Source organism: Serinus canaria, chromosome 7 (genome assembly GCF_022539315.1).
Source record: "Serinus canaria isolate serCan28SL12 chromosome 7, serCan2020, whole genome shotgun sequence".
NCBI lineage: Eukaryota > Metazoa > Chordata > Aves > Passeriformes > Fringillidae > Serinus > Serinus canaria.
This window is the reverse complement of record NC_066321.1, coordinates 19403201-19459496: the sequence shown is the minus strand read 5'-3', so window position 1 is coordinate 19459496 and position 56296 is coordinate 19403201. Positions and strand designations below refer to the sequence as shown.

General features: G+C 41.0%; 1 protein-coding gene across 1 annotated transcript; it reads right to left on the bottom strand.

The window, feature by feature from the left end:
• Positions 1-521: 521 nt before the first annotated feature.
• Positions 522-28550, bottom strand: GAD1 (glutamate decarboxylase 1). The gene is made up of 16 exons (XM_030241772.2): positions 28466-28550; positions 26640-26702; positions 21145-21303; positions 20217-20459; positions 17419-17509; positions 12754-12866; positions 11239-11354; positions 11018-11097; positions 10759-10813; positions 9695-9811; positions 9471-9535; positions 6155-6233; positions 4402-4551; positions 2967-3074; positions 2208-2297; positions 522-695 (listed from the first exon to the last, which is right to left on the bottom strand). Exons 1-16 carry the CDS (start codon positions 28533-28535, stop codon positions 522-524), a joined length of 1773 nt encoding a protein of 590 aa, XP_030097632.1. The 5' UTR covers positions 28536-28550.
• Between the last annotated feature and the right edge of the window lie 27746 nt (positions 28551-56296).

Below are 56296 nucleotides of genomic sequence, written 5' to 3'. Positions count from 1 at the left end.
TAGCTCCTAAGAATCTACATTTTAGAAATGTTTCTATATGTCTATTTCTGTCTGGCAGAAAAACTTGTAGCACATTATCCACATCAAAGTTGTTGAAGGAAAACTTAATTTTCTTAAAGTGGAAAACATGCTGTGGTTTCGATCTAAGTTTATAACCACTTTATATATATATATATGTGTGTATATATATAATTATATATATTTATTTATACTGTACATATATACTGTGCAGAGTTCTTAACTTGCTATTTTAATATCTATTAATTTTCTGCTGTCTACAATAAACAAGACCAATGTAAGAGTCAATAGTACTTCAACTTCAAGATAATACATTTTCCCTCAATAATATGATCTACCAATACATATATATTTCAGTAGCCTATAGTTGTTTTGTTTAAGGATATCTTAGGAGATTGCAACTTACAGAAAGAGAATTTCCTTTAAACATGTTCTGCAGAACTGGGTTTAAAAAATAGCCAGTGCTGGAAAACAGGGAATTCAAGAAATAAATCATTCAACCACTACAGCTCCTGCCCCAGCCTCTCAATCTCCTCAATGAGGAAGTCAATGTCAGACTTAGTTGCTGCAGGGTTTGAGATGACCATTCGGAAGAAGTTGACTTTATCGCCCTGAGGCTGATATCCAACCATGGTGGTACCTGACTCCATCATCAATGCCTTGATTTTTGGTGCCACCTTTATCATTAAAAAAAAAAAAAAGAGAGAGAGAGACACACACACAAAGAGAGAAGAAAAAATTATTCTTTCCTTGTATATTACAGCAAATCTTAATTCAGAAAAAATAAATTGACAGGCATTTGTTTTAATAAAAAATGTAATGAGAAAAAAAGCTTGAATAACTAAATATGTAAGATTGGCTATTTAAAGAAAAATTGACAACAATAATATCCATCTTTTTGATTTACAAATTAATAGTATCCCAGAGTATTCGCTATGTAATAATTTTATATATTAAATGTATATCTCATTTCTATGTGCTGAAGATTTTGTCATGATGAAACATTTTCTGCTTCTGTATGAATGTCCACCATGAGAATATTATGTATTCTCAAAGCATTTTGTATGGGGGGACAACAATGGAAATTTTTCAACAAGATCTATGTCATAAAGAATATTTTTTGTTAGGATAAGCCATGGAAACCTTCCAGTAGTTTTGCAGTACTGTGCATTTACCACAATCTCACTTCCTTGGTTTAATTTACAAGGAAAAATGTTCTGACAGTCTTAATACTTCGTATTGACTAAGCCCAGTTTTTCCATCCAGACCTTCATTCTCCTGCTCTGCTCTCTGCCAGGCAAGGTCAGATGTCTGGCTCTTTCATTGTTTTGTAGAATGCTTTATGATGTCCTCTAACATTTAACAGGGTTAAATCAAATATTTCATCCCTCTTGCTGTTTCTTACTTCTTACCTCTATCTTCCTCTATTCTCTTTTTTTGGCAATTTCTTTATCTCACATGGGACAGGAATTTTACCCAGGAAATTCTATTCTCTTCTATTCTCTTCCCCCATTGTGATGCAGCCATTAAATCCCCTACAAAATCTCCCAAGTTTGCTCATTCTTCTCACTTCCTTAACACACACTCACACAGACAGACACAAAATAGCAATTATTTTTGACATCGTGATATCATTTTTTGTCTTCTGAATGTATTTCATTCCACTTCTGTCTAAAGCACTACTACAAAATTACTGGTTTTTGCTTCCCTCAGGTCCTGAATAACATTATATCTTGTCTGGTAATGCTTCTACGATACCTTCACTTTCCTCCACTACTTCAAATAAATGTATCCCAAAGTCCTCCAAAGGGTATTCATTTTCACTGAAATGCATTAATGCATCGGCATTTAAAATCAGAATAAATACCTGAAAAGGAACCCACAGGTTTTCATGTCCTTCACCTGTCCAAGTGTTTTCAAACAATTACTCTTCTGTTTCTCTTGTAAATAAGCTGTCCTGTCCAAGAAGACTGTGATGTCTGTAGGCCTAGCTACTTTTTAAGACTTTAATACTTTGAGCACAGGATGACTGAATATGTTCTGAATCTGGTTCTACAGGGAAAACATTACTTGAGCATCAATATAAATAAAAGACAAAAGTGAACAAATATCAAGGTCATTACAAACAATGGAGAACTGACGTCTCAGAATCTGGAATTATCTTTTTACATTTAACCAAAAATACTTACCCTGTGTAACTTTTCTCTTCTCTCATCAGAGTCTGGCATGCCCCTGAGACTTGGAGGAATATACCAAAAGCATACATTTGTATGCTCTGGCTACAAAAAGAACCAAACATATGCATCAATTAAAAAAAAAATCTACAGATCATTTCCACACTAAAGGCTAATCAGTAGCATATTTTATCATAGACATGAAAGACAGAATATAGTAGTAACTTTCCTAGTCCTGCATGTTAAACAGACAGAAATGGATTACAGTACTGCTGCTTGCCTCTGCTGCCTTAGATTCCCTATACATTGTCCCATTTGCAATATTTAGGTTGCTAATGAAGTGCAAATGCTTTTCACCCTTGTGCAGTTCTATGAGTAACTGTTTTTCAGGATCACAGCAAGGGCAATCCAATTTTCCTTTCCTTAGCAAAGGGGGAAATGAAGTTTATACTATGATCCAAAGGTTTATGTACTGGCACTAGCAAAAGAATATACAGTAAAAAGAGCAGATTCCCAGTAATGTACTAATAATCTCAGTATGAGTAGGTTGTATTAAGGCAATCTTCATTCCCTAAACTGGGAAGGCCTCTGCAGAAGAGGAGATAAACCTGACATTTATGATACAAAATCACATGTCTTTGACAAAAAATCTGCTCAGATGCCAATAGTCATGTAGTTCTTTAGAAAATCAGAGCAGTTTTGCATAGCTGTCTTGAAGAACTGTGAGAAGCATGGAGACAGATTTGGCTCATGCATATGTTAAAGCAAACTTACCTGCCCTTCAAAAACCATCTCAAATTCTTCTCTGTTTTTGATTTTAGTGTAGAGATATTCTGCCAGCTCCAGGCATTTATTGATCTGATTTTCAAATCCTACTGTACCCTATTTTAATAAGAAAGTAAGTATTAATTATATGGTCATTTTTTTTCTGCTCTGATAAAAACACCTTTTCAGATGGGTTTCACTCTTAAATATTTTCAGGCAGAAAACATTTAGCAATATTATTTCTTGTAACTTAAAAGTAGCATTAATCAATGGTAAAGAAGTGGCTAAAGGTGGCCCAGTTGTAAGTCACTATTTGGTTTGTCTCATTTTATTTTATAAGAGAATTTATTATGAAAATAACAAGGACTTTCACTATTTTTACTAGATTATTTTCGGTATTTTATATTTTTTGGGTTTCCAAAAATATTATGGATATTAAGTCCTGGCTTCACAGCTGTGGCTGAAAGACCAGAAACTTGGAATGGGAATTCAGTTGAAAGTGTAAGAATTGGGAAGTAAAATATTTCCCCTGAACAGTTTGCTAGAAATGTGCATTTAACCAGCAAGTAAAAGTCTGCAATATGTTTAATAGAAGTCACTTGCCTACCCACTGATATCTTGTCAAGGTCATAATCCCAGAAAAAGTATATCAATATTGATAATAAATAGTTGGGGTTTTTTTAAGTACACTTTGTACATAAATGAAGAAGCAAGCATTTTCTCCCAAAGTGAAAATTAGTTTATGATTTTAGAGTTTATCATTCGATTTAATATCAATTTTATTAGACTCTGGATAGGTTACCCAACTGACTTCCCATTTTGCCAGCAGCAGATCAAGAATAACAGTAATGAGATGACTGCAGATAAAGGAATAAAAATGGAATGTGTTTTGTTGACTACATGAACCCTCATCTTATGAACATGTAAGCCTGGACAAAAGCCCATGCTTAAATTCAGCCATCCAGGCATACCACAGTAGTACCAGGAATAACTGTGGAATCATCACTTGGGCAATGGTTGCTCAGGAAAACGGCTTTGTTTTAAGTTAAAAAGTTGCTCATAAAATCTATGCATTGAAATGTCATATTCAAAGGACCCTTATAAGTCATCAAGACTGCTCTGCTGTTACAAGTAAACTATCATAAAATACTGTCCAAGTGTAGAGCATCACAACAAGAGATCATTTTGGTGCCCTGCATTCAATGGTTTTTCTGCAGGACTCATTTAGTGACTTAAATCTTCTTTGAATTGCCATCTGAATTTACTGACAGCTAGCATTGTTCTACAATTCACATAGTTCCTTTCTGAGTTAATACTTGGATATTTCTGTGTTTAGAAATTGCAATGACAGAAACATTTATGCTAAATGAATTATTCAATTACATGACACTTACAAATTAAATTAATACTTTTCTGGTTTTTGAGCTAAACTTTTGTTACTTACCTTTGCTTTCCACATCAACCAAAATTTGAAAATGTCTACATGTCGACCACACTGTATTGCCTTATCTCCAGTGTCATAGGAGACATCATACTGTTTGTCTGGCTGGAAGAGATAGCCTGCACACATTTGATTGCAGCCTTGAAGGATACCCTACAACAAAAAACATGTACACTTATATGACTTACCTGGCATTTGTGCATGAGAGAATGTACACATTAATAATGTATCAAAATGTATTTCAAACATGTACAGGAGGATTGTTCTTTGATGGGACATATTATAACATACTGAACTTGTTTTGCAAACCTGAGCCACAAAATGATTTCATTAACCTAAGGTGGCTCTCTTAGAAGTCTCTGAGTAGCCATATGGTTTACACACACAAACACCCCCCTGAGAAAACATTCACAGATTAATTTGGATACTTAGTTTGTGATATTAGCTTTACCTACTTCAATTTATAAGGCTATGTTCTTTAAACTTAAATTTATTATTTGTTAAATTGCACACTAGAGTAAAGCTGTGGTCTCTCAATGTAATAGATTGCTACACAAAATGGAGTGAAAAAATGTAATTGAAGGTTTAAACTTTGTATGTTGTTCAGCTTTATGACACTTAACATTAGTGATAAGCACAAATTACATAAACGGGACATTTTTTGCATATAAATAAATATGGTTCACAGACCAATAGAAATCTAGGGACTACTGGTAAAAATGCCTGGTGGAAACACCAAGCAGCAAATTCCTGTATGTTACAAAGGAAGTCACAGAAGTCTTATATGTGAATTTCTAAAATGGTTTGCATTTCCTTTAGAGTTTAAAACTGTTTTTGCAAGAAACTTGAAGACACCAGCGTGTCTCATAAATACAAAAACATCTATCAAAATTTTCATATAGAGAACAAAAACTCTTGCCAAAGTCCTGCAATAGCTGGCACAATAAGCACGCATGCCACTAAACAAAGGCTCGTGCTTCCCTTCAATAGTTGTGTTTTACAAAGGGGAATGAATGCTGCAGCCCTCAGTTTAGAGATGCATTGGTTGGAAGAGCAATGGCAGACCTCGGGCTGCAGCTTCCAATTCTTCAATCCCAGTTCTATACACAGGGATTACTTCAACTAAGTGCTTCTAATAGCAATTGGCATACAAGAGGTTAATAGACAACATCATTAGTCCTACCCAAATATGATACCACATATGATTTGATCTTTAAAAAGATCATTTCATAAAAATATGTGTTGCTTAAAAGAAACAAGACACAAGGTTTTCCTTTAATTGATGACAACTAAGAATCGAGATGCTAGCCCGAAAAGAGTCATAAGAAGACCAGCATGTTTTCTTTCCAGCAGAACTGGGAAACTTCTAAACCACTTTGTAAGGTAAAACTTGCTTCTTACGTAAGCAGTTTAGACTGTGACCAAGTACTAAGACCGAGGCTCTATGTTCAATACATCATAGAAACAAAGGGGCAGGTGCTCAGATGAAGTACATTAGCTTGGCTCTGCTGTTGCTATCAGAATATGCAAAGATCCAACAGGTGAGGATCTGACCCATGTTGTCTACAACTTTAACTAAAAAAAGCCAAAACCCCCAGGACAGATAAAACAACTTCCAAAACACAATGTAAATCCACACAATTATTCCTTCCAAAAGAAGTTTTGAAATTAAACAGATTTTGCAGTACCCTCTTAAAAAGTAGGGCTTGATATTTATTATTTTTTTTAATGTTTAATTATTAAATATAAGACAGACCTTCTCACGGACAAGAATGGCAGAACATTGTAACAACACTCCCATCATCTTGTGTGGATTCCAAGTGACTGAGTTGGCTCTGCAAAAAAATTACACATTCAGATAGGTCTGGAAAACAGAAACTTAATCTGAAGCAGTCACCTTTGTTCTCTACTTTCAGCTGGAAATATATGGAGTTTTGACCATGATGATATCCCTATGGGTATTATTGCTGTCTTAAGTGTCTTCTTTCCCAGCTATGCTGTTCAGGAAAGGAATTTTTTTCATGTTAAGATTGCAATGTCAGGCTTCTGATTATTTTATATTATTACTAATACCAGCTAATTAGTATCAAACTGATTAGCTGATACAGTAACATCATCCCCAGAAGAGTTCTCTTCTAGAAATAGCACTAATAAAAATAGCAAAACCTCTTTGATATGTTCTATCGATTCAAGGTACTGATGGGGAAAGTGGGGGTGTCAGACAATTAAGGGACTAATTTGAATTGTGGGAGAATACAGTTCTTTACTAAACAGCTGCTGGAAAAATAGAAAGGAAATAAAAAGACATTTTGTATTCTTCCCTGCTTTCCCAGTTAGAGCCACAGCCCTTGCTTGTCAAGCCCATGGACTGTTAAAAGGCTCTGAAACTTTATATCTTATCCTACCATTCTCTATGTAAAGCTTAAAATTTCTTACATGTACACATAAGTCAATGCACAAGATCACCTAATTTACAAGTCAAACAGATGTTCTGTATTTTAACATACTATCCTAGACAGTTTAATGGTGACACTGAAATGAATGTGCCAACGTTGCAGGTCCATTGACCTTTTCACCCCAAGTAATTAATTACCAAGCGTCCCCTTGATTCACTGCATGTTCCAGAGAAGCAAAGTGCATAATTGTATTTCACAGACTATGTGTGTGTTTTAACAATGTGGTTGAGAGAAAATTAAAAGGTATTTCTTCCTCTTTTACACCCTGCTTTCAGAGGACAGAGACACAACCACAGTTTCTCTGTTTTGAGCAACACAGTGATGTCTTCACCCCAGTCTGAGGACCGCTGATTTCTAGATACAATTCCAACCCCTGTATGTGCTAGGTTAGACTGTAGCACCCTTCAGCTGAAGGAACAGTGAAGCCTGTGCTGTACCTGGGGAGCTCACCATCCTCCTAACATTGGCTGCTTATGCAGTGCAAACCAGCAGATAAATAGCTGAGACTTATCTTTTAGAAAAACTTCACTAATAGTTCAGATGAAGCAGTCAAGAAAAAGGAATTTATATAAAAACTTATTCCCTTTTGAAAACACCATGCCTTCAGTTTAGCCTTTTGAAAACACCATGCCTTCATTCCTCACAAGGAGAATTAGGGTTATGTTAACATGAAGCTGCCACTCTCTCAGTGCAGCCCCCAGCCAGAGGCTGTCCTACCACAGGCAATCCCAGCTCTGTGCCATGGCAGCATGCCAGTCCTCCATGTCAGTGTGTCCAAGCAGGCCAAGTACAACCTGTGTTATCAACAGACCCCAGCTGGGGCCCATGACAGGCAATTACCCCGTACACGTGGGCCCCATCCCATGTTTGAAATCTGTATAGCTGATCAGGAAAGAAATAATTTCACGCTTCATAGCCTGCTGCTTGCTGTATTTGCTTGAAAGAATGGTGTTAATTAGCACCTCAGGGTTGACCTCAGGTCAAAAGGGGTGTGCCAAACTCCTGTGACCAAACCTCTCTATCTTAAGAAAATTATTTTGCAATGCTGACTTAATATTAGACATGTTTCCATGAGTCACAAGTAAATTGGACTGGGCAAAGGGTGATATAATTCTGCTGCTTCAGGGAACTCCACACCACTCACCGGTGCCCTTGCGACAGAAAGGTCCCCATGGTTTTGCTACCAGTCCTTCCATTCACCATCCTTGATGTTGTACTTATTCTTCACTTTCTGTATGAGGTGCCTAAACCTAGGATAATTTGTTTTCCCTAAGGAGGAGCATTGCTCACTGTACTCATTTTACAATTTTACATGGTGCCCATATTCAGAACGGCCAACTCAAGGGAGCAATTTGGTGCTAATTTAAAAGTACATGGATAGAGCTTGCTTCAAGTATTTTTTGCTTCCCTGAAGGCTGATACCTGCAATGATGGAAAAGACCTAAAGTTTCTGATTCTATATTGTTTTTCTGATTTTTTTCAGATGGACACCATTTTATGCTAGAGTGCTTTCAGAGGAAATCTAGAGATCAAAGCACCCATGGGATTATGAATATAGCATCTTCTACAGACTTGTCATCATTGGATATGGGTACAACTGTGCAAACACCATGCCTGGAATGACTCCTGAGTCAAAATTGTAAGAACCAGTGGGAGGGTCGCATTCTCACTCTGCTGTCACTACCAACACAAATGCTTTGCCTCTTTAAGTTTGATTCAATCAAAGGCTGGCTTCTGCTCTCAGCGGGTATCTTGGTAAGCTGCGTTACGTACCTGGGGGGACACACATGCTCTTTTCTGCAGACTTCACTCTGACCTCACCAAGAGCGTCCTGCTTGTTTCATGTAATCCCCACAAGGCACCAACACACAAGGCCCTGAGACAGGTGACATCTGTCACCCTTTCTGGCCCCTCTGTAAATTACCTCAGTCTTCTCCCTGGTACAGCAGAAGTGTAGCAGCTCTGTCTATCATAGTCCTTTCAAGCCTTAAAGGTACTGAAACTTGCCCCTGAAAATTGCTGCTAATTCAGTCTCTACCTCCTCTCATTGTTGTATATACCTATCCATTTTTGTGTGTGTGTATGTATAAATAAAAGTAATATAAGACTAAGCATATGTATGTGTTCCATTTTCCATAAAACCTGCAAACATCTTTCAGGAGAGAACCTCTACAAATTCCCACTGTGGGTATTCATGCTCAAACACCTTCCCTGGATCCCTCATTCATCACTGATATTCTCAAAGCCCTACATAACAGAGATTGTCTAGCTCTCACACTTCATTTCTTTCTTCAAATACTTCTCCATCTATTCCCAGACTTATGATCCTCTCAAAGCTATGCACAGAACAATCTCCCTTCCTTTTTGCCAAGTAATATCCTTGTCTTCCTTCAAATCTGCTGAAAACTTACCTCTCACTCAACGGTACATCAAGATTTCTTCTGTAGTATTGTTTCCATCTCCCTAGTGTGAACCTTTCCTTTTTGCCTCACTATTGTTTAATTCAGTGTTTAAACTCCTCACCATAGCAAAGTAACATTTTCATGAATTGTTGAAGTGTCATGTACCTTGTGAAAGCACTTTAAGAACAGTATTACAAAGAAGCCCTGGTAGTACCTTTCTATTCCATTCAATTTATGACGGTGCTTTCGGGACATTAAGAGTCCACCCCCCCAGGCAGCCTGGAAGAGACAGAAAAAAAGAGAAGACTCATTTTTTTTTAAAAGCTCAACTGATTTTAGTTTACTCAGGGTCTAGTAATAAACATTTTAATTCAAAAAAACCCGTGTGAACTGAGGTTCTCTTTTTTTCCTGAGTAGCAGCACTTTTTTGTTACTTACATCAACATGGAGCCAGAGGTTGTATTTTTCACATATATCTGCAATCTCCTGTATTGGATCAAAGGCTCCATATACTGTTGTGCCTGCAGTTGCATTTACAAAAAGAGGAACATATCCCTACCAAAAAAAAAAAAAAAAAGTCAAAAATAAATTGATAACACTTTCAGGGAAATAAAAATGGAAAAATAAAAAGGAAAATAATTTCAAAAACATTATCTCATTTTGTAACCGAAAAATGTTTTATAAAGAATATTATTTTGTTTAATCTCTTTCAGCGAGGAGATTCAAACAATGTAGTGGAAGATGAGCAATATTCAAGTAAATTTGGGACTTTAACACCAGTATAAACAAAAATTAATTAAATATGATTTGTAAGTCATGATTTGAAGGCTTGAAATTGTTCCTTTAGTCCTTATCTACTAATAAACAGAACAAAGCAATCTAAAACAAAAGCAATAAATGAGAAACTATCAGATCAAAGAGAGAAAATTTTGAATTAGATGAAATAATTGTGAATTGCTATTTCATAGAGTTCCCAAATGTAAAGAAGTTAAGAAATTGTTTTTAAAAAATCTTGATTTCTCTTTGATTATTTTATTAAAAATGCATTAGTTTTTCCACTGCACTGATGCAATAAATAGCAGTTAAATTTAATCTTATTGTCTATATTTAACAAATATATGTGCTACCTGCATGAAATCTATAGGATTTTTTAACAGCTCTGTAGAATCTTTTATGGGTTTCGCTAAACTTAAAAGTTTAGATAAAAGATTTTATGTTTCCATGCTTGTTTCCATATATTTCCAAACGGGAAATTATTTTTAAAAATCATGAGCTACAGTTGTAGCTCAAGAGTTAAAAGTCTTTTGGTTTTAAACAGAAAATGGAAACCTTACCAAGACGAACAGAAAATTCTGTAAACAATACATGAATGTATAATTAAACATATAAAAATACTGTTATTGTATTTATATCATTATAGTGTTCTCTTTAATGTCAACACTCTGGCTTCAAAGGAAAAAGCAATTTTACTAAGCCAAGCATTAATTTTTAGAAACACAAACCTTTTCTTTTGCTTCCAGAATTTTTGCCTCCAAATCAGCTGGTATTATTTTGCCTCTGTAATTATCGCAGAAACAGAAAGACAAAGAAAGTTAAAGAATGTTTATGTAAATAATAGCTGCAGTTGAAATAATTTAATAGGATTTTCTCAACAGGCCATTAGCAACTTGACACACTGTACTAAATCAGTCCTTAAACACAATAAAACAAATTTAACAGATGAACACATTTAATCTATCAAAACTTTAGTATTCATCCTACCTTTCATTGCATTTTATCAAAATAACATTGTCTGTTCCAAATCCAAGTGCAGCTCCAGCTTTCTTTATTGAGTAGTGACTCTGCAGCAAACAAATGAACATGAAATGGAGTGGTTGTTTAATGGCAAAGCATTTTCACAACATATGTCATGTCATGTCATGACATATGTTGTGAAAATGTAAACTTATGTAAATTAAGAATTAGCAGGGTATTAAGCTCACATGCTCTGAGGTAAAGAGAACCAGTTTAGGGACTGCAGCCATGCCTTTGGTTTTAACTTCAGGGAAATACTTGTAGCGTGCAGCCATTATGCTGTACATGTTGGAGATCGCTCCTCCTGTGAATGAACAAATAAATGAGTGATAATGACAACAAAAAGTATATTATACCACAGACATTTGTGTCTCATTTGCATAATGCAGTGAAATTGGCAGTGAACTATGAAAAAACATTCCTGTGAAATGCACTGGTATCTGTCTAAATAGCACAGGACAGACTCTCGAGGAAGCCAGAGTAATAATCAGAATTTCCTAAATGCCATCTTTTTCAATTGCTATCACTTTGTAACACATTCCTAAAAAGTTCAGCTTTCATTGTGCTGCTTTTGCATAAACTTCTTGTTAGCAAGAACAACAGGAACTTATTAACTTTTTTGAGATTGAAGAAATGTCACATATTGGGTGGATTTATCCCATCTTACTCTAGACATAGAAGTGGATACTTAAAAGTAGATTTCTAAAGCTGAACTATTTTTGCTACACTCCCTCACAGTCATTTATGGGAAAGAGGCACATCACAGGCTATGACTCACATCATTTATTTTCACACTTAATTTTGAAGAATTTTAATATAGGGAAAGCACCTATTTATCTTGGTTTGCTGCTAAAAAGAGCCCTGAACAATTAGTTCAGTTCTTTGGTGCTTTGGTGCAGACCTCCAGCTTTAATAAGATCAATCTCATCCCTAAGCCTAGGATGACTTCTTCCTCTGAAATGTTGTCATTGATGAGAACACAGAAAGATCTGTATTTTTCTAGCAGGCAGGACTGGAGTGTGCAGTTTATGTGGGCTGTTCCAAAAGGAACCACCTCTATTCCAAAAGGAGGTGGTTTTGTCCTTTATGCTCTGTGACAGGATGGTGTTCCCTCATGCCAAACTCAGAAAAGTCCAGCTGGGCACCCACATTGTGCACATGCTGGCCCAGGACCGTCACATGTTTCATCACCAGTCATTTCTGTTACTGCTCACTGCCTTTATGTTCCTTGCACGGGAAGACACATTGTCCTGGTCTTTATACTAGAGTCATACTTGTGAGTGCAATCAGATTATATCCCAGATAAAGAGTCCCAGAAAGTGACAGAAAATCACAAGCTTTGCCTGACTGTGAGCCCAAATCCTCACGGACCACCAAAGAAACCAGGACATGATTTTTGAGAACTTATAGTCAAAAGAAGCTGTGCTTGCTTAGTGCCTCCAGAAATGAAGCTCATAAAAGGGGTGTTTAAATGCCTAACTATGTACTGTAGTCAAGTTTTAAATGGCGTAGTGCATAGCCATACAAAGAGATAATTTTTTGTCCCAACTATACTGTGGGATGTTTAAACAAAGCATTCCTACTCCTAAATATCTGACTCATTGCTTTCTGTTGCAGATAGTGTGACTATTCAGACACAGCCTATGTTTATTTTAACTTTTGAAGTTTTAGTCAAACCACCAAAACAAAGAAGAAAAACTCACCAGGTGAGAATATTCCATCACCATCTTTGTTTGACCATCCAATAATCTCCCTCATCTTTCGAAGTGTTATTTGTTCCATGAGGACAAAGACAGGAGCAATTTCATAGGTAAACCTGCATGGATAAGACAAAAACACCAAATAAGCACAATATAGATACAGATTCTAAAAATACATGATAAATTCCCACTGTGATTCTTTCTTAAAATGCTCGAGGTCTCTAAAAGTTTTCCTGTAACTTGAGGTCCTGATCCTAAAACATTATCCAAGCAAAAATCCTCAGGAAAACAATATTGGAAGTACTGATGAATAAAAACTGCAGTATTAGATATTTTGCAGCTTCCTATATATAGTGAATGTAAGACCCAATGTTCAACATCATAGTGCTGCTGACCTCTGTACAAGTTTGTCCTCTGAAACAACTGTTTCCCAAAGTGCCAGTTCCACACCTGTGGGATAAAATACTGCTAAATCCTTATGAAAACAGTGAACTTCATTGAGCTAAATAAAACCATAATTAGAAGTATTGAGCTAGGGTTTCAAAGTTTAAATATAATTAATTATGTGGATTTATTCTGTTGATGATCTCCAAGGACAACTTACTTCTACAATACAAAGTGATCAATAACTGTCAAGAGTAATTACAAATGATGATTTTCTAATTACCAATTACCAAAACCAAGTCAGCAGTCAACTATTGTATCCACTTAATGAGGGCAAAAAACATTACATATCCTGGCATGCCCTGATGTCAGAGTCAGATATGTGGATGGAAATTGACAACCATACAACTATTTCTGGTGATCAAGGTAGATGGACAAATTACTACTGCTGTAAACAAATTCTGCTTGCTCCGTATGGGGAAAAAATAAGTAAGGGGGAAAAGGAAGCAGAGAGAAATGAAGAAATCAACCTCTGATTTCCAAAGGAATCTATAAAAGCATGACACCCTGACACTTTGGATTTGACTGATATTCTCTGCTTGAATAATTCTGTCAAAACATCTGTGTTGTCTCTCTAATACTAAAATGATATTTTGAGACTAGGCACAGCAAACTTGAATGAGATATGATATTAAGAAGGAAACAAGTGTCTGAAAAAGCTTGTCTTTTATTTACATCTACATTGTTTGCTTCCACTGTTAATATTTTCTTCTATTTTTATGTTTCCTTAGTCCATCAGAGAAACACCGCCATTATTTTTAAAATATTCCCTTAACATTAAAGATTTCTAATTTGTTTAATTATTGTGAATGTTATTTTCAGAAGCCAAAATACTACTTATTTTGCTTTTATTATCATTAGAACTGGCAGAGACAGTTCAATACTGATCTGAAGTTTGGGTGTTGCCACTATTTACAAATAGACAAAATTAGTAAACCAGTGTCTGCTAACAGTGGTTTTGGGTTGTTTTGTTTTTAAGCACTGCAAGTCTAGAATATATCCCAATTTTTATTTAGGCAGAATAATCAACTGATGCCCACGGGGACTCAACAGTCTATAGATTACTGTAGCTCAATACAAAGTACTCTTAAGTCAATGTGATTATTTTTTCCCCACCAGTTTAAACACATTTTGGTTTTGTCCTGAGACCTTGCACACTGAATTTTGAATATATTTAAACACAAAGAAAATTCTACTTATTTATTCTATTCTGTAGTTATTTTCTGAGTCTCCAAGAACTGACAAGAAATAAATTATAGTAGATGTTTATAAATTACAAGGCTAATCAAGCTGTATTAGATGATGGCTATGAATTTACAAATCACATCTTGTTAAAGTTCATTCTACCTTACTTGTTTTAAACTTAAATTATTTTGAAAAATTCCATAAAACCCAAAAAATGTGTTTGGCTGACAAGGAACCATCGCTCTTTAGAATCAATCTCAAAAAAAAAAGCTGATTAGATTTTCCTATGGTTACAACATTTACAGGTATTTCTGTGAATTAACTATTGCAGTCATAAGTATCAGTTCTTTAGATTCTGGTTTTTTGGTAGAAGCCAGTGCTGGCTTAATTCTACTCTCACATAAAGGACAAATCCCTTTATCACACCTAGCACCGTTTTCTTGTTGGCCAGTATGTAAAAAGCAGTCTGAGTATAAACACAGAACATTTTACATCAATTTTCCATTCATAAGCTTATCTGCACAATACTGAAAACACCAATGGGTTCCCTTGTCTCAGCTAACAGCGGGCATTAACAGAACTTCTGGATCGTATTCATTTTTAACCTCAGCTGGCTGCTGCATGGTGACAGAATGCCCTGTGCTACAGAACTGGATAAATAATGAAATTCTGAAATTTCCATGCTGAAGGTCTCATGATTAGAGCTTGAGCTATGAATAGCATACTGATACATTATTTCCAAGTCAATGGGGAAAGCTTATTATGTGTATTTTTATATATTATCTTCACAGTGACACTTAAGTAATATTTCCTAATGATAATTTAAAATTTTAAGGGAGTACAGATGTTTTGATTACTCAAAACTCATCTGCAAAAGAAAACACATACTTTTAATTGTTCATAAATATTTTAAGTATTGTTTATCTGTAGAAAAGAAAAATTGGCATATGAAAAACATTCCCTACTATAATTCAATATTACTGTTGCTTTTGTGTTATGTGCTCATGTAGCTGTAATAGGTTGGAACAGTTTCTAGGTAAAGGTCAAAACCTGTTCTGGTGTGCTGGAACACTGCTCAAAACAAATACTATGAGGTCACAGAGGTGATTTGGTTATTTTTAGTAACCTTCTCTGTCAGTCTTTGAATCATATTTTACAAACATCTTGCTTCTAACCTTATTTGCAGTTACTGTGTTACTTGAAAGCACACCATGTTAACTTTGGTTTTATGAAAAAAAGGGCCCACTAAGCCTTATGCTAACAAATAGATACTAAATTTTCATGTTCACAGAGAAGTATTTTCAAGATACGTTCTTTTTTAAAGCACAAATGGTTGAGAAACTAGCCATTTAACAGCTTATTTTCAAAAAAGAAAAATGGAAAACATCAATTTAAAAAGAGTTATTCTTTAAGAAGTGACTAAATGAGTGCAATGTTATTAATGATGATGGCAATACTTCTTTATCCTGTCACAGTCTGCCACAGAGTTGAATTCTTTTATGTCTTATCAGATTTGTGTAATTTCACTGATTACAAAAGGATAACTAAACTGGGATAACTATATTAATCAAATGGGCTTGGAAAAAGTGACACTGAAATATTGGTCACAGAAAAACAACTTTTAAACAAAGTTTTGTTTAGAAATGTGATCAGTACTGTTTTCAGTTTAAATTGTGCTGCTAAAAAGGCACCTCAAAGCACTTTAAAGCTTTTACAATACTTGTTTAACAATTAAAACATATATTTCTATGTTTTCTTCCCTGTCAGCTTTTAAATCTGAATGTCTCATACCAATTTTCAGCAAACAGAACTAACTGAGATGATTATTACAAAGAGAAGGCTGGTTTTGGCTCGAGCCCCTTAGGTTTTCATTTTATTGGTAATGTCACAAAATAGGCACAGCTCTAACCTACACAGAGCTGCTTGTCATGAGGTATACTTAATGAACCATATACTCACAGATAGGCCAGTGAAAATATTGTTCATTTTCCAATCTGAAGATAGATTTCATATGTTATGACAATTAGCAACAAACTCCCCAAAACAGAGGTCACTCTACAGTTAAAACACATGCAGGACTAAAAGAATGTTAACTGCTGAATATATGGACTCCCTTCACATTTTTGAACATACAGAAATCAAAATATAAATAAAAACTGACTAGAAGGGTTGGGTTTTAGTGGTTTGGAAGGGTTTTTTGGTTGGTTTGGGGTTGGTTTTATTTTTTGTTTGTTTGTTTGTTTTTTGTTTTGTTTTGTTTTTGTGGATGTTTTTGTTTAGTGTTGGGGTTTTTTTTGTTTTTTTTTTCATTAATTACACTCTGCTGAAAAAATTCATCATAATACCTTATACTGTCATTTACCTCAAGTTAATGAACTTTGAGGTCAAGAAAAATTAGGAAAAGGTTCTTATTTGATGCATTCAGATGTCAAATTTTACTTTTTTTATATTTCCCTTTATTAATTTACACATAACTTTATTAATCTTAGACTGATTCCTTCATTAGTATAAAATTATTTTTCAGCATTACGTTTTTAATCATTTTGTAGCTACCCAGAAGCCAATTGTTTACTAGCACACGAATAAAAGGTATTGCCTCAAGTCTGCTATCCCTGAAGTCAACAGCAGAGAAGAAAATAACTGTTTCCATATCTTGTGTTCTAGTGTTAACATGTGTATAGCTGCAGACCTGTTCAGTCTAGAGACAAAGCTTTTTTAAAAAAAGAAAAATGTAGAGAAGATTGGTCCAAAAAGAAAAAAAGTAATTTCATGTTATTATATTAGAACAATCATATTTTACTTACCATGTGCTCTCAGATATTTGCATTTCTATTTATAAGAAAATTATTTCATTGTCTGTAATTATTTTCATTGTCTTACTGACACATTTAGAAAAACATGAGACTTTTTTCTGGAAGATGTAACATTCATAATTTAAAAATGAAAATTATTCATATCTGTGACAATATCTATCTACCACGACACATGGCAGCCCTTGTAAGCACCAGTCCCAGACACTGGTGACAAGACACTGCTTACATGTTTGTGTTAGCAGTAGATGTCAGCCATTCCCCTGCCAAGCCAATAATGTCCAGTCCTGTGGACAGCTGATTGAAAAAGCGAGGGTGACCTGAAAAGAGAATTGAGAGCAACTTAGAACAAACTCTACCGGCATCTCTCAGGTTTCAGATTTAAACCAGCCACCTTTTCTGACACAAATCACAGGTTTGTACTCAGAATACTTGCAGCAAAGTTTTCCAAGCAAGTCCTGCTTATGGGGAGACTGATAGCCAACATTCACGGATGTCTTATTACAAACTTGAAAAAATGCTTCGGATGGGAGCTTCTGTACGGAATCATTTGCCTTTAAAAGAGAACCTCAGAATCTGCTGAGCCTGTAAACTCCTCCGGGACCTGCCCAAGGGCTTGTGCTAGCCTATTTCCAGAGCCCTCTTACCACTTCTGTCGTGCTGTGAGCTCGGGAGAGGAGTACACGGTGGGGGACACCCCCTTGGCAGTAACAACCTCCAGGTACCGGGGCTACTTGCATTTGAATGGAGGAAGAGAGGAAGGCCCAGGCGCTTTAACTGGGGCTGCAGGAGTGAGAGAAGGCTGCGGAGGAGCCCCTCTCTTCCCGAGCTACAAGGACACGGCAGAGACGTTTTGAGGGGTCTCGGCAGGGACGTCCCAGCGCTGCAGAGGGGGGACCAGGGCCCCGCAAGAGCATCTCGACTTCGGGCCCTTTCCCCACACGGTTTATTCGCTAGAATTCACCTCCTTAAACAGAGTTTGCTATTGAACGGAAGAAAATCACACCCCTGTGGTTCAGCCGAAGTTGCTTTAACGACTTTCATAAGCAATAATCCCGAGTCTTGGGGACCTACTTTTCTAGCATGAAGAGAGGAAATTCCTAACAGCTGGCTTCGGGCGCTGAGGGGAGGTAGGAGGTGCCATGATTTAGACCTCTGCTCTCTGGAGAAGGACACGCAGATAGCACACTGGGGACAGCCCGGCCCTAGAAGAGAGGTCAGCTCTCGACGCCTGGAGGGGACCCTGTCACGCCGGATTCGGCTCAACGCTAGGAACATCAGCATCTTTTAACATGAAGAAACAAATGCGATTCTGCCTCGAGCGATGTCAGCAGAAATCTTTTGGAGGCGTGAGCCTGCCGGAGCTGCCACATCGCGATACTTCCTGAACAGGATACGCTGCAGCCGGGCTGCTCCCGCCAGGGGAGCCCACGGCTCGGGGCTAGAGCTCAGAAATACCACCGCGGCGTAGCTGTTCGCTTTACAAATCAGTACTTCTCTCCCTTTCCAGGACACACTAACTGGCAAGTTATCTTCAGCGACATTTCGCTGACCTCCCATAGCTGTTAATGAGCCCTCGATCTCCTAAGGCTGGGCTGCAGATTCAGACCCGGTGACTTTGAAGGGAGCTTGAGAGAGAATGCGAGCCCCATGAGCCCACAGCAGAATGCGTGTCCTGAGCAGTCAGGCGATCCGAGCAGCACTTTAAAGCTGCGCCAGACAGCTGCGCCGCTTTGAACAGAGCTTGTGTCCGGTCGGATACCTGCCTCTCAGGTCCTGGGGACACGTCCTGCTGGCCCCACAGAAGCTCCAGGGGCGGTCGGGGTGAGGGGAGGAGGCTGCACGACTTGCGGCACGATGAATAGCAGAATAATGGGGCAAGCACACAGAACGCAGCCACTCTGACTTAACCTCAGGCCACCTGTCCAACAACCCACGCGTTTGGGAGTGAAACACTCTCCCCTTTGATTAGGGTACAAAAATCAAAGTGTGCTCCTGACTCGACTGAATCGATCAAACCATCATGTAAAAAGGAAAAAGGACAGAATGCTACCCGCCACGACTGCTGTCAAGATTTTGCTCCTAGAATGGACTACATTGGGTCTTCACAGCTACAAAACTAACCACAGCAGAAAGCTGGGGCCCGTGCTTCAGGAACCATGGCTCGCAGCTGCCCAGCCGGAGACCGCCGGGAAACAGCCTCCCGTCCTGAGCTCCCGCCGCTCCGGCTCCGCGGGGACATCGCCGCCCGCTGCGGTCCAGCCGAGCCGAGCCGAAGAGGGCAGCCGGCCAGGCAGAGCTCAGCAGCCCTGAAACGCTGGAGCAAGGCTGGGCACAGGAAACTCGGCGCGCTACATTACTGCTCCACTTCCTGACTCGCTTGGGTGCGTACGGCTGTCAGGGCTAGTTGCCAGCCAAGATTCCTGTGGATCCAATGTAAAACATTTCAGGCCAAACAGCCTGAGAGAGCATTGACTTTGCTCTAGAGCCTGGCTACAGCTCACCCAGTCAAATAAGTGATTACAACCCGGGATTTCTGTCTGATTCAGAAGGACCTGGACGGGCAGGGCTCCTGGGTAATGGACTGAAATCCACAGGGTTCCTTTATTGATGATTCCTAGGATTTCAGTCTCTTTTTCATTAAACGTTTGATGAACATAAAGAAGAAAAATTGCAAATTCTGTGTCATTTATGCCCTCATTTACCTAATGATATTGCTCCCCAGAGACACAGACAGCTAGCGTTTCATCAAGTGAAAGAGATTACATCTTTAAAACTTGTTTCTTTGGTCTAAAAACAGCACTGAGCCCTACCCAGCAGGGACGGATGGCCATCAGTAAATGAAATTTCTGAGCAGAAACATTTCCAGTGCCTGCAGCCAGCCCTGGAGCCGAGCCTGTACAGAGGCACAATCACGGGTGTAGAGAGGGTGTTGGCTTACCTCCGTGAGCTGTCAAGTTCCCTTCACCATGAGCCTGAGAAAAGTCCCAGGAGGGACTCACCACAGAGTAGTGTGCAAAAACCTACCTGTCCTCACTCCGTATTTCAGTGTGTCCCGACAATCCACCAGAATCTGCTCCAGTGACTCAGGGTTGTCTGAAAGCTCCAGGTTGAAGCCTTCCATGCCCTCCAGGAGCTGGTGTGGGTGGTGGAAGTCCAGCACTTTGGTGGATCTGTCAAAAGTCTTCCTCACGTAGTTGAGGAGGATGTCCACAACTTCCAGCAGAAACTGCATGGTCTGCTCCTCACCATTCTTGGAGGGCAACAAATCTGTGGGGTAAACCAGCTGTCAGCACTTGCTTTGTGAGAGAGAAGCAGAGATGAACCAGCCTTGGCTGCCTGCAGTGTTCCAAGGACCTGGAAGCTGCGGTTCCAGCGCTGCCTGGTTGCAGCTGGGCAGACTCCTGGTCCCTCTCACCCTGGGCAGAAGGGCGAGCCTAGTTCGCCCACAGCAACAGCAGAGGCACCTCCAAGGCGCCCCAGCCTAAGAGCATGCCCTGCCGTGCAAAGGTTGTGCGGTGCAAGGCACTGGCCTCCTGTGGGCCAAAAGTACCTGAAATCCACACCTGCCCTTACCTTGACACGTCCCCACCTCTGCCCCGCAAAGGGATTGCTTTCCCTTTCCAACTCTTCTTGCAACGGCCCCCTACCAGCAATCATACTAAGGAGGATAAAAACATAGAATTACTCTCCTCCCAGATGCTGGATCTGGAAAAACCCCTGGAACCGCTGAAGCTGAGCTGCAGGTGATCAGCCCAAAGTACGTGAAACTGCTTTTCAGGCAAGTTGCACACATCACCAGTGCAGCTTGCAAAAAACACAGACACAGAGCTCCCTTCAAAAATGGCCAAGGAAAAGCACGGTCTGAACATGGCTGCACTTCCAGGGGAGATGAGGGCAAGACTACTAAGGGACATGCCTGAGCTGGATCAAGGAGAAACTGTAAAGTGTTTACCTCTGGCATACAGATTGGAAAAGTCTGTCTCGGTGCGCCGGAACCTGGACTCCTTCTCACTGTTCTCGCATGCCAGCAGGCTCTTGGATGACTGCCTTTCCTTCAGAGAGCTGGCGATCCGGCCCTTGTCTTCCAGGCTGTTGGTCCTTTGCAGGAACCCTACATTATTATTGCAAGGTGCACAGGTCAGAGTTTTCTCACTTCCCAACATGTTTAGAAATATCTAAAGCAGCTCTCTAGTTAAAAGCAGTGTTGGCTCTAGATCTGACTAATGAGGTCAGGAATAAGGGTATTTATGGGGATTATTTGCCTCCAGGAGGGAGAGTTCAAAATGCCATCAACTGCAAAAACGCAGCCATGCAAAAAACAAAATTTCGTCATTTAGTGCACTGGTAAATTCTTATTAAGTCGATCAGACAGATTCCACTTCAGTAATCAGCCACTGGAAGAGAGTTCAGGATGAGTCAATGCTATTTCAGCCTGCAGGCGAAGTTTATGGACCTAGCAGACAGGGGCAATGATGTATGATTAAAATCAGGGCCATTTTCAGTTCTCCTCGTGGTGCTCTCACGCACAAAAGGCATGAGAACAAGCAGCCATTCTGGAGCATCCATCCTGAGAGTGCTAGAGCTCTGAGGAATACCAGTAGCACTCATATAACCCCACCTTCCTATTATCAGTAAGTACTGATGCGGATTTTCCACCTGAAAAGATGCTTTGATGCTAACAGTAATCATCCCCGGAGGTTTTAAGAGCTCTGCTCTCACCGGGAACACATCTTTGGCACCCAGAACCCGAACACAACTGCTGCTGTTATATTGTCAGGGCAATAATAAACCCACTCACCCCAAGAACTATTGGGGCGGGAGCCACGCAGAGTCCCCGGCGAATTATGAGATCTGTCTACTTTAACAAGGCAGGGAGAACAATTAATTTTCTGGATTTGATATATTAAATCTATGATGCCCACTTAAACACGCATAGTGTCGGGCTTTTTGTCATTAAGGAAAGCATCGGATTTTGACGTTCCGGGTTGCACCGAGTGTGCCTGTATGTTTGGAAGAGGCACTACGGTGACGCTGGTCTCCTTTATCCTTTTTCTTTTAAAACAAGCAACAATCGAAAAAAAGGCTCGTCGCGGCTGGGGATATCCGCCAGAGAAGAGGGCTTAGCAGGGAGGAAAAACAACGTCCTGAGCTCGCTCACTCGCTCGCTTCCCCGACGCCGCTTCTCTTCAGCGCCCTCCGCTTTCGGGCCATGTGTCCCTGCTCTCCAGAGCCCTGACGGCGGACCGGGACTGTGGGCACCACCCATCAGGCGCCCACCGCCGGCCCTTACTGGACCCCTGCATCTTGGGCAGGCATACAGGCTGAACGTCGGGGGACAAAAGCGAGCGACAGTGAGCTTCTGGGCCAACTGCTCCCGGCGCGGTACCTGTGCCTCGGACCCTGCTGCCAGCAAGGCAGTCGCAAAAGAGCTATCGAAAAAGGAGCACTCGGCTGGCAGGCCCTTCTGCTTCAGTCGGGTACCCAGACGAGTCTCCAGGAGGGTCGCTCACAGGTAAGTTTGTCGGAGCCATACGTCCAGTAAATATCTCAGGTTTTGCCTTTTAATTCTGATCTTCTACTGATTAGTCTTTTTCTGTGATGCTTTTACAAATGAGACAAAAACTATTTAAGGGAAACTCTTTGTGCATAAGTTAAGAGTAGCCGTCCATATATATATATATATATATATATATATAATATTTAGTTATGTTGTTACTGCTTCTAATGGCTCTTGCAGCGATCATTAGCTCCCGCAACAGCTAGCGCTATTTTCCTGCTCATTAGGAGGAACAGCTGACATCAAAGCAGGCGCAGTCTAATCTGAATTATGGATCCTCTTTTACCGGGTTCTGAGGCTTGATTTTGCTTTGTTTTGCCCCCACCCGTCTTTTTTTCAGGTTCTCAGTAGCGATGCTCAGGTGGGACGGGTTCTGTGAGAAGAGACGCCTGCAGGAGCAGCCGCGTTCCGCTTGCCCCGAGAGCCGAGTTCCTTGCACAACTGGCGCTCCCCTCGGTGTGCAGACGAGGGCTAGGGAAGGAGGGAACACCGCTTCAGTAACAGAGAAAGGCTGCAGTTGTCTCCAGTTCAACTCTCATCGAGCCCAGCGAGGCCGTGGCATCGCGGAAGGGGCTGACCTAACTAGACGCTGCGGGCAGGCTGCTCAGTCCTTGCCCGAACGACTCTGCGGCTGTTCTTCCCCGCGGAGGCTCCCCGGATCCCCGAAGCCGGCGGCGGAGATCAGCTGGGGCTCGAAGAGGCCGCGCACGGGGCCCGTCACCCTGCGCCGCGTGGGGACCCGGGGCTGCTCGGCCGCGCTCGGGAGGCTCGAGGGGGGGGATTAGAGGACGAAAAAAGCCTGAAGGCAGGATCGCGCTGTCGGCCGACATCAGCCCACCCGGCTGTAGGTAATGTGCGCTCGCTCAAGTCCCTCGGCCACGGCAGTGTCTCGTGGACCTGGAGACTCGGTGTAAGGGGGAGCTCGTGGGACACGGACAGCCCCCGCTCTGGAGCCGCCGGACCATCTCGTTTGCCGAGCCCCTCCCTGGGAGGGTGTGGGACGTTCCCCAGTGCCTTCGCGGTCTGCAGAGAAGCGGAACAGCCGGCCCTCGAAGGCTCCTTCCGCTCCCGGGGAGAAGCGCATGCCGACCTTTCCTCTGTATTCTGCTTGAAAAGCGAGGCCGGTGTAGGAGACTTCCAGCAAGTAGCAGAATATGAAATAGAGTCCGCGCTGCTTCTCCTGGAGCAGCGGAGAGCGCAGCCTTTTTCAGGAGTAGGTCCGTTCTGCAGGTGCGTTTTCATGGATGCGCTTAAAGAGACCGAGTTTTCAACAGCCGAGTGACACCAGATTGGCGAGGGAGTACCTAGGTGCGCAACGCGACCAAAAATTCAGCATGATTTCACATCAAGCCTCGCAGAGGGCATGTGCGTGAGCCCCCCTCGGCACCGCAGCCCTGGGTGGACACTCATCTTCCGAGGCGGGGACAGACCTGCCGGGTCCCGGCGCGCACCACAACCATCGGGGGATGCACCTCGGTGGCGGTTGCAGGTGATCCTGGACCCCGCCGCTGTCGGGGAGTTTAGCACCACCTACCTAAAGTATGCTTGGCAGCACAAATCCCATGGACTCCGGAGACGAGCCCAGTTTCTAATATGCATAGCTGCTTTGGAAGCCCCACTCTCCCACGTTGCTCACTGGGTTTGGAATCAACAGCTGGCCGAGGCGAAACAGGAGACGCACCGGAGCAATTTTACAACGTTGAACATTCCACTGGTGCCACATATTAACAGGATCAGTCCCAGCAATAACAATTGCCATGGTGGGAATGTAGCATACAAATCCAGATATAGGGGGAAATACGTCCATATTTTGGCCGCCGTGACAGTTCATGAAATCGCTTAAAATAGGAGTCAGGGTTTTGTTTGGTTTTTTTTTTTTTTTTTTTTTGTTTAGTTTGGGTTGGGGTTTTTTAGGTGGATTGGTTTTTTTGGTTTGGTTTGGTTTGTTTGGTTTTTTTTTTTGGATTTTTTTAGGTGGATATGTGCAGAGACAAGAGTGGAGGGGGTCAGGAGGGGTGGGGATGGTGGTAGCGGCAGCGCTCTTTTCAGGCGGTGGCTTTCAACAAGAAAAGGAAAAAAAAGCTAATCCTTAAATTGCTCAGTTATTTAAGAAGAAATTACATACATCTTGGATACCTAATTATTTGAAAATGTCAAACCCATAATATACTACTCAGATGGAAGAACCAACTCATTGTTCAAGACCTGCCTTTTCTCTGAGGTCAACCCTTATTTAAAGTTTGCATTCAAAATTAATCGATTTCAGTGTGATACACACAATAAGAACAATTCCAAGGCACCTTTGTGACTATACAATATTTAGGGTCTGGAATGATATCTTGTGAAAGGTAAGGACAAGGAGGTCCTATGTCAATAAGTTGACATTTGACCTGCAACAGTCAAATGTCAACTCATTTAGCATGTTTAATTAGGATTCTCGGCAACCTTAATACCTCACTCTGTTTACCATAGGCAACCTTCCCTATATGCCTTTGTGAAGGTGCTCAATTCAAATGGGAGGGCTCATACAAGCAAAAACAGTGCTCGTGATCAAATCTGAGTATTCCAAAACGGCATCATTCACTATTCTGAGTATATTTTTCATGTAAAACAGAAAAGAGCCAGCAAAGGAAAACTGGGCACCAAACCACAACCAGAAATACAGCTTGTCTTGAACTCCCTTCACAAAGCTTTCACTACGCTCTCTTCTGCCCTTCTCAAATCCAAAATGGTGGGATATTTCATTTTCAAGTGTATTTGGTCTCAATGAGAGAAGCTGCGCTGTCCTTCTCTCACCCCCGTAGTCTAGCAACACGGAGCGAGCCTAAATGCGCGTTACTTTATCAGTTCTGCTTGCCGGGCTAAATTAAAATGATGGTGAAAATGCCCATCGCTCCAGCCACTGAGGAGACTGGTAGGGAAATGGTCCATTAAACCCAGATCAGGAGCTATTTATAGAACTAAGCGACTACTCGTTAATGTCGCCAGCGGCTACCAGTGAAATCTCTCGCAGACACAGGGCTAAACATTTGCACTCTGATTCTTTCCGTGTTCAAACTTCCAGGTGACAAAACGTTTAATAAATGAACTTCGACTTGAGCAAGCTGGGAAAGAGGTTTAAATGCTCCTTTGCATTGAAAAAAAATGTTAGTTTTTCCCACGACATATTTCCCATCCCCCCAAAAGAGACAGAGGGGAAATAATTTCTACGCATAAGGGGTATGGGCAAAACGGAATTATTCCCCCATCAGAATATGAAAATTTTACTGTTAGCCTCTGAAAGCGAAGGCGCCACTGAGATATCTAGAGAAGGAAGACAGCTTGTTATCTGCAAATGAATCTCTTGCTATAACGTTGCGATCTGATTGTGCATTTGTTTCCCTTCTGCATTTCATGTGCCTGCGCTCTGACTGGCTGCCAGCGCTATCTTACCAGCACAGCAAGCTGACGAATTGCTCTTTAATAAGGCTCTCGTTAATCTTTTTTTCCCCAGGAGATCCGTATTTTCTAGTCAGATAAGGTTGAAAAATTTCAGACAGTGAGAGGCGACGAACCGGTCCCCCGTCCCCCGCTTTTCCTCCCCACTGGCCTCCCCGGAGGTTCCTGCGCTTTCTTCGCCCGGAGCGCCCGGCGCCTGCACCCCCGAGTGTGGCAGGAAGCGCAGCGCGGCCCCCGCAGTCCCTCCCGCGCCGGACAAAACCTCGGCCACCGCCAGCCCGCGGGAGGGCACCGCGGCGGGGCCGGGGCCGCGGAGCCGCCCTGAGGCCGGCAGGGGGCGGCCGAGGCACGGCCGGCGGGGGGCGCTCGGCCCGCGATGCCCCCGCCGGGGCGGCCGCGCCGTCACGCGTGGGTGTGTGGAGTGTCCTACGGGGAGGCACGGCCGCACTTACCGCATATCTTCAGCCCGATCTTCCTGGTGCACCCGTGAGCCACGCCGCACCACGAGTCGTAAGCTGGAAGAGAGAGCAGAGTTGTTCCCCTGGGGCGGCGGGGCTGTCCGGCAGCAGCGCCCCACCCCGGTGCCCCGCAGGGCTGCATCGCCGTAAGAAACGGCTGACTCCGAGCCCGGCGGCGCTGGGCGCGGGGCAGCTGAGGCTCGGATGACAGCGAGGTAACATGCTGGCCTGCCCAGAGGAGAGGAGAAAACACCCGGGACCCGCCATCTCATCATTTACTGGCGGGGCTCCAGGGAAGTAGCAGCTTAAAATAAAGTGGCGTGAAATGGGGTCACAAAAGAGTTCAGGAATTAATTGGGTGAAAAATAGTATTTGACTAGATGATCGGACTCGCATCATTGAGCCTCGGACGGACTGACGGGCCGCCGACGCCCCTACTGGGACCGCACCTCCAGAGGGAACAGGCTGCTTCCCAGCCCCTCGAGTCGTGGCTCAGACACGCACCGGTCAGCCCCAACTGAGCCCTCAGGAAGCGGGGAACGAAGCCCAGGACGGAGGTGGAGAGTGCACCAGCCACGGGCACTACCGAGCCTCTCCCATCCATCGCTCGCGGCATGCCGGGGCAGCCGCAAGTCCGGTAGCGATGGACCCCAAAAGGCGACCGGGGGCTAGGGGTGGCTGACCTGGCGTTGGGGGGCGAGGGGAGAAGGTTTCAGAGGAACGGGGACGAGGACGGCTCACCCAAGCACGGAGGGCAGCAGCCTGACTCTCGGGGAGGGGGGGAGCGGGGGAAGAGCCACGGCGCTCCCGACCGGGCGGAGGAGCCCTCTCGGCAGGGGCGCTGCCAGTGCCCGGGGGCGGGGAGCCCGTGTGGGCAGGGCAGGATGCTGCTGCCAGCGGTTATCTTTGTTTTAGCTGTGTTGCCGATTAATTCGATTTCTGCGTGTGACACCTCAGTCGAAGGCAGAAGTGCCTGCCACGCGCGCCTGAAACAAAACCCAGTATTGCCGTTCGCCCCCTTCCCCGTTTTTTCCAGTTTCAGAATAATGACAATAATGACTACGATGCTCCTGTCTCGTAGCTCTTTCAGGGTAAAAGCTATTACCCGCTCTGCTGTCCCTGACAACCTTTCATTTCTTACTATTGCCCGCTCTTTGTCTCAGATGCTTCATAGCAGCGAGCCTCTTATTTTTTTGGTTTTTTAATTTTTTTTTCCTGTAGGCGATGGTCTGAACTGCCTAGCAGGGCTATAAATTGATTCTCTATCCACCTGCAGCAGCCTCTGCTTCCCACTCACACCTCAATAACTCAAGGCGAATTCAGAGCAATTAGGAATATAACGCTTTGAAAAGCTGCAATTAGCATCCAAATTTCGCTTGATTACAGGCTTCAGCGTAGGCTGAAAAGAAGCTGCAGAATTAGCATTTATAAAATGTAGCTGGGAGACACCTGCTTTAATACCCTGGTGTAACTTCGCCCTTTAACTGATTCGTTTTCTCCACACCCCTTCCAACATCCCGATTTTTTTGTCCATCTGGGAGGTCAGTTTATTGTCTGGATCTCTCAAACGTGGCTGTAAGATAAAGACAACGTTGGCGGGCAAGGTGGGCTTTTCCTCACAGCGTTTTATTCGCCACAGATAGACCTCTCCTGTTCCCAGTAGGAAGATGGTTTCTTTGTGTAGAGCACTTTCCGCACCTTGCTTAATGGCGCAGAACACGGCTTCACAGATGTATCATTTCGTTTGGAAACTGGTCTTTCTGAGCCTAAATGGAGAAAGCCTCCAAAACACTTAAAACGAGGAAAATATTAAAACCTACTTGTAGGTCGCAGATTAGGTGGGGTGGGGTCCGGGGCATCGTTGGAGGACGAGGGAGCGGAGGAAGCCATCCTTTCAGAAAAGCCCCAGTCCTTGGAGCTCGTATTTCCTCGATATTCCTCTGAGGGGTGGGCAGCAAGGAATTTGCTGGAAGGAAGAACAGCCGGTTTAGTAGTCTAATCTCCGGGAGCACCGCACCAGAGTCCCGTCCAGACGCCAGCGGGCGGCAGCCTCGCAGGTCCCGAGGCGGCAGCAGGACCGGCCGAACCGGGAAAATGCCTCGACAGACTGAAGAGCAAAATCTTCCCTTCGTTAGATTCCAGAGCACTACCCCCCGCGCTGGAATGACGGATTTAGCAGAGCATGAAGCCTATAGCAATTATATCGGTGGTCACTGAGCAGGGCATTTATATGGCTCGCATCAAATGGAGACCAACGTGCAAAGCGGGCTTCGAAATCACCAGCCCAAACGACCTACAATCCCAAACACAGCCCGCTTCTGGGCTTTACCAAACACACGTCAGGCTACACATTCAGGAAAGACTGACAGATAAAACCTCGCCACCACAAAGGTGCGTTTTGCCCAGTCCAATGACAGGCGCCACATACATGTGTATTTGCACACACATGTTTCAGCAAACCAGGGCCACTCTGTGCTCCAGCACTAACCAGCGATCTCCCGTGCCCGTGCTCGCTTTAGCGGCGCAAATGGCAGGAGAGGCACGTCTGTCTGGGTAAAGGAAGGTGCAGGACCAGCCCTCGCTCCTCGCCAGATGTTCAACTCTTTCCTGGCGGACACGGCGTTCCGATAACCGATACAGGGTCGCTGATCGAGAATTGCCGGGTCACTGCCCAGCTCGTCTCTTTGTCCCCACGTTTACCTGCGATTTATTTTCTTCCCCTTGCAAAGAAAATGAAGGTCGCGGTAACGAAAGAATGCTTTCTTTGTTAGCGGCTTTTTTCAAACCGATACCTACCGATCCATTTCCACTGCTGGGTGGATTTACACTCGCGTGTAAACGCAACGGATCAATGATTTCAATGGAAAACAGGCATTTAAATTTTTTAAGTCGAGAAAGAAAACAGCCATAAGCAGAAGATATTTTCTAGACAATGCCTAGAAGTGAAGTAACAGGTTAACACTATGTCTAGGGCGGTAGCTGTATCAAAAACCCCGTTATTCCTCTATTCAGACGACAGCCACCAAAACCGATTTTTGGGAGAAAAATGCTCCAGAGGTTCTCAAAGGCTTGAAAAAAAAAATAGGATGCCGTTTAGAGGACACTTACCGAGGGGGCGAGCGGACACTCTTATTGCCGTAGTCCAGGTTGGCAGGGCGACTCTAGCCTGGGAGCGACCTGCCGCTTATAAACTCTGCCAGAAACGACGTCGGAATACCAATCGCGCAGCGGAATTTAATGCGAGATGACCTTTTTTTCCAGAAGTGCTCGGATTTGCTTTTTTAAAAGCGTGAATCGCCGGTTGATCTGCTTCGACGCAGGCATGAGTCACAGGACTGCCGCCACCGCCTCCGCGCAGCTCCGCACGGGGGCTGGAGACCGCTGGGGCGGCGGGCTGGGGCGGGGAAGGGCGGCCCACTGGCCCCGGCTCCTGCCGCTGGTCTGCTTCGCCCCGGGGCGGCGGGGCTGACTCCCGCGGCGGGTGGGGCTGTCCAGCCGCGGCAGGGGCGGCACCCCAGGCAGGCGGTTCGGCCGTGCGAGCCCCTCGTTGAGCCCCTCGTGCGGACGGAGCCAGAGGCTTTCCCTAGACAGCACCGGCTTGACCCGAGGTCGCCAGCTGTGCTAATAGGCACCGCACACATCGGCGCACCGGTGAGGCGACGGGACCGAACTCCCGCCCCGGCCGTCCCTGCGGCCCCGGCCCTCCCCTGAGCATGGTGCGGGACTCAAATGAGCTAGGCGGGGTTCGTGTGAATTGTAGCTTAGCAACACCCCTTGTCCCCCCCCCCTCCGCCGTGCCGAGGGTCTGATGTGACCCGCTGGCTAAGCCCGCGGTTCCCGCGGCTGGCCCCGCTCCTCCCCACCAGAGGGTGGCAGAGGCACGGGTACCGCTGCAGCGGAACACCTGGATGCCTGTGACTTGCCCTCAGTGTTGCCATTAGATTACAATTTTACACCAGACATCCCTTTGCTAAAACCAGAAGCATTAAGACAACAAGCTTTTTGTACCCCTGACAAGCCCATATCTGCGTTAGTCCATCCCACACCCCGAATATGCTTAGCCAACATTTTGTGGTTGTGACCGCGGCGCTGTATTTCAGCATGTCACGGTAGCTACGCAGATGCCTAAACCAAACCCTTCTCAAAAAGATGTCACGTAAGGGGCTGGGAGGAATCCGCAATGAGAAGAAATTAGGGGAAATAGCCCTATGGAGCCAGAGAATTTCATCCTGTGCAGGAGATGCTGGGCAGCGCAACCAGCAGCAAGGCTGTGTCCTTTCTGAAGGACTCGAGGGAAAAGCAAAAACTTACAAGCCCATTTGGTAAAGAAAACCGTCCGACTGACAGCATTAGACAGCATTAAGTAGCCAAGACGACTGCTTAGTCGAGCACACTTACTCTCTAGGAACTAGACGTGTAACGAAAACACAGACAGCACAAAGGCCAGTTTTTAAAGACAGTTTTACAGATATTAACGGCCCTAGCTAACACAACCTTGTCTCATATCTAGACTATCATTTTAAAGCTGGTTTCAACCAATTGAGCAAGACATTTGCTCAGTGCAGAGTGTGAGAAATAATAATATATCTGTAACTAATTGTCTTTATAAACGTAAACAAACGTTCAAAGGAAGTCATGTCAGGACTGCAGTACAAAGAGGCAACGAAAGACCACACAAAAACCCCCCTAAGCTATCAGTCACTGTGGAGCGCGACCCAGCCGGCTGGATGCCCGACACACGTTTTCCTTCCCTTCTGGCTTTCCAGAAGTGCGTGTGTCTGGAGTAAACAGACATGGTTTAACATAAATATTTACAACCTCGCAGAATCCAAGGCCAGAGAGGGGAAGGAGCCAGACAGTGAAGTCAGAGAGCCTTCCGCGGCACGCTGGAGATACGACTCTTTCCAGCACCTCGAGGAGCCCGGCGGCGCGGCGCTCCCGGCTCTCCGCTCAGCACCGCGGACAGCACCTGCTCCGGCCCGGCCCGGCAGCCCCGGCAGGGCGAGCAGTACGGTCGGGGAGCGCGAGCAGCAGCCTCGCACGGCCCGGGCGGGCGTGCGGAGCGCTCGCTCCCCCACGGCCGTGCAGGAGGATGTCGAGAGCGAACCCCAGCGAGCCCGGCCCCGCTACCCGCCTCACAGCCCCTCTGGGTGGCGCTGCATCTCAAGCCCAGGCGCTCCGGAGAGCCCTGCGCAGAGCCCGCCCGCCCGCGGCTGCGGCTGCTCCGAGCCCGCGCTCACCACGAGCTATTCGTCCTGGCCCCGGCGGCGGCAAGGGGAAAGCAGCAAACCCTGGGGCTCTTTGGGTCCTTCCCTCGCTCATCTACAGCGTGGCTGTACAGCACGCCTGGAAACGCTCGCTAACTTTTATTTGCAACGGACCTGCTTGAAAATCGAGCTAAACCCGAACCACTCCAGCTCAGCGGCTTCATTCAGAACTCACCACACCAACTGAAATCTTTGGAACACCCTTGCCAGGTGTACACGCCCAGTCCAGGGCACTCAGAGATGTGCCGCTTTCACCGAGAGAGTTCAAAGTCTTCCCCTCCAGCTGTGCTGCTCAAGCAATCTGCTATTTTCTCCTTGCATGTGACTGTCCTTTCCCTGAGGCTACTGCTCGAGTGCATTCTAGGCACAGGTTACAGAGAATATCTACGCAGCTGGGGATCCAGGAGACTTGGGCTTTGCTTTGAATCCAGATGTTTACTGAGGATGTGAAACACACTGGAAAAACCACTGATGCACAGTATCAAGACAGTAGGATGAAGATATATAATTCCCTTAGCTGAAGCTTGTAAGCAGCACATCAGTTAGAGCTTGCTTTAAAAAGCCAGACCATGGGGTGTTTCTTGAATTCACCTCCATCCACAAACTGCACATGCTAGAATATGAATCTTGATTACCCTGAGTGGGCAAAGGAATGAACGTGATGCAATAAATATCTTTAGCAACAAAGACTACTCAATAATTATATAATTTTTATAGCAGTGGACATATAAACAATGCAGAAACCCCCCACTATTTGTATTACAACCTGTAGATTTGGATAGTCACTGTGTTTGGAGCTGCATACAATATTTTAAGAGAGATAAGCACCTCCTGCCTAAAGGAGGTCACAATATAGCTACATGAAATGGAGAGGCAAATAGAGAAAAGTCCCTGTGCAATAACATTTCTTCATATTCCAAACTATAGTCATGTTATATATACATTATCTACAGGCAGGGCAGCAAATTTGACTTCTGGTGATGATGATGATTATTATTATTACTGTTGAGGGTTCTCTCCATGAATCCTCTGTGTTGCTTTCTAATTGCCATTTTGTGTGGACTATGAATATTTTAGCAGGCTGGGATTAGGTAAATGCTTCCCTTGAAACTGTACACAACAATAAGTACAGAGAACATCTATGTTTCTGGACTTGAGGGTTTGTAGTTTTGTCTTTGTAGCCCGTGACTTTCTTTTTTTAAATTTTTTTTTAGTAAAACAGCTCTAATTTGTAATCCAGTACATCATTACAAAATATATTTATGGCATCCAGTATCTCTTTCCTTTCCTACAATTTCTGGTATACAAAAATGTCTACTTTACCTGTGTCTTAGATAAAATGGAATAATTTAAATAATAAATTTCATTAACTCTTGACATAAAAAAATCAGAGAATTGTTCAAAACTAAGTGTTTCAGACCTTTTCTGTCTATCATCTTCAGTACTTAAAAATACAGATAATAAATTCCTGTATATCTGTACTGAAAAAAAAGAACATGCCAAGAAAAAAAGTAATAACAAGTTAGTGCTTTGATTATATGGATTACCTGGTCCTGTCCAGAAAATTCTACAAATGGAAATTTGGGGAAGCCTGTGGATTTATTGTCCTACTCTACAGGTAACTTGCTGTTTTCTGTAACTTGACAAAAACTAATCGGAGATGAATGATATGTTTGCTTTGGGTTTTATGAACAGTCAGTACTGATGTACCCAACTGGCCCATATTTAAGGATCATGCACATCACTCAAATTTCAAAGACAGCTCAATATGAAATGCCAGATAGAACATTCAGTACTGCTGTGATGAAGGGCATTTAGAAAAGTCTAATCTGAAACACATTGTTTTACATACTTTGTGGCTTCTTTATTCAGGATGTGCCCTTCCTGATCCATGCTGGCATGTCTTGTTGTCCATTTTGATCTGCTTCATCTGAAAAACATCCCAAAGAACAACCCACATCCTGAAACAATAGCAGCAGACAATCCCAACTCCCAATACCCCCAAGCAAACATGGAAAGAAACAAAGAATCCTCTTACTTCCAAGCTGTAACAAAATAAAACCTTTTTTATCTAGATAGATCAAACAAAATTACTTAAGTTAGGTAACTGCGATTGCAACTTGAAAGAATAACACAAGCGATAGTACACCACCAGTAAGTCCACTCTCTACCAGTTTTAGGAGACTGCAATTTTACCCTGTGTCTGAAAGGAAATTTATTTCCACCTCCCCCAGTAACCCTGTAGAGTCAAGACAGCTAATGCTGGATATTCTTCCCCCTATTATAATTGATACATATCACTGAATTATATCTTTTTATCCCATAGGAGGGCATCAGTTTACAATGAAAACATTCAGCAGTTTCAGGAATGCTGCTGCAGGAGATCATGCAGTTTGACTCTCCAATCTCAGAACAAATTTGGAGAGCTGGATTCTGAGATTTTTCAACACATGATTATTTAAATTAAGCACATTTCATAAATAATCCTCAGGAAAAAAGAAGCATGGGCTTTTCTGTTACTTTAAAAAAACCCATTCTCAAATCATAACTGAATTTCAGGTATGGGCTTTGCAAGTCTCAAAAGTTTTTGGGATCATTAGAGTTGTGATCTTAGCTAGGATTTTTTGTTTTCTTTTGGTTGGTTGCTTTGGGTTTTTGTTTGTTTTGGTTTTGGTTTGTTCAGTTTTGGGGGTTTTTTCCCCTTTCCCCCCTCTTTCCTCTCTGGTGAATAAGTCAGGTTTTGCCCTGACAAGTTGGTTAGTTTGCCCTGGATAGCCATCAGTACTATGGCTATAGCAGACTTCCTGCCACATTGCATTTGAAACCTTTCCTTTCTCCAGTTTCTTTATAACTACAATATTACAGAAATGGAAACAAAATTGTTTCCAAAATGGAAGGTTAAGCGCACCTGATTGAAATACAGAATTTAAATAAATCCCCAACACTTACATTTTTTAACATTGTGCAATCAAAGCACAGAAACACAAACAGGATGGTAGGAAAAGCTACAAAGATAGACAACCGGCATGCTGCACTCTGAAAAGTACAGTGATATGTGCTTGTCTACCAAGATGTATTTGTCCACCAGAAAAAACAGATGGACAGGTAAGAAAAAGATCCCTTCTATCTGTTAGACTGGGTTGTTAATCTTCCTTATTCTGAGTGGATTTCATTAGCATTTTTACAACTAACAGACTCCTATTTTGAGGTAATACAAGTGTGCATGAATTTTAAGCAAAGCACTCAGTAGTTACACTTCTCTACTCAGTACAAGTATGGATGATGATGAAAATATCGAAGGGCATTTTTAAGGACAAAATCACTCCTCCCAGATTAAGAGAGAGGTAATTCAAATTGAAGACAGAAAAATCAGATTAGAGTTGACTTGTTACAGACACATATTCCAATCCATTTATGTAATAAAATCTTGTCTACTTTGGCATTTCAAAACTTCTCTGCAAGCACACACTTACCTAATGCTCTTGACTCCTGTTGATGGTATTCTGATAGTTGCACTTGAAGAAGACAACCACAGGGAAAACCAGAGCTGCTGTCATCTGGGACAGCATTAGCAACTCAGCACTAGAACAAGAGACAGAACTTAGCCATGCTATCTTTAACGGTTTAGCCACAACAAAGTTTTTAAGAGCAAATACACAGGAGATAAAGAGCAGCACTGCTCTGAGCAGTGAATCAAGCATAACTTCTCTCTCTGTAATCTTAAGGGATACTTAATGTTTGCTAGGCTTTAAGGCAACTGGTTGGGAAGGGAGTCAAGAGAGTACAATGGATCATTGTACTCTCTGGTTTCCAACTCTCTGTTCTCCCCTGGACAGATAACAAGGCTGCTTGCATTCCTCTCCAGCTACAGAGAGAACACCAACAACAGAACACCACCCTGGGACTCACTCCTCAGCATTCTTCTAATGGTCTTTTTTATTAATCTGTTTAAACAAATGTCTCAACTCCACTGAAAGTAACATGAGCTAGCAAAAATGCTGAAAGGTTTGTCAGATATCCACACTCAAGCTAGCCATGCCACATAGAAAAGTTTACAGATGTTCCACTGTCTTCCTACTTCAGAAAAAATTCTGTTACTGAGGCTTTAGGGATCTGAAGAACTGCAAGAATGAACAACATGTTGCTTTTCTAGAATGTCAAAAAGTCCAGAATTTCCTTCTCCAGAATCTGAAATGTTAGACATGGAATCTGGCTTGTGTATCGGTGTAAATTAGCCCTAAATGTCATCAGATATGAACATAACCACTGCTTGCTAGAGACAGGCTGTATAAAATGCTGCAACAGACTTCAGCTGCAGTAAGCAAGACTGCATTCTGCTTACTGGGTTTTAACATGTTGAAAAAAATCACTGGCTTATTGAGTGAATAGACTCTTCCTAAGATACAGCCTGGGATCCAGGTGGGTGAAGGATTACTCCTGAGAAATTGAAGAAATTCTTCTTCAAGTAAAGGCCTTAAAGATTGATCTGCTATTTTAAAATGTTTTTTTGGTCAACAGTCAGTTCAAAAATGCATATTTTAAACAAGCAGCCAGCCAACTAACTGAGCACAAAAGATGAAAAATCCTTTCAAAAACCATACAACACCCAACAATCATCCTTAATTTTCACTTTGCATTAATTCTTTAGAGAAGAACAAGAATACACTGTTAATGACAGTGACTTCTGGAATGACCTGAGATGCAACTGGGATAACAAGGTATTGTACCTTGGACCAAGATGAAGTACTGGAGACTTGCAAAGGCACTTCTGCAACACAGGAAGATCTCTCCAAGTAACTAATCTTCAAACCTGTGATTTCATGTTCTTTATGATGCTGGGGTCAAACAAAGAAACAGACCCTACAAAGCTAAGCCTTGTAAAGAGGCACAAGTTTTTGATCAGCATTCTCTGTCATGTTTATCCTATTATTCCTGCATCAGGAATTACTGAAAGGAAAATAACGCAACACAGAGATATCACTTTGGCTAAAGGCAGGAAGAAACCCATGGAAGTTTTTTTTAAGGGCACACCTATCTAAGCATGAGAATATTAACCTATTATTTCTCCAAGACTTATAAACTTCATTAAATATCATTTAGACACATCATTGATAAACAGAGATTTTTCTTACGCTAAGGTAAAAGAAAGATACACAATATTATAGCATGAAATGGTTACTATATAGTCCTAAAAACTACTACCAGGCCCTAGAATTTCTGCAGTGAAAAGCAATACTAAATTTTAATGTACTCACGTGTTAAATAAAATATGTTTATTGTATCTCTTCTTCTGTCTACTCCAGAACAGCATGTTAGCTGTGTTTGGTTTTCATTAGTTAACTTTACTGAATATGATTACACTCAGTCCAATTCTCCACAGCCACTGCAGGTTTTGTACAGTAAAAGTATTAATATATAAAAAAACCCTGCAAATAAAGTAGGAGTTGGGTACAAGCTTTACCTGCAGTAGCATGGCTCAATCAAAGTACTTTTTCACCACCTTAAAACCAGAGAGTAGCACTATCTGTCAAGTTAGATGCATAACTTTTTACAGTAATGTCATCCAATGTATATCCAAACTTCTAAAAATATTTTAACTTATGTATTTCTTTCTGCATTGTAACATGGTTCACTTGGTCCTCACCATGTGGACACCAACTGATTTGAGGTAATACATATGGCAGACATCCCACATAGATGTCTGCATTAAAAATGGCAAAGATATTAGTATAAAATGTAAACCATCTTGAGTTTATATATCTATGATCTATTCTTGAGATACTCTACTAAAGGGGAATTTGACTCGTAAGAGCATATCTGAATCATTTTCAAGTTTTAATGCCAGTCCAGAAAAATAAGCATATTTATAAAGTAAGAAGAATGACTCACAGCCCACGATTTTTTCCTGTCATTAGTAAAAGCATTCATATGAATTCACTTAGTTTTTCAGCAAATTGTTTCCTCTTAGAAAAAAATGCGAATTCAAAAACAAGCAATAGGAGATGAATGATGCAGACAGTAAAATGAATATTCGTAATATAGGAATCACAACTGCAAAGAGGTTGATAATTTTCACTCCCTTCAATTTAATTCCACTTCTCTCTGGAAAACAGCTGGTTACTTATTGCTTATCATGTCTAGAAAAGAATCCTTTTGTCCTTTCTAAAGTCTAGCTGTGTCCAGAGAAACAATTAAATATCTGTGATAAATTTGCTCAAGGAGTCTGTCTTATAATCTCTTAGGGAGATCAAACTCCTCAGGAGTGTAAATTCAAACCTTCCCAGCTGATTATGAATATTTCATACCACAGTGGCAGCTACTACTGTAGTTCATACCATCTCAGTCTATACCTTTTATAACTGGTAACAATAAATTAATATTAAATTGGTACAAGTCACAATCTTATCAGTTATGTAGATTTTCTGATCAATTTTACAATTGGCACTTATTCAACAGTGCTGTTTGGTTTATCTCCAAATCTAGAGATTTGATTTATCTCCAAATCTAGAGACAAGAGACTGCCATTGAAGCTATGCATTTTTACAAAGATGTCAGGCAAGGATTTTCAGCTAAAATACTCTTAAGAGCTATTTCATTAATGTCAAGGCTACAAAAATCACAAGAATTTTCAGCAAGCAGTGTTTTTATTTTAAGGCAGCATTTCTTCCACTCAAAACTACAACTTTTTTTGCAGATTACAGAGTTTTATATAATCATGCTGGTTTTCCCTTGTTCAAGTGGTGCAAAGGACTATATCAAGTCCAATACTCCTAAAATACTGTTTTACTCAACTGGTGATCTGTGTCACAGTTTCCAGGTAACTTGTTGCTCCAGGAGGAAAACACTTTATCAATTACTTCTGCATACATCAAGTTTGCATGCATCAAATATGCTTAGAAAACGAGGTAATTTTTACAGTTATGAGTTTGAAAATATTGCAAGGACTACAAAAATTCTAAGATCTGATATAATTTTAGTAAAGAATACTGAAATTTCTAATAATAGTTATGATTGTTGGAGAATCAAAATCATCAATGAAATACCCTACTATCTCCACACTAATTTTCTTCAGACTTTTCTTCATCATTACTATTTGAACAGCAAGGGTTTTATTTTTTGTTTTGCTATTGCTGCTTTCATCACTTGCTTCTGCATCATCTTCCCTCTCGCCACAGATGAATTTCTGTGCTGCTTCTGCTGTAAAAACACACACAGCTCAACAAAGCTCTAAAATTAGCACAGCTGGTCACCAGAAAATCATTCATTTATGGGGGAATGTTTGAATTGTGCCACCAAGCCACTTTGCTGTTCCTGTTTCCTGTAGCTACACAGTAGCAAGAGAATGGAACCCTGGCCCAGGTATCTTTATATCCTAAACTGATACAGGACTAGGAAAACTTGATCACTAAGGAGCAGTGTTAGCTAAAGTGAATATGTTTGAGAAGAAAATACTCATCTAAACCAGGTTTGGCAGTATTCCAAGAGGGATTAAGCTGATATTTGCAATCCTTTCCTTCTCATTACTTCTTTCTCATATAACAGAATTCAAAGGGCCTTCTTGAGGTTAATATCCTTCAGACAAACATTCATTTAATAGTAAATGTGGCTTATATTTTGGCACAATTCAATTGTTGTGCTCACAGGTAACGCCTCAGAGCACCCTCAGAAGTAGTTTTGTGAATAAAGGGTAGTTTAAAATTGAATTCTTTTACTAACTTTTACATACTCTCTGCTGAAAATTTCCTGCTAGAAGAATTTTCTCCTAGCATTTGTCTTCTGCTTCAGTGCAGGGTCAGCTTTATGGATAATGCACAGGAAGCCAGGAGAAATCAGCTGAAGTCACTTGGAGGCAACAACAGCAACAGACATCAAAGAATAAAATATCAAAGCCAATCATTAAATTAAGTGACAGCAGTCAGGCAGGTGAAAGAGAAACTATTATAACCCTGCTAATCATGTATTTAGGGCCTCCAAGGCTGTGCTGCTTTGCAAACATAGCAAAACATATGTTTCTCATCTGGAGTTGTCACTGGGAAATCATAGGAATAACTGACACAATGTAGCATTGAAATTTCCCACTATAAACCAAAATCATGAGTAAATCTAGGTCTGTGAATGAAAAGCTGTCTAAACAACCTGGTCTAGTGAATGGTGTCCCTACCTGCCATGCGTAGGGGTTGGAACTAGATGATCCTCAAGATCCCTCCAAACTAAGACTATCCTATGATTCTATTGTATTATTTCCACAATTCATACACCTCTTTTCAAAATTACCAAAATCTGAATCAGCATTTGCTGTGCATGCAAGTGCAGAAATTCTGGAAATTAAGTCTTTGTACATTGCCTATATTGAAATTTCCCTTTCACTGTGACTCCCCGGGAGGAGCAGAACCTTGTAATGAAGCAGCATTCTGATGCACTGAAATAACAAGATCATGAGAATAAAAAAAACACATAATACCTGGTTTATACTTCACATGCCCATAGGTTTCTCTTAGCCTCCTAAGAATTTCAGCTCCAGTGCTTAAGTTTTCCAAGTTGTAAAGGAAATACAATTCAGATGTCCACACACATTAATGCTCCTGATATGCTTTCTGTTGTTTCTGGGGCACAGGATGGTCCCTGGAGAAATACTTTCAGAAATGTTTTTTCAACTACTGGTTCTAATTGTAATGAATTTAAACATTCTATACAAAACAAAGGTGTGTAATATTTATCTATATGTTCATCTATAGTTAAAATAGAAATATAAAAACAGATTAAAGGACGAGTCACCGAACATGAAGATTTTGAGTTCCCATAATGTAGCTTACCCAATACTATGTTTTATTTGATCTAAATTACAATGGTGTCAAGTGAACCACAGGTTAAATAGTTCATCCATGCATTTCCAGTCTTTCAAAATTAATTGGGTGACAAATTGTTGTATTATTGAGCTCTAATTGCTCAAAAAAGCATGTAATAGATCAGCTGCAAAACTGAAGACATATTACCATGGTACTGCTTGAACTGCCACTTCTAAAAAGCAAATTCAAAACAGTTGTTTCACATTTTGGCTCACCTGGTGGAATTGTTCCTGAACTTGAGTATTTCTTTGACTTGAAGCTTATGGTGAAATTTGTTAAAGTTCCACTTCAAATATACCCTATCAAATTGTTCAACCCCATGCTTTGTTCAATTTCCCCAATTAAGTAAGGAGTATTTTAAAGCAAACAGTATTATTAAAGTTAACAATTGTTAAATAATTTATCTTTTGGCCCTAAACACATAACTTTTCCTTTTTTTTTGTTTGCTTCCAAGATAGAGACAGTAACTTTAAAAAGCATTAATTTTATATTCATGGTATTACTTAAATTCTGATATTGGTGAAAATTTTCACCAGTTTCAATACAAATCCACATAAGGATAACCTGAAATTTTGGAATTACTATATTTATTGCATAAATATACAAAGCAATGGAATGTAAAATATCATTCAATAATCTATTGCTACAAAGGAGGTGTATTATTAGATTCTGGACTAAGCTGATGCTTACCTTGATGGTCTCTGTTCTTTTTAAACAACTGTCCCTAGTAGAAAACGAAAGGACAAAACAAACAAAAGACCAACCATGTCTTTTTCTTTACAGCAGACCATCAGAATTGGTCTGAACAGACACTGAACAGCAGAACAAACAGAACACCCTTTTCTTTTAAAGAAGTCTTGGGACAGCACATTTTTACTTCAGTTACTGAAACAATTAATTCATATTGACTTAAACAAAGAAAAAATCCAACAAACAAAAAGTAAGGAAACCAGTGAAGACTTGAACAGGGTTTCCTTTCCTACTGATTCTTGAGGTGGGCTCCTTTGCTGGAGTCTCCAACACTATTAGAAGTCATCTATCCAGCAAAACACTGATATACAGCTCATGATCTACCTGATTATGTAAACACCCAGAGTTTGTCCTTACATCCTAATGAGATCACTAAAACTTACACGTGTGCTTAAATGAATTTCTCTGGGGATTCTTCAGTAAGCATACCACATGAACGCAACAATTATGCTCTTTAGTATTTCAGATTTTCTAGAATTTGTGAGTCTAATTTTTGATGGCTTTGCTTTTCCACTGTTATTAAACCCTCACCACTACAGGTTGATTTTGTAGCCCTAGCAGATCATCACAACAAAGCAATATGGAACAAACATGCGCAGATTTTGAAAATGTGTCTAATGTCTCCTCTTTGTCATTAGAGAAGCAAAAAGTTAAGCTTCTATTTTTAATAACCAGAAATCTTACTCTAGAGTAATTTTAAACTCTTATTTGGTATGTCTTATTAAAATAACATTTAAGATTTACTAGTTATTTCACTCCTTGCATACAACAGGCACCTTAGCCCACCCCTTGGGGGGTTAAAAAAACTTACCTGGGAACAAAAAGCCAGGATACAGCCCCTCATGATTCACTAAGCTAGTGCTGGCATTCAAGGAGAGCAAGCTGGAACAAGACAGCTCTAGAAGAGTGAAGCTGTAAGCCATGCAGCCCCTTTTCCTCTGTCTAGCAGATGTCAAACCATGATGAGGAAGGGTTATTTGACATAAAATGGCTGTACAATGGTGAAATTCTCCAGCATGAGGAGCAACAACAGTATCTAGAATTGTACATCCAGGACAGAGCGTGAATTCTAAGAGATGTATTGCACTTTCACAAGGACCTAACCTAAAACAACTCAACAGTAGCTACAAAACCCTACATTTTTCCTCAACTGTAGCTACAGCATGACTTCCATAACTACACAAAATCAAAGTACAAAATTTGAATGCAGAGATTGGAATAAAAAAGCTTAAATTTCGACATATCACAGAAATCATGCCCAGTGCAGTAAGTACCATACTTAACCTACTTTGCCCTTCAGAATGTGCACTATTTATTATAATTCTAGCTTAGTCCACTGGGTGGATTGCTCCTTTTTTTATCCACTAGGCGCGATCAAATCAGTGCAACAGAAGAACTGCTGATGCATGAAATGATAGGTCAATGTAACCTTGTCATGGAGTAATATCCCTGCAAATCACAGTAAACAAATAAAACAATTCATTTTTATTTGCTGGAGGTATTAGTCAAGGCATAAATTATCAAAATCTAAAGGAGGAACATTTTTACTGCAAATAGAATATATTGCTCCATATTGCTATACAAAAACCTCATTTAAATAACAGATTAACACACAATATGGGGAAAAAGCTTTTACAAATAAATGGTGGTTTTAGTCAGACTACCATCTACCACTGGACTTTCCCAAATCAGTATAACCAATGGCCTTCATACAATGAAAGCCTTCTAAAAGCTTTTGCCATCATGTGTCTTTCTTTTCTTGCCTTGTCAGCTATAGAAGTTCATCTAAACAACCGGCACAGTATATTTAACATAATTTTTACATATATATGTTCTCTTATTTGCTATTTTTATTTCTCATTTTAATTAGTTTACCAAAAAAAAGTTAGAATTGAATTCTTGGAGTTTCCATGTACTTAAAAAGATATTTGTCTATGAGATAATTCATGATCATATAAGAAAATACTTTGGAAGGTAAGCATAAAGGTGGTAAAAATTGAACTACCACCCCAGTGGTCACATGCTAAGGTATCATCCTATAAAACATACTAGAAACATTAATGCATGATTTTACTCTTAACAGCATAAGATATTCTATATAGACCTCTGCTGTGCAGTCCTATTAGCAAAAAATCTTTTTTAAAAAACCTTTTAGAATAAACTACATATATGTTTGTGTTAACATGCACACACATTTATAGAGACCATGGCTGGTAAATACAACTTACAGCAGCTTACAAGGCTGGTGTTGTGCAATTCTCAGAGTACATGCTCATAATGGTTTTATGTAGCAACAGTAAAATGCGATGTAAACAAAATTAAAATGGTATTTAAACTGGAGACTCCAATCTTGAATGGTTTGTTATATGTGACAACTGTACAGAGAACAATTACATATACTACTGAGAATCTAATGTGTACTGAACTTTTAAGATGGGTGGTTTTTATTTTCTTTCCTAAAACATCCTCAGGAAAAAGTGTTCAGCTCTACAAACAAACACAGAAGGACTATTTTAAATGTTAGGGATTAGTGAATGGGAAAAAAAGACATTATTATCTTATGTGAGACAATAAAACTTTAAAAGGCATGGTTTAACATAAATAAATAGTGCAAAGTCATTCAGAAGTCTGAAATACAGTATTTGCAGTTATATATTTAACATGAGAAGGAGGTGTTGGAATAAGGTCTTGAAAAAATTTCGTTTTTTATTTGGGACATGAGTGGGAACACGTGTGTTATCATGATAGATATTTCAAGTAAAATACCCTTGTCAGAGCAATTTTCCAGCAAGGGGATAAGTCAGATCATTATAAAGCCCACATACTACACTACAATGCCATTATTAATTTTAAGCAGGGTCTGCCTGGCCACACAAAAGACAAGATACAAAAATCAATAATATTTCTAAAAATACTGATTAAAAAGTAAAAACAAAATCATTAGGTACTAAAATGTGTTATTGATGCTATCATAGCAAGCACACTTTCCAACATTTTAATAATTGACTTGGAAATTAGAAACTCTTACTAAAAACACTGCCACATTATTTGTAGTCAGAGATACTTCATAAGAAAATACAACAGGAATTATCTCTTCTGGCATTCCAAACCCCTGGAAAATAAAATTAAACATAAAGAAATAATTTTAAAACAAGTTTCACAGCCATATCCACATAAAATCTAGTAGAGATCTGAAGGCTTCTATAAACAGAATCAGCTGTTTTTCCTTTAATCTTAGGCTGAAAGGGTCTGTGACACAGTAGTCATATGCCAAATAACCCCTAGGAACATTAAACAAAAAGATGTGCAACTTTTCTGGTCAGTCTTAAGGATACGTTCATTTTTTCTATAGCATACACATTAGAAGTTCAGAAGCTCAATAACAAAAAGGAGAATTCCTGAACACACAGTAGTTGCTGATCCTTGAAAGCAACAGACCAACATCTCCCTGCTCTCCTAGCCAGTACTGGCATTTATAAATGTCTTCCCCTTGCTGCTCTCTCACTTTGAAGCAGCTAAAGCAAGCTGTATGTTGTTGCTGGGTTTTGGGCTCCCCTCACAGAAGGTACACAGCTGTCAGGAAGGCACAATGTTTTATGTCTGAATTCCACTGCAGGGCCAGACCCTGCTCCCTTAAAAGTCAGAGAAAGTTATTCCTTTAAGTTAATGAGGAGCAGAAAGAGATCTTGAGTAGCAAGTTTCTTCAGTATTATGTGTATTTATAGAAACACATAAGGGTTTGGATTGAAAGGGACATTAAAGATAATCGAGTTCCAAAGCCTCTGCCTTATCAGGGACATTCTCCCCTAGACCAGGTAGCTCCCTCCAGCCTGGCCTTGAACACTTCCAGGAATGGGGCAGCCACAGCTTCTCTGGGCAAACAGTTCCAGTGCCTCACCACCCTCACAGCAAAGAATTTATTCCTAATATCTGATCTAAACCTACCCTCTATTACCTCTTGTCCTGTTCCCCCCTTGGCCTGACAAGAAGTTCCTCTCCAACTCTCTGTAGGCCCCTTTGGGTACCAGAAGGTGCTCTAAGGTCCCCCTTGGAGCCTTCTCTTCTCCAGGCAGAAGATCTCCAATGCTCTCAGCCCTTCCTCATGGGAGAGGTGCTCTAGCCCTCTGATCATCTTTGAGGCCTCCTCTGAATCTGCTCCAAAGGTTCACTTCATTCTTATGTTGGAGGCCCACAGATGGACAAAGTGCTCCAGGTGGGGAGTAGAGGGGATTTCAGCGGGGTGAAATAGCAGACAGAAAACAATGCTACTGCCTGAGGAAATGGCTGAACTTCAGATAGCTCATCAACACCCCAGATGCAATCCTACTCACTCCTCTGACAACAGAGAGAAGAGGCCACTGAAATAACCATGGCAGCACTGCACAGGTGATTAGTTGACTTCTTAGTGCAACTCTGCCTATACTTAAAGGCTGCTCCAAGAGCTGGCAGCACCATCACACAGCCACTGCTTCTACCCTTGCCTTATTCTCACCTGCTTTTACTCTTTGTAACTTGGGCACTGATGAGACTCAGTGTTCCCTCCTGCGCCGCCAGGTAGGTTATTTTACAGTCAGCTCATACTAGCTAGATCTGGCTAAAAGACACTTTGCGTGGGCTAATTCAAGAGTAGGAACAAAACAGTCAGATGAAGGGAAGAAAAAAAGAAGACTAGTTATTAATTAACCTCACCTAAGTAGCACAGAGTCCAGACATTTGACCATGCCTCTTGTAACAAATATCCATCATCTGAAGCATTCAGGAAACTTGACAGATCTTGTACATTGGATTGAGAATATATATGTCAGACAATAATAACGTGTTACAAAATTTATCCTGGGAAAAATGAAGTATCCGAAGGGCTATCACCCTTCAGATGTTATCCTCTTAAATACTTTCATGTTTTTGTATGATGCAACAAAGGAAAAAAATAGAAGTCAAGACTGCTTGTCGAATTATGTCTTATATTTTAAATTAAATCAGCTTTTATGCTATACAGGCATATAACAACAACAACAACAAAAAACCTCAAGGCCAAAACCCCTTATATTTCAACTCACTCCTTTAACTCCAAAGTTGTCCACTAATGAGAGAAAAGCTTCTCTGGACTTCACATAACCTGCTTCAGAGACAGGGACATTTTGTAGCCCAGGGACAAGCTGTGAGGACAGAGCTCTGTGTGGTAATGCTGTTGCACATCTGACCCTCAGAAAAAATGAACGGTAACAATGCTAAAGCTTATCCCATTGCAGTGGAAGATGAACAAGCCATGTTAAAGAAAAAAAGCCAGAAGTCTCAGGGCCACATGCATTTAAAACAAAACAAAAGAACAATCAAACAGAAACCAAACCATCAACGAAACAAAACCCAACACCCCCCCCCCAAAAAAAAAAACAAACCCAAAGCAAACCCAAAAAGCACCCCAAAAGAAAACAAAAAACAGCACACAAAAAGCCACTATATAAAAAACGTTGGGTATCTACAACTCTGTAGACCTATGACTCTGTGAAATTATTTCCAAGTTGTCGCAAAAAAAGTTTGAAATATGTCCAACTGGTTCCTGTCAGGTTTATTTCCTCAAGCCCCCACAGCTACCACGGGTCCCAGAGCAGAGCGGCCCCGGGCCCAGGCACCCACAGCCCGGGTGAGGCAGCCGCACTGGCCCCAGGCCGCACTGGGGCACCCACAGCCCGGGGCAGCCGCACTGGCCCCAGGCCGCACTGGGGCACCCACAGCCCGGGTGAGGCAGCCGCACTGGCCCCAGGCCGCACTGGGGCACCCACAGTCCGGGTGAGGCAGCCGGTCTCCGGCACCTGGCGCTGTCCCGCCCCGCCGGGATCTCTTTCGGCGGGAGCGCGGCTGCCGCCGCCTGGCGCAGGGAGGGGCCCGGTGTCCCGCAGCTGCTCCGACCGGGAAGGGCCGGCTGGGGTCAGGGGGATGGCGTGCGAGCTGCTTCTGCCCGCGGCTGCCAGTGGGGTTATGCGCCGGAGGAGTGCGATGCGAGACCATGTGGGTGGGAACGGCCTGGAGAATGGGATTCTGTGCAGTCCCTCAGTTTTAAGGGGCATTCAGGCAACACCGAAACGGTTATAAAGCCTTCATGGCTGCTCAAACAACTCTCAAAGGATGCTGTGACTCACAAAATGTAACTCCAATCATAACGGGGTAAGACAAATCTGTGATGGATTGGCCAATCTGTGACCACTGAACACAACAAACAAAATGCTATTCCAGCTCAGGAAGTTTTTGAAGCACTGTTCCCCAGAAGCGGAGAGGCTGTGCCAAGGGAAATATCTGTTTTATATATGCCTTGTTTTTAATTCACTTTCCATAGCATCTGTTACTGGAAAACAGGCTCCTAGGTTAAACAGACCTTTGGTCTGGCTCATGATAGCTGTGCATCTCCATTATGATTACCATTTCCCCTGAGAAAACAATTTCAAGCAACTCCATTCCTGTTTGCTAAGGGAAGCTGCATGTAGCAGGGGCTCACCCTGCATTCTGGGACTCTCTAATGATTATGTGGTTTGCTCCAGGGGCATGTGCAGCTCTACAGTTTCCTTATGGCCTTAAACATATGCTCCCCAAAGGCACCAAAATTATTTTAAACAGATGTAGCCGGGATACTGTTTAGGTCTTCCCTGAGAGCATTACAGTGGAGTGGGAAAAATACTCTGATCCCAGAAATATGAATCAGAGCCCCCCCCCACCCCCCAAGAAGTCAGGAAAAAGCTGAGACTTGGTGGAAAGGTATTAATAAGAGCCTAATTACTGATGCCTGAGAGCTGAAGGCAGGAAGATGTGATCTTAACCACACTCATCTGTTGTCACAAAAACTTGGGGGCATTAGCTGTGTAATCTGATGCGCCAACACCTATCACTGGGCAGGTCTTCAGGGCTGATTCAATCATTTAGTGAACCTTTTTGGCTGAAGTGCTGCTTATTGCAGTCCAGTTCAAAGTCATTTCTAATGACTTATTTTAAATTAAAATAAGCTTGGTAAAAGTCACAATGTGAAAAAGTGTGACTTACATGCACAAATGTTAGAATTTATTTGTAGAATTCACATTGTAAAAATCCTTGGTATTAATCAGCATTAGTATAGCTCTAAATGCACCTCACACTAACAGGCATTAGTGATATATTCAGATGATTTTGTTAGGATTAATAGAGGATTGGCTTTATGGTCAGCAAATAAAAAGGTGTTGCAGCTTTCTAAAAGCAAGTACCTCTTTGTGTCAGCCAAACTGCTAAAAAAAAAAAAAAAATTCCTTTTAAAAATTCTTATTCTAAGACCAGATTGTAACTGGTGTATAAGAAGCCTCTATACATGGAAAAGGAGAAGAGAAAGTCAGGTGAGCCATAGTTTGTCTCTGACTGATGTAAGACTTTGTGGCTTAACTGATTAGAACATCTCCTGCAGGCAAGAACTCAGATGAGACTATTTTATGCTTTTGATTTACCTTTTTGAATAAATGATGATAGAGAAAAGTGGTTATCACTACAAAAAAAATGCTGTGGAATCAGCAGCAAGTCAAGAGATTTGGCTGCTTTGATTGAGGTTATCACATGGCATTGAGATGGTAGGAACTTGGTCATTTCTGCAGCAAGATTTCATGACAGAATGTGCTTACTGCTTTTGAGCTCAAGAGCAAAACATTCAGGACATATTAAAGATGGTATATTACATATTTAATTTTAAAGGGGTGAGGCACACCTGTAATTGAAGGTAATCTTGCTTGAACCATTGGATCTTAGGTTCTGTTTTAAAAAATGTGCTTTGTTGTATGCTGTGTTTTTCCTTTATACCTTTTAAATAGGAAAGAATGTTTTCTGAACTGGTAGAGGCTCTGCTGTGATCTAATAGTCTAGCCTTGGGAGCAGGGTAAGGACAGTAGCACCCTAAGAAGGACTTGTGCAGAGTGGAACAAGGCCTTACCCAGAGGCAATGGGTAATTGCAGCAGTTCCCAGGAAGGGTAAAACTCCTGCTGTCAAAGGACCCAGCCAGCTCAGAGAAAACCATCATGTCCCAGAGCATCACACCTGCTCTGGGGTGGCCCATGCCCCTGTCAGGCACACAAACAGTGAAGCTGTTTCTGGACCTTCTGCAGAGAGAGTAAATGCTATGGGTTCACACTCTATGCTGTCTTGCAGCTCTGTACAAGAACCATGGGGAATCTAAACCCACATCATCATTCTAATTGTTTTTACCATCATCTAAGTTTTTAATCTTTGATAGTGTGTGTATCTTAATTAGGAGCTGGTTCTCAAGTGTATTGAAAAGGAACCAAACAAACCAAATAATTGTGTAATTCTAATACATCATTCTGGGTATTCGAAACATCTAATTGCTGTAGCTAATTAAAAACAGGCTTGAACTTACCCTCCTCCTTGTCCTTTCTTGAACACACTCACTAAATGTCAGAGGTTCTAGCAACTAGATCAGAATCTAGATCTCAGTATTATATCTGACACTTGACACCCATTTTAAATTAAGTCTAGGACGAGTGAATGCATATAATAAAAAGACAAAGGAGATTCTAATGTACTTAGGCACTTTATAAGGAATTAGTTTAATGTAACACACTATTCTGCTTTACTGCCTTTTTAATATTTAATATTTCTTAGCAGATTAAAACTGTGGTTCTAATGAGAAAAATAATTGAATGATAAATCTAGAAGGTAATTCCCACATATAAGTCTCAGTGATTTCAGCACTTTACAATCACTTTATTTAGCTTAGGAAACTTTCATCTTCATGTGTAGTGAGGCACAAAGATTCGAAGTTTTGTGGACATGAATGCAATGTAACAGCTGTATACTGGAGCACCCTGCAGAAAACTCTGGGGTTGTACCACAAACTCTCCTGAGTTGTGTAAGGAAACTGAGGAAAGTGAAGCAACTAGAGGCTTCTAAAAAATTCTTGGGTCTTATGCTTCCTCTTTTCATCTAGGATGTGAGGGGAACCCAGACTCCTTGCTAGTGTTGAGAGTTGTGAGGGCAAGCAAAGATGGCCCACGAAAAGGAAAGGTTGCCTGTCTACTTTGTCTTCTCCCTCGCTCTCCTCCTTGACAGAAGCATAATGATCTTCAGATCCATGAAGGTCTTCTTCCCCCTCTTGTGGGAAACAACTTGAAACAAGCCCTTCCTCTTATGAGAAAAAAACATTTCCCTGTAGACTGCCAGAATATGCTGAATATGTTTAGTGTTGCTCTGTGTATATTCATGATCCCACTGGGGTAGCAGAGTTACAGTTCCAGTGTTCACATGCAGTTTTAAAATGTTACAGAGAACATACTTCCCCTTAAGAGATTGCTCATGGTTTGCTCTCTGCAACCTAAGTATTCAACCACCAAACACAGCTTTGATTACTGTATTTTGCAAGTAGCTTCTCAGTGTCATTATACAATTTATTTAAGCATTTTATTAAGAAGCTCAGACATAGCCTTAGGCCTCATGTAGGCACATAAGAAGATTTGGTTAATATTTTGGAAAATATAAAAGTGTAATCTTTGCCAGCTTAAAACTCTTTCAATTCTTTCAGAGCAAATTAATAGCAAGAAGTCAGTGGAGCCACACTGCTGAAGGGTAAGGTAATGCTGTGAAGAATGGGCTTCCTGTATTAGGCTACTAAGGTGCACAAGCAATGTTTTAGAACATGCAAAGCAAGCAGATGTCAAGTGTTTGGCTGTTCTTTGCAGAATTAAACAAGAGCAAAGCACTACCACTATTCCTGCTCAGAAGAAAAGCTAATTATTTAGATGTGCGGGGAAGAAATGAAGCCATTTTCACACTCCTTTGGGGTTAACATATGTTAGCTGAGACCACCTGACATTCTCAGGCTGTGTTACCTTTCCTGTCTAATCTTTAATGCGTGAATAGTGTGCATTTTCCTTTCTCTTCTTCACATGTGGATTCTAGACCTGTGGAGAGCTGAAATACGGGTGAATGTGGCAGTGTGACTGACGTCTCCTTTCCATACAGATGAGAGATCTGCATGTGGAGATCACAGGCACACCATCTGATCCTGAAAAAAGCATGTGGGATATGACCCTAAGTGAAGATATGGGCTTTGGCTAATAAAATTTTTTTTAACCTGCTTTATAATTAGAGCCTGTTTTGAAAGCGTGCTCTGTGATGTCTGGTTCCTATTAAAAAGGAAAATGAAAAATGTTTTTGAGTAGTATTCAGGGTAATACTGAACCATTGTTTAAACAGCCAGTACTGTTATAAGAACAGGAACTTAGATAATAGGAATATAGTGGTTTTGCAGACAACACTACCTTTTAAAAATGCAAAAACATAGGTACACACTGTTGTTTCTGATAAAGCTATTGACTTTGGTATTTGCAAACTGACACATTTAAGTTGTGAAAAATATCGATTTATAGCATTTGGATTTTATTTTTCATTTTGAATAGGAGTATCCTAAAAACAGTGGGTTTATTTTTCATTTTCCCCCTTGTGGTTCATCATTCTTCCATACTAAATGCTATGGTGATGTAATATACTCAGTTCAGGATGTGTCAGTCACTGTCATGGTAAAGGCCTATAATTCAGTGGCAATGGAAAATTAAAAATTTAAAAAAGATTGCCAGGTTATGATAGCACAGGTTGACAGGAAGGGCAAATTAGGATGTTGTCTAAAGTGAATTACTTCTCATTACTGGCACTAATGGCCATGACCGATACTCCAGAGAAGGCAGATTGAGATGAGCTGCCTTAGTACAAGGCTTCTTTAAAAGTGCCTTGATAACCATGTGCACAGAGATATAAATTTGCCCTATTTATGAACTTATGAGTGGTCTCTTAAATTCACTGAATATCACTGAACAGTGAAAGGTATATTTTGTCTAAGAGCTTTGAGACAGGAGCACCGTAGAGTCTGAATTTATACAGACCCTCTGTACAAGGCCTCTGCACCTTTAAAGAGTGCACTTAAATCATTCAGTGAACAGCAGCTCAGTTTGTACCTCTGTAAAAACCTGCCAGTTCTTCAGAAGGTCTTGGCCACTAACTTCAGTACACTGCAGCACAGGATGCACCACACAGCCACCTGAAGATGAAATGGAGACCTACAGCAAATCTGCATGTCCCCACATGCCCCTGAGTGGACATCCATAACCCTTCTCAGGAGCAGACAGGTTTTGTACACTGCCCCAGGTTGGCTCCTGCTGACATGGCTAAGCAATGATGTAATCACCAGGCCTGGGTCAGGGACACGATGGGATTTTGTGTGTCCTTAAGTAAATGTGTAACACAAAAGATATTTAGAGATGATGAGAAGAAAAACAGCACTGATGTCCTCCAGGCTAAAAGCCAAATCTCACTATCCATAATCTCCTACTGACTTGTCACAGTCAGAAGGTCAAAATACATGTTTGTTTTCTCTGATTTTCATTATCCATACTGAACACCTACATGACTTCAAATCAGTTTGGAGTAAATATTAACAGGGAATAAAACTCATAAAGTTATTTAAAAGACCCTTTGGATTACATGCACTTTTATTCCTTCAATCAGCCTAGGGCCTTGGATCCTTCTTCTCTATGCTGCATATTAACACTTACCTGACAAAGGTGAGCCTTGCTGGGTGCACAGTTCCAGGTCCTCAGTGGCTTGGACAATATTTAAATACAAAGTTATTAAAGATACCTGCTAGGCAATCCCTTTGAAGGAAAGCTCAGTAATCTTGAAGATTAAGGGATCCTCTTTGGTAAAAAAATTTTTTAAAAAATTTGGCAGGAAGAGTCTAATAGGTCTTTGAGCTGAATCTATCATGTGCCAGCATGGCAGACCCCACATTCAAAAGAATCTCATAAAAAGTGTGAAATAATTCCAAAAACTGTAAAAGAGGAAAAATGAGGTTCTATGGAAACTATAAAATCTGATAACAAGCTGGACATTATACTTCTGTTTCTTACAGCTCAGTATGAGAATAGGCTGACAAGATCTATGAAATATTACAAGACTCGTTTAAAAGGGCCTCAGTAATCGTGCAAGTACTTGCATAGAGACACAAACTTGACCTATTTATGAACTTCTGAGTGGTCTCCTGAGTCACTGAATAGCACTGAACAGTAAAAGGTATCTTTCATCTAAGAGTTTCAAGACAGCAGCATATTATATTCCCTATTTCTTCAGTATTCAGCACATATCACTAGATATGTGAATTTACCAAATGAGACAGTTAAGTTGTAGTTACTTTAAAACGCAATCTATCAAAATCTACAAATAATTGAAGATTAAATATTTCTTTCAAAAATTACACCCTTATTTTAATATGGAAGGAAGAATTACACTATGATAGTTTTAGGAAGTACATCTCCCAATACAGCTTAAAAAAACTTTATCTTTTTCTGTAATAGTAGTTGAGGAAGTAGGAAACATAATTTCATAAATTTGTTGGATTACTGCAATGAAAGTCTGGTCAGTTGGGACCAAAAGGGCAACCCTGAAACCTTCTCCCAGGTGAAAGTCTTATTCTACTTGACCTTTGACTAAAAATAATTTGATTAACAACATATTAAAAAAACCCAGACTATCTGAAAAACAATGTTGATTAGTTGTGGATTTTTTAAAATATTCTCTGCTCAAAGACCGAATCTCAACTTTTTTACTATATCCCATTTTTTGGTTGAGGGTAATTTTTTGAATTAAATATCAGATGAATTGGTTTATAGGATATATCTATTATACCAATGACAATTAAGCATTAAAATTAGGAAATGAATTGACCTTGAGCAGCATATGTACTCAAAATTTATAATTAAGAAGAATATTAATAATTTAATTTTATAAAATGAACAGCTGTTCTAGTTGATTGGAAACAGCTAAAAGTATAAAATGTATTTTGTGAATGCAAAATTAGGTTAATTTTATTATGGAGTGCAATTTGGCAACTAGAAATAAATTCTTGAGATGTAAGCAATATATTTTTGTAATGCTCTACCTATACATCAGAAAGGTCACATGTATATTTAAATACCATATTACTAAAAAAGTTTAATGATTTCAATTGAAAACCTATCATATGATTTAGCTATTTACAGATGAGTATGAAACAGCTATGATGCATTTATACTTCCTTTTCCCAATGAACTATTTAAAAGCTTTACAAAGAAGTAGTTTTATTATATTTTTATATTATAAACTGTTAGTTTCCCTTACCTAAGTAAGTCTCCTAAGTCCCTAATTTCCTGCCTTATTTTGTGTGTGTGTGTGTTTGATTCTTAGAGATTAAGATTTTCATTACCATTTGATACTGTGGGTTTTCACTTAAGTACATCTCTCTCATGACAGGCTTTTAACTAATTTTGACTGTATGCATTTTAACCTGTGCATTTTCAAGCTTTAACGTAGTCATTACACATGTATACAAGGTGCATAGGCTACAACACTACACCACTGTGGTGGTTTTTTGTTTGGGTTTTTTTGGTTTTTTTTTTGTAAATCAGATACCACCACCCCTTTGAAATAGTGCTGACACTGCCTGGCCTACAGTCTTTTGCTTCAAACCTAGATTATTTACAGGCTCATACTTAAGTGAGTGGTAGAACTTTCAGTATTTCAGCACAAGCTGTGTCTTGTGGAATGAATAAGAACCCAAAACAGTCTGCTAGACCAGACAACACAGATGCCTGGCAAATTCAGCATGTCTTCAAACTGGAGAAAAATCTTTCCATAAAGGTCCAGCTTAGAAGTCACCACATCTCCCATGATCAGGCTAATTTCTGGTAGTTACATCTGCTCTAAGAGGAACAGGTCCCTAGCTCTTAGGCTACACTTGCCCCAGAAACCATCTAAGGCATTGCTTCAGCTCACACTAATACTCCATCTTCATCTTGGCACTCACTCAGCAGGAAAGGCCACTGCCATGTGGGAATTATTCTATCCTGTAAGAGACCTCTTGTACTCTGGGATACTGTTGTTTCTCCTACCAACAAAAGCACTTTCCACTGCTCTCCATTTTAAGTAGTTTTGATCCATACACAGAATTGAAAGACTATTTAGTGAAACAAACTCTCTTGTAAAACAATCTGAAATTCTCTAACTCTACATTCTTAATGTAACTTAATATCAAAAAAAGGAGCCAGATTACCACTGTGTGCCGTGAAACATTTTAAAAAGCAAGAAACACTTGCACAAACACATTTTAAAATTACAGAAACACTGTAATTCCTGATGAAATATTTCAATCCTACATCAGTAGTAAACGGGATGCACTTTTGTCTCAAAGACTTTTTTTACTAAGAACTTCTGGATCAGGTCCATTGTTTATTTCTTGCCTTGCTGTCACTCTATCTGGAACACTAAAGACATCTTCAACTTAATATCCTTCAACCACACGCTTCTGACACCTGAATCTCTGGCAAAGGAATGCTAAGTGGTGAAGCTAAACATATTCCTCTCAATGTTTTCTATAACACAACAGTTTAGAGATTCTTCAGTAGAAAAGAAGACAGCTGCTTGGTTATTAAATCAGTAAGTTGACCTTAAGAATATAGTGTAGGAAATTGATTCAGAATAATAAATATTAAAATATTGTTAATGAGCTGTACCATGGCAACTGTCCTTTAACATCTCATTACTTCACATATGAGGGTTCTCGTGGTATTGTCTCATCTCATTATTCCCCAGCAGAAGAGATTCTTGGTGGTATTTGACATAGATACAAACACATTAGTTTTACATGTACTGTCATTCAAAACACTTAAGTGTTTTTTCTTGACTCAGAAGTCCATGGCAAAATGTATCCATCAACATAATTGTGCCAAAGCTTGCTTGACA

Coding starts and splice junctions, on each gene's coding strand:
- GAD1 (XM_030241772.2), bottom strand. CDS start 28,535: ATGGCTTCCTCCGCTCCCTCGTCCTCCAACGATGCCCCGGACCCCACC. Junction 17,510..20,216: donor GAAATACGGAGTGAGGACAG/GTAGGTTTTTGC, acceptor TTCTCTTTTCAG/GTCACCCTCGCTTTTTCAAT. Junction 6,234..9,470: donor AAATTGAATGGAATAGAAAG/GTACTACCAGGG, acceptor ATTTTTTTGCAG/AGCCAACTCAGTCACTTGGA.